This window comes from Eretmochelys imbricata, chromosome 1 (assembly GCF_965152235.1).
Source record: "Eretmochelys imbricata isolate rEreImb1 chromosome 1, rEreImb1.hap1, whole genome shotgun sequence".
In the NCBI taxonomy this organism is placed as follows: Eukaryota; Metazoa; Chordata; order Testudines; family Cheloniidae; genus Eretmochelys; species Eretmochelys imbricata.
In genome coordinates, this window is record NC_135572.1 from 216982476 (window position 1) to 217053923 (window position 71448).

The following is a 71448-nucleotide window of genomic DNA, read 5'->3' on the forward strand; positions in this document are numbered from 1 at the left end:
GGGATTTCAAAACGTTCTGAAGAGTGCACAGAAGTTGGCAGAGGAACTTCACACTGAAGCTATTTTCCCACCCATTCAAGAATACAAGAGTCACCAAAGAAGAAAACATTTTGATTACGAGGCATGGGATAATCCCATAAGAGACCCCAAACAACAATTCAAAGTTGAATTCTTTAACCAGGTGCTCGATTGTGCAATACAGTCAGTTGAAGAACGTTTCATGCAGCTCAAGGAACACAGAAGTATATTTGGGATGTTTCTATGATATTCCAAAACTCCTCACTATACCTGAAGAAGACCTACACCAGCAATGCAGGGCACTAGAGACAGTGTTGACACATGATGACATGCGCGATATTGATGCGAGTGATTTAGGTGATGAACTGAAAGCCCTTTCAAGATACATTTCAGCAGGATCAACTCCAAAGGCTGTTCTGGAGTATATGTTCACAAATAAAATGACCACCCTCTTTCCAAATCCTTTTGTTGCTCTGTGCATACTTCTAACACTTCCTATAACAGGTGCCAGTGGAGAACGCAGCTTCTCCAAGCTGAAGTTAATAAAAACACATCTACGCTCCACAATGACACAGGAGAGGTCGGTTGGCCTTGCAATCAAGTCAACAGAGCATGAGCTGGTGCAGACTGTGGACCTTCAGCAGGAAGCAGTTCAAATCTTCGCAACCAAGAGGGCACAGAAAGCACCACTTTGATTATTCAAACAGATACAAATGCCAGTGTTTACTATGTAGACAAGAAAAGTTACATTTGCTGTTCAGGCATTTGAAAGTTAAGTGTTACTTAAAATTTTTGAACAAGGCATTTAAAGTTGTTTGTTCTCCTTTATCGGGGTAGGTAGCCCAGCAGTACCATGAGAGAAGTAGAACAGGAGGAAGGCAGAATTGAGACCTTTCAAACCTATGGCCAAGCAAGAGGGCATGGGGGCATCATTTGAGCTCCCCATCTCAGATGCCAAAATGTTGTGGGCCGGCCCTGCCATTTATGCATTAATCCCGCGTCCCCTGTCTCTGTCTGTCTGTAAAACTTCAGTCCCGTGCCTTGTTGCAAAGAGCGGGGTGGAACAGGAAGAATGCATTGATTCTGTGTCTTGATGTGGATGACATGGTTTGACACTAAAATTGGATGCTTTTGCTTGCTTCCGCCACCTGGCTGTCCTGCGTCCTCAGCCTTTTCTACAGCGGGGAAGAGCGTCTGCATCTGGTGTTTGGGCTCAGCTCACTGGAAGGTTCAGGTTTCTGAACCCCTCTGATCTCCCCGAGTCTGGGCGCGTTGGTAACTCGGCAGGAGGGTGCCTGTCTCTCTCTGCTGGCTGCCGCCTGGGACTGTCCCTCGGCGGGGCCCCTGCTGAGCCCTGTCCCCGCCCTGGGCGGCGGGGCCGGGGCTGGGAGCTCGCGGGGGCAGTGAAAGTGAAAGGAGGCGCGAGAGGCACGTGCTGGGTCCCGGGGGGCCGCTCGGGGCCGGGGGCGCTGCGCCGCCGGGGGGATGTGGAGCCTCGCAGGGCAGAGCGGGAGCGAATGGCCCCAGCGTCCTCCGCCCCGCGGGGAGAGGCCGCAGCTGAGGCGGAGGCTCGGCCGCCACCGTCGATCCAAGTCCGAGCCAGACCTGAGGGGTGTAGCCCCCGTCCCGGCTGGGGCCCCGCGAGCCCTGGGCGGCGCTTGCCCTGCGGACCCCTCCGGGAACCGGGGCTCAGCACGGCACTGCCTGGTGCAGGTGGATACCAGGGACCGCGATCCGGAGCCGGGACAAGGCTCAGGAGGGGAAGCGGAGCAGCTCTTGGGGCCAGGGCGGGGCGCCGGGACCGTAAAGGCCAGCTGGAGACAGGCCACGTGGGGTAAGAGGGGGGAGGGGGGAGGTCTATGGCTGGTGTTTGTGTGACATGATGCCTCCTCCTAGAGCCCCTCATCGTCCCTTCTCCCCAGTTTGCCCTTTCACCCCCTCTGCGACGCCACCCAATCTGCCTCCAAGCCCTCTGCTTCCCCCACAGCCCCTCGCTCTCCTCCACAGCCCTGGTCTCTCCTTTCCCCTCCACTCACTGCCTTCTTCTGCCCTTTCTATTTCCTCCTCTGCTCTAGCCTGCTCGCCTTGTTCTTTCCCTGGAACAAGCAATACTTCATTAATAATGTGCAAGACAGCTCCTTACACTTCAGCACAGCAGAGCTGAAAGAGATAGGAGAGGAGTGGGGGCAGGGGAAGATTGTGTGGGGAGAGAAAGAGGCAGGGGCTGTGAGAACAGGGTCACCTCACAGGCCATCTGTGAGGGAGGGGATTCCTGGATACACAGGCTGTGCAAGGAAATAAAGGCTTTCGAAGTCACTGCTAGAGCTGGGAATAATTGGGTTTTAGGTTTGGGGAATCGACCTGAAAAACCCAAATGAAAATTTGTTTTCAGTGAAATTGATTTACCTCCCCTGCAACAAAATGGAAACGCTGGAGGTGTTTGAGGTTGAACAAAACATTTTGTTTTGACCCATCATCAGCATGGACACATGTCCCCTAGACTGGTGGTTGAAGCATGAAGGGACATATGAATCTTTAGTGCATCTGGCACGTAAATATCTACAACAGTGCCATGAGAACGCCTGTTCTCACTTTCAGATGACTTTGTAAGCAAGAAGCAGGCAGCATTATCTCCTGCATATGTAAACAAACTTGTTTGTCTGAGCAATTGGCTGAAGAAGAAGTAGGACTCAGTGGACTTTCAGGGTCTAAAATTTTACATTGTTTTATTTTTGAATGCAGGTTTTTTTGTACATAATTCTACATTTATAAGTTCAACTTTCATGATAAAGAGATTGCACTACAGTACTTGTATTAGGTGAATTGAAAAATACATTTCTTTTTTTTTTTACAGTGCAAATACTTGTAATCAAACATAAATATAAAGTGAGGAGTGTTCTGTGTTGTAATTGAAATCAATATATTTGAAAATGTAGAAAACATCCAAAAATATTTAAATAAATGGTATTCTATCATTGTTTAACAGTACGATTAATCACACGATTATTTTTTTTAATTGCATGATTCATTGTGATTAATTTTTTTAATCACTTGACCGCCCTACTAGTTATCCTTCAATATAACATGGGTTCCACTCTTTGTGATGTCAGAGGGATGTGTGTTGTAATGAGTGGACTGAGGTAGGGTAGACCTGGCCTCTAGTATCTCAGTTGTCCATCCTTCTAAGAGGAGAGGTACTCTATCAATGAGTCATTCTCTAGCTAACACTTCTGAAGGAAACCACACATTCACAGAGGTAAACACTTCACATTTTGAGTGCCTAAAGTTAGACACCCACATCCATATTTAGGCCTTATTTTCAGAGGTACCAAGCATCAGCAGTTCCCATTGACTTCTGTGGAAGTTGTAGCTGCTCAGCACCTCCGAAAATCAGGTCACATATTTAGGTGCCTAAATATGGATGTAGTTTGAATCCATGTTTGATTTTTTTTTTTAATGACCAAGTCTCTAAACTCTTCAGTTCTATACATGTTTAATTCACCGAAGCTTCTCAACTCTCTCCTTTTCAGGCCTCTGCTCACACTTCTGGTTCTGGAGACGGGTTGCTGGAGTTTTGATTGCCATTATTGTGATTTTACTCTTGGGCTGGTTTAGCTCGCGTAAGTGCTTTTAAGACAAAATGATGTTGGAAAGACAAAGCAATATCTCTTTTCTTTCCTCCTTCCCACCTCAGAGCCTTCTGGCTGCTATGAGGATGGGAGAAATCTATTATTTATCTCCTTCTCCCTGCCCCAAACCTACTGGCTGCTCTGATGGAGGAGAAGGGTGTCTTTACCTTTCCCCCAGGCTTCTGTTTTTGAGTCCCTGTCAGACAGTAGCCCAAACGTGTGACCCTTTTTTGACTGTATTCTGTCAACACACTTAAAATCTCTACACCAGCGTATGAAGTGCAAATCTTGCCCAGAGCAACAAGCTGTGCATTTCACCCTGCTCACTGCATCACTGTGACCCCCCCCCCCCCATATTCCCCTGGATACAACATGGACTGTGGGACTGCTGTGCCTGCTTTAACTCTCTGGCTCAGGATACCTCTCACACTGCTCTGCTAGTGACAAGCAGCCCCTTCAGGCTTTGCTCTCACACAGCCATTAGCATACAAAGGCACACCCAAAGTTACATGCAGGCTCTCACAGCCTCTCATAAACTATCCACAGGGAGACACCAGTAAATCCCTGCAGCCTTGCATCCCAGTAATGTGCCATCTTATACTGCTCAAGGCTTCCTTGGACAGTACAAGCTCATACGTCCGTCATTTTATCAAATAAAATTAATATGCACCAGCCCTTGTTATTCTAAGCTGAGATTCCGTAAGCACTTCAATCAAAAATACACTGGTAGAGATAAAACATTAAACAAGTTTATTAACTACAGAAAGATAGATTTTAAGTGATTATAAGTGTTAGGTATAGAGGTCAGAGTTGGTTACATAAGAAATAAAAGGTAAAATCCTGAACTTTATCAGACTAAGCAAGTTTTGAATCAAACAGTTTTTCTTACTTTACTGAATGTTACAGGCACTGGAGGCTGTCTGTCAACAGACTTAGGAAGATGGCACTGTATTGGTTACACTTGGTTCCAGTTTGGAAGGTTTCCTGGCTTCAACCAGAGAATCTAAGAGTAGAGAGTCAGATTCACCATTTTGTGTCAAGCTAGGTTTATGTCTGCTTTGAGTTGTTGTATCAGTGCAAATCACCAAGGATACCAGTGAATCAGGCCTTTAATGAAAACTTAGGTTCAGCAGAAGTTGATGGTAGTTTCCTGGGAAAGTTTCCTGTGCATTCTTAGTGAATGGACAAATGGACTTTTCAAGCTCACTCAGACCATTTCATCTTCAAACTGCTTAATTACTATTTATTCTTGGTAAATATTATCATTCCTAGTTTATAGGTGGAGAAACTGAGGCAGAGTTGTCAAGTGACTTGCTCAAGGTCACACAGTAAATCAGTGGCTCAGGCAGACTGGAACTTGAGCTCTTGGCTCCCAGTCTTGTCTTCAATTTACTAGACTGCATCTAATTTTCCACTTTTCCCCATCACGGTGTCTAACTAGTAATAAAGGCCCAGATCCTCAAAGGCCCAGATTTAGGCTTCCAACTTCCATTAATTTCAGTAGAAGTTAGGGGCCTAAATACCTTTGTGAAACTGGGCAAAAGTGCCTGTATTGCTGTGCAAAATTTGATAGTATTTCTAATCTGATATTAAAATTTTAGCTAAACAGCATCAATGCCTCTCGTCAATTCTTAAATTAGAACCGTCTTTAATTTACATAGAGTGCTTTCCAATGCTCTCCAAGACATTTTAAAAAATAATACTAGTCCTGGTATTTAACAAAACAGCCCCAAAATAATACCAGTCCTGGTATTTAACAAAACAGCCCCAAAATTGTTCTCCTTGTCTTCTCAGGTCCTCCGAACCTGCATGAGGTGCCATATTCTAAGTAAATAAATTGCTGCTTCATCATGTAGGTTATTGAAAGGTTTCAAAGTTCATAAGAACTGTTTAGAATTAATGTTAATTTCAGCTCAATCCTACATACTTACCTGTATTAAGAGAATGTTAATGAGGTTGCAAAGTCAAGCACTCAAAAGTCAGTAAATGCCAGTATTATGATTGTCTGTGCAACTTAATTCTGCCACCTTCTGCGTATATATTATGAGACAGTCTTTAGTTATGTGATCCCATACTATTTTTTCCCTGGGACCCCAGCCTCATTCAGTGTCCAGTATGGTTGGTGTGCAGGTAGTGAGGCAGCTGTTCAATATTTTTATTCTCATTATTTAGTTATTAGTGTACACTATTCAAAGTCTGCAGTGAATAAAACATTTTTCGTTTCCTGGTAGTCTGTAGTTGAGCACTTGTCACTGTACTATCTGAGGACCTCACAAACATTGAGAAATTTCTCTCTACAATGAGGTAGGAGGGCATTATTATCTCCATTTTACAGATGGGGGAATTGAGACAGACCTGCCTGAGACCAAACAGTGTATCCGTGGCAGAACCAGACTTAAAATTTAGGTCCGCTTCACTCCCAGCCTTGTTTTCATTCCTTTAGACCATGCTGCCTTACTGTCAAGCATCCACTGACTTTAATTGTAGTTATAGGTGCTCAGCAGTTCTGCAAATCAGACCTCAGGTGTCATGGTTGGGTACCCAGAAAATGAGAAACATGTCATTAATAGCCACCTGCAAAATTTTTGATTTAAGTGCCTTGTTCAGCATCACATAAGAATCCCATGGCAGAGCGAAAGATAGAAATGAGTTTGCCTGTTTGGCATTCACCTGCTTTAACTACAATACCATCCTCTCCACACATTTTCTAACTTCTAGAGCAAGTGGGGCAGGAATCCTACATGCAGCCTAATTTATTCCACAACCCTGATTCGTTCTCTGACCATTATCCATCTGTTGCACTGAATGAGACAGGGACCTGTAAAAAAAGTATGTGATCATGTAATTAAAAACTGTATCATAATGCATATGCACAAGAGGGCCAAATTAAGGTTACACAGGCCACCTAAATTCTGGCATTTTCTAGGTTTTGAGTGCTTTCCTTTTGCAACCTAAATAATGTTCTTTTAACATAGTCTCATAGACTTAAGATCAGAAGGGATCATCAAGTCTGACCTCCTGCACGCTGCAGGCCACAGAACCTCACCCACCCACTCCTGTAATAGACCCCTAGCCTCTGGCTAAGTTACTGTCGTCATCAAATCATGATTTAAAGACTTCAAGTTATGGAGAATCCACCATTTACACTAGTTTAAACCTCACTGAAAGTGGGTTCTTTTAAAAGTGCCTAAACAGGTTCTTTTAAAAGTGATTTTAATGGGAGTTAAGCACCTAACCTGTTTAGGTGATTTTGAAGAGATCACTGTAAGTGCCAAGGTCACTTTGAACATTTTATTCAATGTCAGATTTCAGAGTAGCAGCTGTGTTAGTCTGTATTCGCAAAAAGAAAAGGAGTACTTGTGGCACCTTAGAGACTAGCAAATTTATTTGAGCATAAGCTTTCGTGAGCTACAGCTCACTTCATCGGATGCATCTCTCACAATCTCAAACCACTTCCCATGCCTCAAAGCCCGAAACATTCTTCACTCAGCTGTCTGCCCTTCCATGTCCTGCCAACTTTTAGCTGTGTATTTTCAATACAGAAATTTACAGCCCATTGTCAATTGATAATTTAGGGAGAAAGTAAAATAAATTGAATTTAATATTTTAAATAATTAACAGAGCATATTGTATTGTATTGTTCAGTTTCATCTTTAATTCAATACAAGCTTCCATTTTTTAATATACTAGAGGTTGCTGCAGAATTTCCAGGTTGTTCTGGCAGTATCACAGACACCAAAGTGCCTTGCCACAGAATTTAAGACCAGCTTGCTGTGAAGTTCTTAGGGAATAGTGAATAAAACACAGTCCTATGCATTTGCTATGTACTAGGATAGTAATATTCACTTCATTTCAAATAAAGATCCTCTCAGATTGCCTCACCTGGAGCCGTGCCCTGATGACTGGTTATACTACAGAAAGAAATGTTATTACCTCTCAGAAGATCAAGCAGACTGGGACTCCAGTCAGAGCTTCTGCTCTGCACACAGGGCTTCTCTTGCTGTGATTGAAAGCCAACAAGAAATGGTAAGGTTTCCATCCTTCTGATACAGCATCCCTTCTCCCACCCCAGCGATTCCTGTAATTGTATCACTCTTCCCCCTTCCTCCCTCTCCACCCCCCCCATACACCCTAGAATATCAGAATATGCTGGAATCCAACATAGCATGTGACAGAGCTGCTTGTCACTAACAGAGAAGTCAAATCGCAAACAGGATGTTCAATGACATATAGGTTGTTTTCCATCAGCATCCATCACAGAAGCCCATTCATGTTCTGAGATGGGGTGGAAGAAGCTTTCAGAAATTAAAACTGCAAAATGTATTAAAAGTAATCATCAAAGGAAATAAAAAATTTGAGATGGACTTTTTTTGTGTTTCTTTTTTAATTAACAGAAAGGCCTAAATGTTGTTTTTTTAATAATAATTTTTTACTTATTAGAAATTTAGGGTCTCCTGTACCCCTAAAGTCAAAGGGAGGTTTGCAATTTGACTTCAGTGAGTGCAGGATCAGAATTTAGATCTGATCTTCCCAGAAAGAAAATAGAATGAAATGGTGAAATGATATCGCCAAAGTCAAGAGTAAAAATTGAACAACTGGGAAGGTAAGGGATATTTGTTCTGTATTTCTCAACTTTTATGCTGGTGTAACTCTACTGAAATCAGTAGAGTTACCCTGGCATAAAACTCCATCAGGAAAATGGTGAATTAGGCCCCGTGTACTTAAACACTGTAATCTCTTAATCTAGATGTGTATTTACTTAGATTTCACCTACTCTCACCCCTCACCACTATTAATTGAGTGAAGTCATTGTACTGAAATATTTTGCTATCCTTCAGAGCATTGTATTATCTGTTATCGATGATATACAGCTGATGATATTAATGATCTATGTACTTTTGCAACTGCAGGGGTAGCGGAGCATGAGGTGTGGTGGGGTGAGGATATACCAGTGTCATTGTGGTGGTTTCTTTCTGACTGGCTGAAGTTGTATTTTGGTCTACTCTGATCAGTGAGCAAGGCTCTGTTTGTCCAATAACATGGCCGACTGGCTCATCCTCCATTGACTATAGGTAGTGACCTCTGTGCTTTTAGAATTGTTTCTTGCAATGAAATTTAGCAATAGAGCAGTAGCGATCTAATCAAGAAAACACATTGGGCTTGATTGTCCACTTCCTTGTATCTTGTGTGGCTATTTAGATCTGTACAAAGATGGAGTAAAACCCTTCCTGTTCAGAATGGTGTCATTTTACACTCACTTGGTCAGGCAAAAATGACAACACAAAGTGCAGGGCTGGGGAGAATCAGATCCCCGGTATCTGTAAAATAAAGGTAGGAACCCATTTTCAGAACGGAAACTCTTCCATACTGAATGGATTCAGAAAAGATGCACTTCTCAGTGTGGAAATTCATTGTGACATATGTTTTGTCTAGAATTTCATAATGAATCGAATACGCACAAGAGACTCTTGGATTGGGCTGCGCAAGAAAGGAGCCAAGTTCTACTGGGTGAATGGAGAGACACTTAATACGAGTCTGTAAGTTGTCTTTCAAATGTGCTATGTAAGAGGAGAGTAAGGAAAGTGAGAAATTAAGGGCTTGTCTACACACAAAAGTTGTTCTGCTTTACGTTTACCATCTAAAGTGGACCCCCACCACCACCCCACCCCAAGTGTGGACACAGTTATACTGGTATAAATGTACTTAGGGGAAGAGGAATAAGCTATGCTAGTGAAAATCACCTTTATACTGATGTAACTGTGTCCACACTAGGAAGGCTATATTGGCATAACTATTTCAGTAAAAATATCAGGCCCCTCACTGAACTAATTATACCAGTACAAAGCCCGTGTGTAGACCTGGCCTAATGCTGTTGTTCTTCACAGAAGCTGGGGCTATTGTCCCCTTGAAGTATCATTTTCCTTTGTTCATTAGGAGAGAGCTCAGCTTCTTTTTAGTTAGTTAAAGAGGAGAGAAGAATTAGATATTGAAATTGTTGCTGTGTGTATGGTAACAGTAAAATCAAGACACTGGCCCACTTTCTACTCTGTTACGTCAATGCTGATCTGAAAGTACTTCATTGACTGCAATGGAGTTACTTCAGATTTACACCAGCTTAAATGAGAGCAGATCTGGATCAATCTGTTTCATTTAATCTTGTTGCCTGCCTTTTATTTGACTATATGCACGTTATGCTGCTATAGTCATGACTACAATACATTGTATCTATAAATTTCCACCTTATGTGAGGAGAAATTAACAGTAGTAATTTTAGTGGGTAAGATTGTTCTCTAAACAGGAATTACCTATGCAATAGGTTAAACTCCATGAGGTTACCCGGTATGTGAATCGTCTAGGATCCAGAGGTCCTGTACTCTTTTAATAGCTCTCTGTAGTATAGCGCTATATTCATAAGGGCTCCAGCACTAGCAGATGTCCCCAGAAGCCCCACTAAAGATTGGTTCCCCGTGTGAACTGGGAAATGCCTGAGGTAGCATTAATTTAGATGATTTTCTCCACCAAGTTGGTGGCCACCTCCACCTCTACCCCTCAAAAACCTAGCAGAGGAGGCTTCTCTGAAGTCTGGAAATCGGGAGACCTATGCTACAGATGGGACTTTCCCTTTCCGTGGATTCCTCACAAGGTTTTTGCTGGGATTTTGTCCTCTCCATCCATGGAGATGGTCTGGGCCATTCTTTCATATCGAAATACCATTTTAGATTTTGAACTGCCTTGCGCATTCCAAACACACAAGCAGCTCCAGTAACCTAGCATCCAGCTGTGACTAAAGTAACCTTCTTTAGAAAGGGTGTCACACTAAGCAATAGTGGGAGTTTTCCATATACGAGTGTCACATGGTATGCTCCATCTCCCCATGTGTTTTGCTTTGCAAATAGCCCCCACACACTCCTCTCTAAGTCCAACATCATGCGCTTTATTTATAATGTCATATACACGTTCATGGTCTCCAAAACATAAGGCTTTCCCCAAGCTTCTACTTACTCCCTAGACACAGGATGAGAGGAGGGGGGTGAGCTCACCTTTCTGAGCTCCTGGGCTTCTTTGCTCTTCCTTCCAGCCTCCTCCTGTCCCATTCTGTCTCCATTTTAACTGCCCCCGCTGATGAGCTGAATCCCCTTGTTAACTGGTTGATCAACCAGTCTTTAATCAGTTATCTCCCATTTGAGCCCAGACAGGGAGGCTTACAGAGTGCATAGAGTGATGACTCAGCCTTAGGCTATGTGACGGGTTGGATCACAGAAACCCCCTTGGGGCTGCCAACTGATTTGCCAAGACTACTTCTGCCCCTGCTTTCCTGCCGTGGCAGCTTGGGACTTCAGTGCCCTGCCTGGTTTGAGCGAGACCTGCTAGCCTGCTACAAACCCAGTCCCAGGTCTGAACCATGTCCCCTAACAGCTGTAGGCTTAATTGAAAGCAGCTTAAGAAGTGTTCCTGCTTTAACACTCAGATACCCAACTTCCAATGGGGTCCAAACCACAAATAAAACCGTTTTATCCTGTATAAAGCTTATACAGGGTAAACTCATAAATTGTTCGCCCTCTATAACACTGATAGAGAGATGTGCACAGTTGTTTGCCCTCCCCCCCAGGTATTAATACATACTCTGGGTTAATTAATAAGTAAAAAGTGATTTTATTAAATACAGAAAGTAGGATTTAAGTGGTTCCAAGTAATAGCAGACAGAACAAAGTGAATCACCAAGTAAAATAAAATAAAACATGCAAGTCTAAGCCTAATACAGTAATAAAACTGAGTACAGATAAAACCTCACCCTCAGAGGTGTTCCAGTAAGCTTCCTTTTACAGACTAGTCTTCTTCTAGTCTGGGTCTAGCAATCACTCACACCCCCTGTAGTTACTGTCCTTTGTTCCAGTTTCCATCAGGTATCCTTGGGGTTGGAGATGCTATTTCTTGAGCCAGCTGAAAACAAAATGGAGGGGTCTCCCACGGGCTTAAATAGGCCTTCTCTTGTGGGTGGAGACCCCCTCCTCTCTCCTATGCAAAGTCCAGCTACAAGATGGAGTTTTGGAGTCACATGGGCAAGTCACATGTCCATGCATGACTCAGTTTTTACAGGCAGCAGCCATTGCCCACATGCTATCTTGACTGTCTCCAGGAAGACTTCTTATGTGGATTGGAGCCTTCCAAGATCCATGGTTTGTTAAGTGTTTCTTGGTTGGGCACTTAATTTGCACATTCCTTTCTCAAGAAGCTGACCAAATGCTTTACTAAGGCTACTTAAAAATCAACTAAGTACACAGCCAATATTCATAACTTTGAATACAAAAATGGTAGATGCATACAAATAGGATGACTAGATTCAGTAGATCGTAATCTTTACAGAGATATGTTACATGGCATATGTAGCATAAAACGTATTCCAGTTATGTCATATATATACATTCATAAGCATATTTCCATAAAACCTTATGGGGTGCACCATCACAGGCTACTCCTGTTCTGACCCACAGAGAGATGGACAAAGCAACACGTTTGTTCCTCCTGAATCAGACAAATGTCAAATGGTTCCCTAAAATGTGTTCTCTGGGGCTTTGTCAGCTCCAGTTTTAAATGACATAAGCAATGAAGCATTGATCATTTATTTCAGAATTTTCAGACTGGAATTTCTGCCTTAATTCCTATTTTCTTGTGGTTTTTCAGATTTCCTGTACACGTATCAGGTCATGAAGAATGTGCCCACACAGATTCAATCTCCATTTCCACATCAGAGTGCAGGTTACTCAGGAACTGGCTCTGCAGTGTGGGTTTGCCTCAGTCCAGCACACTTTCTCCATAAAACAGAGCTTGATGTGTAAATCCATTGACTTTCTTCACATGTGGATCACTGGCCTGTAGTCCACAATATCTGAACATTTTGAAATTCAGGATCATGGTAGCAGCAGAGAAAACAGAGCCATTGTGGTAGGGTTCATGAATGCACATCTTCAGTGCCAGCTGGATACTGATAAGGAGAGCAGTCATCCCTACATGGAGAAGAGTGATAATTCCTACAGAACGTTGGTAGGGTCCGAGGGAAGGGCTGATATACTGATAGCAACTGTAGCAGACTTGACGGGCCATTGACCATAATGAGACCTAAGAAATGACTGCAACATTTATGGCGGGGTGGGAGATTGAGGCAAATCTCCTGGCCGCTGGTTACGCGCAGCCAGACACCAGGGCAGTTAGAAGAGCACAGGAGGGCACGGTGCGCATCAGAGAAGCTTTGAAAACCAGTTTCATGACTGGCCAGGCTATGGTGTGAAAGTTCTGTTTGTTTCTCCTTGATGAAATCCCCCGCCCCTTGATTCACTCTACTTCCCTGTAAACTAACCACCCTCCCCTCCTCTGTTCGATCACCGCTTGCAGAGGCAATAAAGTAATTGTTGCTTCATATTTATGCATGCTTTATTAATTCATCACACAAATAGGGGGATAACTGCCAAGGTAGCCCAGGAGGGGTGGTGGAGGAGAGAAGCGCCGGGAGGGGTGGTGGAGGTGGTGGGCGTCTGGGTGAGGAGGCTATGGAACTTGGAGAGGAGGGCAGTTGGTTACACATGGGCTGTAGCGGCAGTCTGTGCTCCAGCTGCCTTTCCTGCAGCTCAACCATACGCTGGAGCATATTAGTTTGATCCTCCAGCAGACTCAGCATTGAATCCTGCCTCCTCTCATCACGCTGCTGCCACCTTTCAGCTTCAGCCCTCTCTTCAGCCCGCCACTTACTCTCCTCAGCCCGCCACTTCTCCTCCCAGTCATTTTGTGCTTTCCTGCACTCTGACATTGTCTGCCTCCATGCATTCATCTGTGCTCTGTCAGTGTGGGAGGACAGCATGAGCTCAGAGAATATTTCATCACGAGTGCGTTTTTTTCGCCTTCTCATCTTCACTAGCCTCTGGGAAGGAGAAGATCCTGTGATCCTTGAAACACATGCATCTGGTGGAGGAAAAAAAAGGGACAGTGGTATTTAAAAAGACACATTTTAGAGAACAATGGGTACACTCTTTCACAGTAAACCTTGCTGTTAACATTACATACATAGCACGTGCTTTCGTTCCAAGGTCGCTTTTTGCCTCCCCCCAGCACATGGCTAGCCCTTCCCCTCTCCCCGTGGCTAACAGCGGGGAACATTTCTGTTCAGCCACAGGCAAACAGCCCAGCAGGAATGGGCTCCTCTGAGTGTCCCCTGAAGAAAAGCACTCTATTTCAACCAGGTGACCATGAATGATATCACTCTCCTGAGGATAACACAGAGAGATAAAGAACGGATGTTGTTTGAATGCCAGCAAACATACACTGCAATGCTTTGTTCTACAGCGATTCCCAAGTATGTGCTACTGGCCTGGAGTGGTACAGTGTCCTACCATGGTGGACGGAATAAGGCTGCCCTCCCCAGAAACCTTTTGCAAAGGCTTTGGGAGTACATCCAAGAGAGCCGCAAATGCCAGGGCAAATTAATCATTAAACATGCTTGCTTTTAAACCATGTATACTATTTTAAAAGGTACACTCACCGAGGTCCCTTCTCCGCCTGGCGGGTCCAGGAGGCAACCTTGGGTGGGTTCGGGGGGTACTGGCTCCAGGTCCAGGGTGAGAAACAGTTCCTGGCTGTTGGGAAAACTGGTTTCTCCACTTGCTTGCTGTGAGCTGTCTACAACTTCATCGTCATCATCTTCCTCGTCCCCAAAACCTGATTCCGTGTTGCACTCCATCTCCATTGAAGGAGTCAAACAACACGGCTGGGGTAGTGGTGGCTGAACCCCCTAAAATGGCATGCAGCTCATCATAGAAGCGGCATGTTTGGGGCTCTGACCCGGAGCGGCCGTTTGCCTCTCTGGTTTTCTGGTAGGCTTGCCTCAGCTCCTTAAGGTTCACGCGGCATTGCTTCGGGTCCCTGTTACGGCCTCTGTCCTTCATGCCCTGGGAGATTTTGTCAAAGGTTTTGGCATTTTGAAAACTGGAACGTAGTTCTGATAGCATGGATTCCTCTCCCCATACAGTGATCAGACCCCGTACCTCCCGTTAGGTCCATGCCGGAGCTCTTTTGCGATTCTGGGACTCCATCATGGTCACCTCTGCTGATGAGCTCTGCATGGTCAGCTCTGCTGATGAGCTCTGCACTCACCCGCAGCTTGCCACGCTGGCCAGTTTTATTCCCGGAAAACAAACATTTGAGAACAGACATAGCTAAGCACTGCTGTTGAGATATTACTGTAGAATTGCCCTTGCCAGGAAGACCCTGGCTGAACCAGTTGCTTGTTCTTGTTACACTCTTCAAATGCAAACAATCGCTAGTTCAGAAAAACAAAACAAAACTGTGCTCTGTCTCTGTCTGATTTTAGCACTGAAACAGAACAAAGTGTTTGACTTAACCACGTTAAACTTATTTATTGGAATATGGGTTTGAGCCAAATTCTCCTTTTAGTGATATGCAGGCCTGCCTGTAAAGGCCTATACTTTAAAAACTTAGGTGTATTTTTATCACTTAGCTAGTTATTGAGGTATAAAACAAAGAATCAAAATCACAAGTCTGCCTCTGTATGGGACTTCTCTCACTAGAATAGTCTGAGGCTTGGTTCTTAGGCTAAGGCCTTTGGCTAAGCAGCAGAGGCAGCCATAAGCTGGGAAGCGTATGGTCACATCCTCATATTCCAAACCAGTCACATTGAAATAAGGTGGTATTGGGCTGTTAGGAATACAATCCTGTCTGGCAAGAAATCACTTATCAATGGTTGTGGTTGTCAAACCCTCATTTCTGTATGTTTTATCTTTATAGCCCCCACTTTTCTATTGTTAATCTGTCTGGTTCTTTAATTATTTCTGTCTGCAGTATAATTAATTTTGCTAGGTGTAAGTTAATTAGGGTAGTGGGATATCATTGCTTAGAGAATTATGTTACAATATGTTAGGATTGGTTAGTCAAATTTCAGTAAAATGATTGGTTAAGGTATAGCTGAGAATATTACTATATAAACTGGAGTCAGACAAGAAGTGGGGGGAAGGGAAATTGGAATCATGTTTGCTAAGGGGGAGGGAATGGGAACAGGAAATAGGGAATGGGGAACAGGGACACAGGCAAGGCTCTGCGGCGTCAGAACTGGGAAGGGGGACAATGGGCAACAGACTCTATCCGTGTATAGAGATAAGCCCGACTGATGTGAAGGGCTTCGGAATATGTTTGTTTGGAAACTAACCCCAATAAACATTACATTGTCCACCCTTTGGACTTCTGGTCTTTTGCTGCTTGCTGTCTGCATGACAAGAACCAGGGAAGTGGGAGTGTTGGGGGAAAGCCCTCTAACAGAAACCAGTGTAAATCCAGAGTCATTCCACTGCAGTAACTGGAGTTACTTTGGAATCACCCCAGTGTAACTGAAAACAGAAATTGTCCCGAGAAGTGTAAAGTTTTTTATTTATTGAAACCATTTTAAACTTCTTTCACGATTAATGCATTTTGATATTCACAGATTTCATTGAGTTCTGTATGACTGGTGAAAAGAATCTAGAACAATGGATATTGGACATTAAACACTGAGCACTAGTTAGTATTTTAACTGAAAATAAAGCCAATAGCTCCTACATAATCAAGATTCTGCAAGTAAACTTCTGCCCTCTATTACACTTATGCAACCCTATTGTGGGACCTGCCCAGATGTGTAACTGAGACTCAGGGTATGTCTACACTGGCAAGTTTCTGCGCCACGAATTATACCACTGTTATTAAAATGCTGGAATTAAACCGCTGTTGCATGTCTACGCTGTGCTCCTTGTGACGCTGGAGTGAATCCACATTAGCATCCCTTGCAACGGCAAAGACAGCAGTGCACTGTGGTAGCTATCCCACTGTGCAACTGGCTGCAGGGTGCTTTGGGAAGGGTTTGCAATGCCTCATGGGGCAGGCACAGCATCACATGAGGCAGGTTTCCCATGGGCATCCGACTACATTGCCAGCCACTTTTCAAATGAAGTGGGTGGGGGGGAGTGTGTGACAGGGAGTGTGTGTGTGTATGGAGGGGGGAGATAGTGTGTTTTGGGGACAGAGAGTGTGTCAGCATGCTGTCTTGTAAGTTCAGACAGCAGCAGGAAGCAACCAGTCCTTAGGCAGTGGGAGGGGGAAACCCCAACATCAGCCCCCGCCTCCCTCCCTGGGTTCTCTGCACAGTAATCTCTCTCACACACACATGCACACACAGAGACCGGCCTGTGTGTTCACCGGCATGAGCATTCTACATTAGTGGTTTGCTTTTTGTCCCGGAGCAGATCAGCACAGCATGCAACGGTTGTCAGAAATGGTGCTTTGAAAAGGGAGGGGCGCACGTCTCCAAAGCTGCTGAGTTCAAAACAATGACAGAGCGGTCACTTGAGGCATTATGGGACAGCTCCGGAGGCCAGTTACAGCGCAGAAAGCAATTAAGTGTTCACACTGGCAATAGGGCGCTGGAGCCTCTGTGCAAATAGCCTTCCGACTCTCGTCAAGGTGGGGTTTTTTACAGCGCTGCAACTGAGGAGTTTCTGCGCACCAAGTGGCTTGGCAGTGCGTACACGTCTGCAGCTTGAGCGCAAAAAGCTGCTTTACTCCGCAGAAACTTGCCAGTGTAGACAAGCCCTGATTCTCTCCTGCTTTGCACCTTGTGTTATTCCGGTGAAAAGTGGATGTAAAACTACCAGATTAGAACAACTGGGCCTGATTCTTCTCCCACTTACACTGATGGAACTTCATTGATTTCAATGGAGCTACTCCAGATTTAGGTCTGGTCTACACTAGAGACATTGGTATAACTGTGTTGCTCGGAGGGCTTCACCCGTCGACATAGCTACTGCCTCTTGGGGAGGTGGATTAACTGAGAGAGCTCTCTCCCATCAGCCTAGAGCATCTTCATTACAGGGCTGCAGCAGGACAGATGCTTCGGTGCAGCTGTGCCAATGCAGCGTTTTAACTGTACAGCTGCCCTTACTTAAGTGTGGGAGAAAGTTCAAGCCATAGAGCTGGCCACAGGTGTAAATTGCGTGCACGGGTTGCCAGGGAGTGGAGAATCAGGCCCTTTGTTTTTAATGTGGTTGCAGAGGTGTAAGAGAAGAGTTTATCCCTGCATTTGGAATGTAACAATTCTGCTTCTGATGCACAATGTGGAATAGGATCATCTCATGCGCCCATTGCTATCAGTCTCTGCAATGCCACTAGGAGTGAAAAGGAGTGAAAAAAAAATTTGTTCCTGATGTAAGCAGATATGACTGTGAATACAGACAGGTGGCCTGAGTCTCCTGTCACTTGATCCAGGTTGTTTAAAACACTTTGTTTTTTGTTAGTTAACTATTTAATTCAAATTCTTGAAAATCAGTTGGGTTGAAATATCTCTTTATTAAACATTCAACACCTCTCTCTGCCTTTCCCCCTTCAATTGAGGGCTGAGAAATCTCCATCTCCAGTTTTCTGGTCTTGTTAAGGAGTCTTCCAGCAACAGAAGGAAAGACAAGTTTTCTCATTTCTGAGGTAAAAAATAAAGAAGCAGATTTAAAAAAAGAAACCCTCTCAGCCCTCTTTATCCCTCCTAAAGGAATAACAAAATGGCAAAAGCTCAATTTTGTTTTCTGTTGTGGGTCCCCTTTAAGTTCCAGATTTCTCCTTCCCGTATAATATTCCTGCCTGTTATTGTATCCCAAACTCTTCGGGTGCTGCAGATAGCACAGTTTTTTGCTCCCCATATTTCAATGCACTCCTTCCCGTGGTCAAGACAGATTCTTTTTCTCCCCACTGGGACATATTACAGTTTCTTGCATCACATGCTATTTAAAGGGGGTTCAATCAGAAAATATATTTAATTACCTTTTTGAGAAGTTGACAGATATTAGAGCCTACAATTCTGAGAGAGACGTGATCTTCAGCCAGCAATCTAGATCCATGACCCTAAGAGCTCATAAAATCAAGAAGAGTAGTGTTAGGCCCACCAGAAGTTGAGATATTAACTCTTTCCTTTTCAGGGAATGGGGTTCAGAACCCATAGGTCTCTAGGATTTCCCTTCTTCTGTGATTCCCCAGCTGTAATGCTGCTCACCTCTGTGCAGTATCTCTTGCCCTAATCTTCAGTCATATTCCCAGTGTCACCAACTGCAACTACCCTGATGGGATATTTAGCCCAGACACCCCCGTACGAATTTAAATTGTACATTTTGGCCCCATATGTACTACAACTATAACTGGATCAGGGGCCTGGCTACTGCACACATGTTCCTTGATCAAGTTATTATAATCCAGACCAAAAACACATTAAGATGGAGTCAATGTTGAGAGGTTTCAGAGTAACAGCTGTGTTAGTCTGTATTCGCAAAAAGAAAAGGAGTACTTGTGGCACCTTAGAGACTAACCAATTTATTTGAGCATGAGCTTTCGTGAGCTACAGCTCACTTCATTGGATGCATACTGTGGAAACTGCAGAAGACATTATATACACAGAGACCATGAAACAATACCTCCTCCCACCCCTCTCTCCTGCTGGTAATAGCTTATCTAAAGTGATCATCAAGTTGGGCCATTTCCAGCACAAATCCAGGTTTCCTCACCCTCCGCCCCCCCCCCCCCCACACAAACTCACTCTCCTGCTGGTAATAGCCCATCCAAAGTGACCACTCTCTTTAAAATGTGTATGATAATCAAGGTGGGCCATTTCCAGCACAATTCCAGGTTTTCTCACCCTCCCACCCCCCTCCAAAAAACACACACACAAACTCACTCTCCTGCTGGTAATAGCTCATCCAAAGCGACCACTCTCCCTACAATGTGCATGATAATCAGTTTGTGTGTGCGGGGGAGGGGGGTGAGAAAGTTTGAGAACCCCTGATCTAGCCAGTTCGATGACCCATCAAGGGCAATCAGCTATATAATGAACCCACTGAAAGAAGCCGGGGCTTCCCTAAGAGTCAGCAGGACATGTAGGGATATGGTGATGGACAGGGGACTCTCATATGCTGTGAGCTTGTGTTTGGGACAGAGGATGTACAAGCCACATGGGAGAGAATATAAAAAAAAAGTTGCATTTTGTCTTCAATCCTGCTTTTTACCTCTGGACCAACTTTTCTACAAACTGAAACATTGAACAAAGGACTGGCAGACCCATCCAAGCTTTGGATGTGTTACAGGGGGACTCCACAAGCCAGAAAACTCAAAAATGCTGCTAAGAACCTGATATATGGACTCTGAAGTCTTATGTATGTGTCGGATTGCTTTGACCATTTAACAGCTCTCTTTTTAGTCTTTTATAATAAACCATTAGTTTTAGATACTAAAGGATTGTCTGGCAGCGTGATATTTTGGGTAAGATCCAAACTGCTATTGATCTGGTAATGTGACTAGCCCTTTGGAGTCAGAAGAACATTTTGTATAGTGAGCAGAGTTTTTAAATAACTCCTCACTTTACTGGACCTATTTGCTGGCTGGGAGTCAGAGAACTGGAATGCAATAAAGAGGGCTCTGGGATTTCTTTTTTCAGCTTCTTAATAACCAGTGCGGGGGATCAGGAGCACAGTATCTCACTGGTTGGTGAATCTAACTTCAGTGTTAACCTCCAGTTTTGAAGCTTTCCTTTTGCAGCCTGCCTTGACCTTGATATTTTCACTGTGGGCTATGCTACGCACTATTCGTTCATCTGTTTGCGGGTGGTATGCAATGGAGCTGGATATCTGGACATCCAGTAGCCTGAGCACTTCACACAAGAAGTGAGAGGTGATTTGTGGGCCTCAGTTGAAAACTATGTGGTCTAGGAGTTCATGGAGCTGGCCCACATTGTGCAGTAGGAATTGGGCAGTAATCTCAGCAGTGGTCAGCTGGTTGCAGAGGATGAAGTGGGCCATTTTTTGTCAGGCAGTCCACATCTGTGAAGACTATGGTGTGGCTATCAGATGGTGGGAGCTCCACATTAAAGTCTAGACTGATGGTGGAGCAAGGCCTAGCTGGAGTCTCCAGGGGTACTATGGTGCCAAGGGGTGCCAGGGATACTGTGGTGCCCTCCTTTAGCTCACCATAAAATATCTTCTGTGGCAGTTGCTCATCTGACATTCTGGTGACATGACCTGCCCATCTCATCTGTGATTTCATCAACAGAGTATGGATGCTTGGAATACCTACCCATATTAGACCTTCTCATAAACAAAGTAGGGAAATAGAACCTAGATGGAGCTATTATAAAATAGGTACATAACTGTTTTGGGGTGTCTTGGTACGTGCACACCACTTGCAGGAGTCCACATATGCTTGGACCTTAGCCCACATGTGGGGCTACCAGAAAAAATCAGAACCAGATGTGAGGTCTTCCAGTGGCCAATGTGATCCACCAATGGAGCATCATGGCACAGCCGCAGCACCTCCTGTTGGAGACGCCTTGCGGGTACATATATGTGCTCATTGAAGTATGTTACCCCATCCCAAACAGAATGGTACATCTTAGCCCCCAATGGCAAGGGGCTGAGTCATTTGAGCAAGCAAGTCTTCCTTCAAGATCGATCAGATAAGGGAGAGCAGGTCTCACTGGATTGTGGCATTGGCAAAGTTACCAGGCTTGAGGAGGTAGCGGGGTCTCAAAAGTCCATTATTTGCTTTCCAGGTAGTATTTCCCCTTCTGCAACAGAGCACCAGCTTTTCCATTTCACCTTCCCGGGCGGTAGGTAACAGTGAACTCAAACCAAGCAAAGAAAAAGGCCCTCCTTAGCTGCCTCTGGTTCAACGCTTGGGCCTTGTGGAGGTACATGAGGTTCTTATGATTGATGAATACCTGTATTGGATACCAAGCCCCCTCAAGGGTGACACCATTCTTCAAATGCAGTTTGTTTAGTGAATATCTCCTTGTGCCATATTTCAGTTTAGCTCAGCGGGGCTAAGCTTCTCAGAATAGAATGCACAACTGGGGCCTGAGTTGCTGTGAGAGTACCACCCCTAGGGCCACATTGGATGCATCTGCTTCCACTGTAAACAGATTAGTTGGATCAGGGTACACCAGGCTGTAGTGAAGGTGGCCTTTAGCTGGTCAAAAGTGAGCTGGGCTTCAGGTGACCAAATGAATCACATAGCTTTATGGAGAAAGGAAGTCGGGGTGGGGGGTTATTACTTGAGAGAAGTCAGTGATTAATCTTCTATAAAAATGTGAGAAACCTGGGAACCAGTTAAGTTCCCAGAGGGTCTGGGGTTCTGTCTAGTTACGAATGGCTTCCACCTTCTGTTGATCCATCTGGATTCCCTCTGGGGAGATGATGTATCCCAAAAATTCCATGGCGGCCTGCTGGAAAGTTCACTTTTCTAGTTTGGCATACAACCCATGCTTCCATAATGTCCCCAGGATGGAACAGATATGGTAGTAGTGCTGCTCCAGGTTCTCAGAAAATATCAATATACTGTCCAGGTAGATAATCATGTATTGATCCGGGATATCCCATAACAAGTAATTTATTAAATATTGCAGGGGCATTGGTAAAGCCCAAATGGCATCACCAAATATTACTGTCCATACTGGGTACAAAAAGCAGTCTTCCATTCGTCCCTAGGCCTTATGCATACTAAATTGTATGCCCTCAAAGATCTAGTTTTGTGAAGATCCTCGCCATCCTCAGGCGTTCCAGCAATTCTGGAATGAGGAGCAAGGGATATCAGTTACATATGATCACTTGGTTCAATGCACAATAGTCTACTTAGAGTCGTAGTGACCTGTGTTTCTTCTTCAAAAAGAGGACAGATCCCCCTGCTGGAGAGGTAGGTCACCAAATCTAAGCAAGCCCTTGGCAAGGTTTTCCTGCATATACCCATGCAGTGCTCCCAGTTCTGGTTCTGACATGGAATATATCCATCTATAGGGCACCTTTGCCCTGGGCTGTAGGTCTATCAGGCAGTCATGGTCTCTTGTGGGGATAGCAAATCTGCATTCTTCTTCTTGAACACAGCCAGGTAGTTGTGATACTTGTTGGTGGCTGAGGTTCTGGCCTGGAGCCACTCCCGCCTGGTTAGCACTTGCCATCAGGGGCTCTGCTTCTCAGGGTCCTAGGCGCAGGTCAGTTAGGGGTTGGTTGCTTCGTTAGAGACACACATTCTGACAATATTCAGGAGATAACATGGATTGTTCTATTCCAAGCAGGGAATGTTGAGAATTATCAGGACAGATGGGGAGCAGATTATATTGAAGCAGATTGTTTCTCAGTACCCTTCCATTGGCCTATAAGAGGATGGTCTCCTGAGTCACTGGTCCTGATGATAGGGGTCACCCATTAATTGTCTCTACCAGGTCCAGTGCAGATTTTGGCCATAGCATCTATAAAGTTCACAGCATCTGTGAGGGGGTTGGATGGATTTTTGGGGCAGGGGAGTGCAAAAGGTGGTCTGAGCAAACTGTCATGACTTGGTCATGGGTAGTCAGACCTAGTGATCAGAGTGGGAGTTGGGAGTCAGGCCAAGTCAGGTACCAAAGGGTCCGAGTCCAAGTCAGGTCAAAGGGCAAATCGAGTGTCAGAAGTCAAGTTACCAGGAGATTCAAGTCTGAGACAGGTCAGAATGCACACCAGGAGACAGGCACCAGGAGGCAGGCAGGGTCTGGTTACCAGGAGGTCCCAGTCCAAGGTAGGCTGGAGGGTAAACCAAGAGTCAGGTGTCAGGAAGCAGGCTGGGTCAGAAGCCAGAGTCTGGGACTTCTCACATGCAGGGTCTGAAGCAGACAACTCCCTGTTATGGCTTCCTGGCTTAAGCCAATCAGTGGCTGGAGAGAAGCTGCCATTTGGGTCCTGCTGTGCAGTACATCCTGCTGGGCCCAGCCTCATAGGGTCTTCCCTGTGGTGATGTGGGGGTGGCAGCAGTCCAGGACATGCCCCTCCCCCCCCCCCCCCCCCCCCAGGTTCTAACCATGCATATTCTTATACATAGATACTTCTACTTAGCACTGGGCTGTTTCCTTCTCACCACATCTGGGGATTGGCTCTGCTAACCTGACACCCTCTTCTCATAGTTCCTTGGCCTGTTGTTTCATTCTGCATCCCCTCTCTTGCTCCTCATCTTTGTGGCTTAGACTTCTAGCCATGTCACAGTAGTCCTGCTCTTCCAGGGTACTATCTAAGCCTTCCATGTCTACTCCTGGGGGAATTCTGCTCTAAAAAATTAAAAATTCTGCACCAAAAATTAAAAATTCTGAGCACAATATTTTAAAATCCTGCAAAATTCTGCATATTTTATTTGTCAAAATAACACAGTATAATCACATCAGTTTCAATTATTTTGGTAATCTATTTCAAAATACCTGTCAAGAAGTATGTCAACTATACAGACAACAGCAAAATAGATTCTCCCAAGATTAGAGAGTTAAAGAAAATCCTATGGCAATCCAGTTCCAGTTGGGAGACGCTGGAGGGGGCTGAGTGGAGCCCCCAGAGCCCAGACACCCCACTCCCGCACCACGAGCCCAGCTGCAGGGCACCCCCCCAGCCCAGACATCCACCCTCCCCTCACACCAGAGCCCTGCCACAGGGCACCTCTTGGCCCAGACACCCACATCCCATCCCCTCAGAGCCCAGCTGCAGGGCTTGGCATGACAAAAGTTATTGTAAATATACATTTGTGATAGAACTGATGTTATTGCTAATGATTGTAACTAACTTGTTGCTAATACAAAAACTGTAAAAATGTACAATGTGCATGGCCTTTTGGAAAAACCCTTGAACATGTTAAGAGTGGTACATTATAGAAACCCTTATGATTATATTGTTTGGTTCAATAAGAACATACTTAAAAGGCCTAATAATGTTGAGTTTTCATAGCTAATGCCTATACACTATTCTAAAACTTTCCAGAGAAGAAAAACCATTACGAGCTTGGACTGCTGTGCACAACGTGCACTGCTGGCTTCCTGGCTGAATGCCAGAGTAAGCGCTAAAGAACATTAATGGCTATGTTAAGTCAACACATAGACCAAACCCTGAAATCACTGAAGTGTTTCACGAAGTATGAATTAAATTTTTAACTTGGGCCAAAGCAGGCACCAGTAATTTGGCCTTACAAAGAATTCAATATAGACACAGCTCATATCAATACTGGAAAATCCTTAAGGTGTATCCAGGAGCTCTAATTTCTCCTTTTCACACCAGATTCACGTTGGGGATGTGATAAATGACCAGAAAGGGTTAAGCATCCTGCAAGATAAATTACTCAAATTCAACCCTTAAAAACATACGGGGAGATAATGTTTGTGTTTTTGTGTATTTATATATATATATATATATATATATAGGTAGAGGTCAACAATGTAATCAAACAGTCTCTGTCTATGCTGTATTCTGTTAATTCAAAGATCAAAAGACCATTTTAGCATTTAAATTAACTGTAAACATGTGATATCCGCTGTGTTAATCTCTCTTTGAAATGCATAGCCAATCATCTGAGAATGGTTGAAAAACAGGCAGTTTCCCTCATGTTAATTCGTGTAGCTAAGTTTCGGTATAAAGGATCCTTGTGTTCTGATCCTGTCATCTCAGATCTGCTTGAGATTTCATGCAGGAGAAGCTTAAGCAACCACGACTGAGATCCCAGTTCTGACTGGATCATCCTGAATATAAACGTTGGACTATAACCTATGGACTTTTTCTGAAAGAACTCTTTGCATCTACAAAGTTCTCCATCTATGTTATGAATCTGAATCTCAAGACTGACTCATGTCTGTATGTATTCTGTTTTTTTTTTCACCAATTCTCTCTCCCTTTTCTTTTAAAATAAATTTCAGTTTAGTTAATGAGAATTGTCTGTAACCATGTATTTGGGGTAAGACATGGAATATTCATTAACCTGGGAGGTAATGTGTCTGATCCTTTGGGATTGGTAGAACTTTTTCTTTTATATGATGAATAAGATTTTTATTAATCCTCATCATACCTGACTTGGGTGTCTAGGTGGAGGCCTGAGGCTGGGTTACTTTAAGGGAACTGTGTTGTTGACTTCTGTGTAACCAGTGAGGTATAACAGAAGCTGTATTGTGCTGGCTTGGTAAATCTAAGTATTGGAATATCCACCAGCTTTGGGGATTGCCTGCCCCATTCTTTGCAGTTCACCCTAATTGAGTGACCTCAGCCGGCTCCCCTGGGATTCCAATCACAGTGGTGAAATAGAGACACCTGCTGGCTAACATTTGGTATTAAAATAACAGGGAAAACAAATCTAAAGACAAATACTCCAAAATATAAGTGTACAGATGTAGTGATATGCCTCTCTTCCCACCGCTATCCCAGTTAAAAGTAATTTATTAAGATACATTTTAATTAACCATTCTATTGATGAAAATAAAATAATGAGCAGGCTGGGGAAAATATTGCTCTGGATTATGTGAGAAATTATCCAGATAGAAAAGTGCATGATTTCTTTACTATCATTACTGATCTGTCAAGACCAGTTTTGTGTTGTGAAGGACTTCCCCCCCCCTTGTATAGTTGGTAGGCAGAGTGGGAGGGTGGTAAGTATGGTGTGAGATATGAGCAGCAATGCCATGCCAAAGGTTCACTGTTTCATTGCTGGACATTCACTCTCCTCCCAGCCCTGCACACTTTCTCCTCTCAAACCAGATGCAGACACATACATTCTCCTCTCAGCCCAGACACATAAATAGATGTCTTTGGTGAGGGCCCATCCAAGGAGGCTCTTCCTTTTCCCCTTTGGGCTGAGCAGAATCCACATTCTCCAATGCTTGGGAAAGACCAAAAGAGAATTAGAAATAATAGAACCCATTGCCCTAGCTCCAACCCTAATGATAAAAATAGTAATTATAATACACAGTTACTAATACTAAGCAATAATATATTAGAATAAGTATAATACAAAGATAATTATAAGTATAATACAATGATAAATAATAATAAATACTTATTTAATAATAATGATAATATAATTGAAATTTAAAGCTATTAATAATACAGTTTATAGGTAAAGCTAGTGCAATATACATTGTAACTGCTCTATAAGGCTAATTATCATAACACTTTATAGGTTTTATCCTAATGGTAATACCCACAGTAATGAGTAGTAAATAACTCAACTAAGGGAATAACATAAAATATAATAAATAACAAGATGTCTTTGGCTGCAGGTGACTCTTCCTATTTTGGTTGGGGTCTATTGCAGGGCTAGAAAAGAAACGCAGTGAGATACTGACCCATCAGCTCCTGAGACCCTTGGGCACTCAGCTCTTGCACATGCTGCAGCCTTGGGGCTTGTACATGGAAACAAAGAACCTGGAGTGGGTGGGTGAAGTTCTGTGGCCTGCAACGTGCAAGAGTCAGACTAGATGATCATGACGGTTCCTTCTGGCTTTAAAGTCTAGGAGGCTATGAGACTGTTACACAGGCCAGAGGATCTTTATCCCCAGTAAGGGTCATTTTTCTAGTTATAGCAGCTAATGTAGGCACAGGCACTGGCTTCTTCCTGGCCCTGGGGATGCTCAACTCCCCACTCTGCCCTTTCTTCTCGGTTCCCCGGGCACTAGAGGCTGAGCGATCATGCCAGGGTGACTGAGGAAAGGCACTGGGGAGTCTGAGGATGCTGAGGGATGATGCCGGTAACACTGAGGACACCCAGGAAGGTGCTGGGGTCACTGAGGATGCCCAGAGAAGGTGCCAGGGAAACCAAGGGCACCATGGGATTGCGCCAATAAGATGGACGATGCTATAGAATCATGCTGGGGAGACTGAGAACACCATGGGACCATGCTGGGGAGACTGAGGGATGGTGCCAGGGAGATCCAGGATATTGAGGGAAGGTGTCAGAGATCTAGGAGGCAGAGGGAAGGCACCGGGAAGCATAGGTGTTGACTTTTATTTTTCCCTAGGGGTGCTCCACCCTGGCTCCGCCCTGAGGCCCTGCCCATGAACCTTTGAAATCAATTCTTCAGAAGATTACACCCCAAAGTAAAGTTCATCCAAGCTGTGAGGAAGGGGTCATGGAAGGAAAATTGTGAAGGAAATTTCATGCTGGCTTCTTCCATTGGTGGTGTTTGATAACATGCAAATTGATCTGTTTCTTGCAACCTCCTCCCCCTGCTGTCTTGATGATCCTGTTTACCTTCTATGTAATTTGCACTGCCATTGTCTTATCATGTACGTTGGAGATGCCTTCCAGGTGACAGAACATTCCTTGAAATTCCTCCTGGCAAGGGGAAAAATCCTCTCACCTGTAAAGGATTAAGAAGCTAAAGGTAACCTTGCTGGCACCTGACCAAAATGACCAATGAGGAGACAAGATACTTTCAAAATCTGGGAGGAGGGAGAGAAACAAAGGGTCTGTGTGTCTGTCTATATGCTGGTCTTTGTCGGGGATAGACCAGGAATGGAGTCTTAGAACTTTTAGTAAGTAATCTAGCTAGGTATGTGCTAGATTATGATTTCTTTAAATGGCTGAGAAAAGAATTGTGCTGAATAGAATAACTATTTCTGTCTGTGTATCTTTTTTGTAACTTAAGGTTTTGCCTAGAGGGGTTCTCTATGTTTTTGAATCTAATTACCCTGTAAGATATCCACCATCCTGATTTTACAGGGGGGATTTCTTTATTTCTATTTACTTCTATTTTTATTAAAAGTCTTCTTGTAAGAAAACTGAATGCTTTTTCATTGTTCTCAGATCCAAGGGTTTGGGTCTGTGGTCACCTATGCAAATTGGTGAGGCTTTTTATCCAACATTTCCCAGGAAAGGGGGGGTGCAAGTGTTGGGAGGATTGTTCATTGTTCTTAAGATCCAAGGGTCTGGGTCTGTAGTCACCTAGGCAAATTGGTGAGGCTTTTTGCCAAACCTTGTCCAGGAAGTGGGGTGCAAGGTTTTGGGAAGTATTTTGGGGGGAAGGACGCGTCCAAACAGCTCTTCCCCAGTAACCAGTATTAGTTTGGTGGTGGTAGCGGCCAGTCCAAGGACAACGGATGGAATATTTTGTACCTTGGGGAAGTTTTGACCTAAGCTGGTAAAGATAAGCTTAGGAGGTTTTCATGCAGGTCCCCACATCTGTACCCTAGAGTTCAGAGTGGGGGAGAAGGAAAATTGTGAAGGAAATTTCATGCTGGCTTCTTCCATTGGTGGTGTTTGATAACATGCAAATTGATCTGTTTCCTGCAACCTCCTCCCCCTGCTGTCTTGATGGTCCTGTTTACCTTCTATGTAATTTGCACTGCCATTGTCTTATCATGTACGTTGGAGATGCCTTCCAGGTTACAGAACATTCCTTTGTTTAGGGTGGGGTAACTTTAGTTTTGCCTGACAGGCACACTTTGATAACATAATTTCCAATATGCTTGTAATTTTGATTTTTGTCCTCCATACATACACCACACAATAATATTAATGATCAGTATGATATTAACTTTCAGTTGATATCTTGCATGACACCTTTTAGATACAGGGTATGACATTAGTGAGTTGAATATACTGGTCAAGCCAGCTGATTCTCACAACAAGATACCAATGAGCCCCTTGTCCTCTTGCATTGGGATGCTGTTAGGATCACAGCTGTCCCATCATATCCATTGCAATCTCTAGTTTTGCAGAATGAAGGAAAACGAGTGGTTCCCTCCATTCTGGAAGCACTTTCAGCAATGAAGACATGGATCCATATGGTACTTTTGCTAGCTCCAAACCAGAGAGGGAAGTAGGCTCATTCCTTGCACTGAAGAACCCTTCTTCAACACCAAGAGAGCCTTTTATCCTTATGGCACTGACACAGGTGAAGAATTTTCCGCAGTCCATTTTCTTGTTCCAGATCCAGAGGCTGGTGTCACTGAGGCTCTGGAATTTTTATCTTGACTTCTGAAGAGGGCCTTTCAGCAGAGGATGGGATTTTGTGGCCCTGCATGGAGTTCCTCAGAATTGGAGAATTCCGCTGCTAAAGCATCTTTCAAAAGAAGGCCCTGTAAGTGGTTCTTCCTTTCTTTCTTGGCCTTTCATGGAAAAAGATCTATGAACAGGGCACTGGGAAGGAGAATGTTCTTCACCAAGGCAGCTGCTAAGGCCAGGAAGGCTGGTACACAGGAGATGACATACCTAAACTACAACTTCTGGATGGTCATGTCCAACATATCAGATCCAACTGGGAACTACATGCAGAAGGCTCCAGTGATCCTGCAGCACCACAAGGCATCTGTCCAGACTGAGAATGTGCAGTGCTCACCCTAGAAAAACTCCAGTTACTGGTAAAATTTCCCCAAAAACTCTCCTCCATTTCTATCCCCATCCCTGCTGCTCAGCCTGACATTCTGAAATCCTCAAAGCAGCCAAACACCAGACCAGCCCCTCAAAGGAATCCATCCATCTCCTCCTCCTCCTGGTGCTGAGTGAACCAACTGAACTGAAAGATGCAGTTCCAGGTCCACAGCAATTCCAGTGCTGCCAAACTCAAAAGAGCAAAAGTCATGAGATTTGGCCCCCAAGTCATGAGATTTTTAAAAAAATCTAATCATGTTTTTAGTCTTTTGACTTTTAACTCCCCCCTACTCTTCTGCCAATGTGTGTGGGTATTTCAGGTTGAAAAGTCAATGTTTAATGCACACAATATGAACATCTCTCCCTGAGTGCTCCCTGATCTTTTTATTAGATCTCAAGCACACATCTATGCTGTAGCAATATGTTCAGAGCCCCCGCAAACATTATAGTTACCCAAAGTCTGAGATGGTTTTAAATGATACACAGCCAGGCTTCTGGAGGCCCTCCTTCCATCCATCTGACAGGGAGTAAAGGTGTCAGCTCCTTGCCCAAAGAAAAGTTCCCTCAGATTGCTCCAAGGTGTTTACTTTTACTTGATCTTTTATGGCTAACACAAACTCATAACTCAGAGCAACCCCTAGGGTATTACCATAGTAACCTGTATTGGGTCACCAATTCTCCTAGCTTTAACCAATTACTCATTATCTTTTATCAACAATACATTCCTAGTATTTCTAGCCATAATAAACTTATATGTCAGGGGCACCAAATTCAAGGTTGCTGTCCACTTACTCTATTCCATTCTTGATGTCTGTTAACTCTCTTCCCCTCCTCGCATTCTGATTAGCAAAGCTGCAACTGCAGCAATTTGGCCTGGCCTATGAGACTTGTCAAGGTTCCTTCCCCACTCTGAACTCTAGGGTACAGATGTGGGGACCCGCATGAAAACCTCCTATTCTGCTGAGCCTTTGCCTTCTCCATCTCCAGTGCATGCTTCCTCTCTTTTTCCTTCTCCATCTCCATCTGTCTGAGTTCTACCCATCTTTCATGTTCCTTTTGTCTTTCCTCAGCCTCAAATCTGGCTAATTCCAGCTTCTGTTGAACAGTGCAGTCTGTCATCTTAACCTCACTGTTTTTAACTGACTTTACACCTGAGAGTTAGAAAGAAAACAAAACAAAAAAAAAAACCCTTGGCTTGTAAAATTTTGCTGTGCTGTCCGGATACCTATGTTCTCTGATAGTGATTGTCAGCCTACAGAAAAATCCTTTAAAAAAAACCCTAACACCTTTGTCTCCAGGTAAATAGACAGAAAACCCCTCTAGTTGCTCTTAGGAAAAAAAAAACTTCTTCAGGTCTGTAAAGACTTATGAATTTCCCTGCAGGAGGTTAACTACCCTACCTTTAGGTCAAGAAAACTCCAGCTCACAAAAGACAATTCCCTTTTGTCTCTGCTCTGGCCCCAAAGCAGAGAAAAAAAAAAAACCTATAACCGCTTTTAGCTTAAAAGCTGCTTTCCAGCAGCCCAAAGGAAAAAAAATATTTCCTTTTCAAATCTGTGCTTCTGGTTCAAAAAATCTCAAATTGATCTCAAAATGATTTCAAGTTAATCCCACCGCTCTGCCACCATGTCAAGGTTCCTTCCCCACTCTGAACTCTAGGGTACAGATGTGCAGACCTGCACGAAAACCTCCTAAGCTTATTTTTACCAGCTTAGGTTAAAACTTCCCCAAGGTACAAACTATTTTCCTTTTTCCCTTGGACTTTATTGCTGCCACCACCAAGCGTCTAACAGATATATAACCAGGAAAGAGCCTACTTGGAAATGTCTTTCCCCCCAAAATCCTCCCCAAACCCTACCCCCCCTTTCCTTGGGAAGGCTTGATAAAAATCCTCACCAATTTACATAGGTGAACACAGACCCAAACCCTTGGATCTTAAGAACAATGAAAAAAGCAATCAGGTTCTTAAAAGAAGAATTTTAATAGAAGAAAAAGTAAAAGAATCAGCTCTGTAAAATCAGGATGGTAAATACCTTACAGGGCAATTAGATTAAAATCATAGAGAATCCCTCTAGGCAAAACCTTAAGTTACAAAAAGACACAAAAACAGGAATACCCATTCCATTCAGCACAGCTTATTTTTTTAGCCATTTAAACAAACAGAATCTAACGCATATTGAGCTAGATTACTTACTAAGTTCTAAGACTCCATTCCTGTTCTGTTCCCGGCAAAAGCATCACACAGACAGATAGAGAGAGACTTTGTTTCTCCCTCCCTCCAGCTTTTGAAAATATCTTGTCTCCTCATTGGTCATTTTGGTCAGGTGCCAGTGAGGTTATCCTAGCTTCTTAACCCCTTACAGGTGAAACGATTTTTCCTCTGGCCAGGAGGGATTTTAAAGGTGTTTACCCTTCCCTTTATATTTATGACAAGAGTCCTGACAATTATTTCTAGCTATGTGGTGTTCTGCTTTTATTTAATGGTGGCTAAATACCACCCAAATGTCTGTGGTTTAGTTTGGTCAAGTTCTGGGGTTACACTCATGGCTTGAATGCTAGCTGCAGTTGCAGCATCTGAGTAAATAGTTCTCTTAATAAAGAGTTAGTTTTACAAGCATGGAGTCCTTTCATGTTATTCCCCATCGTGCCGTACATGAAATTGGGTATGTTATGGTGCATAACAGAGAGAGAATCTGAAGATCTAATATTTCCAATGTAAAAAATCAGCAGGAAAAGATGTTTTTTTAAAAAGTCAATAGCAGTTTTTATACATAGGAGAGGAATAGTAAAGCGGGGGTGGGGAGGGAAGAAATGTTAGCTGAAGTGCACATTTAATTTCTATATCTAAAAATAGAATAATTTAAATTATAAAATATTAACGTTAACTGATGTGCTAGGATGATGTGGGCTGTAGGTGTTTGTGGTGGTCTGGCCTTCCTTTCTGCCACCTACAGCTGGCTTGTTTAGAAGCGCAAACCAGTTTATGTAATTCAAAGTGACAAACCAGACAAACTCTCAGGCCAGATCAGTACAGGATGTTTGTTATACTACAGCTTTACTAACAACCTACCCATAAGTTTTAAAAATAACCAAAGAACAGTAACAATAGTGATATGAGTATGTAGCTGTGAGTCCTTTGCTTTCTGTGTACTGCACCGTTTTATTAAGAACTGCTGAAACAGACATTTTGAGAGGTAGAGTTGCTACATACAGCTTGTTAGAATGCACACACTGTGCTCTTTAAGGGAGACTTTCTAGCTTCTCTCTCTTCTTTTTCTTTCTTCCTTGTAGGGTATCTGTTTGCTTTATATGTAGTAAAGATGTGGACGGGCTCTAAAACCATAAGGCAAGAGAAAGTGAAGCAGCAAGGAATAGGGATCCTGATAAAAGCCCAGAGAAGTCAATGGGAGTCTTTCCAATTCATTTACTTCAGTGGGCTTTGGATCAGGCCCTAAGAGAAGAAAGGAGAAAAGTGAAAGACCAGATTTTCAAATGTGTTTAAGCCCTAAAGATGCAGATAGCACCTTATGGAATTTTCCGAAGTACCTAAACCGGTTAGACACCCAACCACCATTGAAATCAAGATACTGCAACAATGAAGGCCATGGGAGTTTTGTAATTTAGGCTCCAATTTAGTAAAGCACTTAACTGTTTAAACTTAACTTTAAACACAGTCTTAAATTTCATTGTAAGCAATGGAAAGATTCCCCTTGACTTCACTGTGCTATCTGGACAGAGATGAATTTAAGAATGTACATAAGTGCTTTGCTGAATTGAGGGTCTAACTTTACCACCTGTTATCTGGATAATATTGATAACCCTGAAAGATATAGAGGAACTTGTCAGAGACATAAATGAGACTCTGGTAAGGGTTCTGAATTCTCTCTCTCCCACCTCTGACCCCCTAAACCGCTGTTCCAGTTGGAGCAAACAGTAGCAGGTGGTTAAAAAAATGGTAAGATCTTAGAAATTCCACAAAGGAGTTCAGACTAAAAACCTTAACTCCAAAATTAAATATCAAATCTCCCCTTAAATACTCCAGAGCACTAGGTCTTGTGGAGGACAGCTGTGTTAAGCAACTCTAGAGATTCTAGCCCACACCATTTAAAAAATATTTCAAAAACTAAAAAACCAACAAACAAACCAAAAAAAAAAAAAAAACCAAACAAACAAACAACAAAATCCCTTAAGAATGTGAGAAACATTAGTATTGTAAATTCCATGGGTGAAGTCCTGGCCCCACTGAAGTCAATGGAAATTCTCTTCACTGGGACTTAGGATTCACCTCAAAGCTCTGAAACATCTTGATTCCTATGAAAATGTGTACACATGCAGAAAACCAGTAACTCCTTGTGGCCAGAGATTGTGAGTGAGAAATGTCAGGCAGACAGGTTTTGATCTGAGGAATTCAGAAGGGAGCTCCAAATATCATGCATACAGGACAGCTAATTAATTACAGGTTTAACTTTGTTTTTATAAAAGGCAACACAGCAGAAACCTTATATCTTAACATTTTGGCTTTGTGGGGTTCTTTGTTTGAGAGCTGTATACTCCTTTAATAACTTGCAAATGTGTGAAATTAAAAATTAAACAAGACTAGCTAGAATCTATGAAGCCACATACAAAAGATGTATGATAGCTTCCTTCCTTTGGAAAGACTGACCTTTCTGTAGAGCTATTGCAGCAAGTGTGGTGGTGGGGGAGGGAGATGTAGGGTAAATACATCCCTTAACACCACAAAACCAGCTTGCTTTCAAACTGTCCCTCTCAGTATTAGTTTGTATTTTTCCATAAAGGTCTTTAGCTTAGAAGCAGAAATATCAATGTACCTTTATTTTCCATGTAATGTGTATGCACAGCTATGTAACACTTCTTGGAATCAGATCTATGTTCAAACATCTGGATCTGAAAAGGTCTAGCCTGTGTGGCTATGGTTACAGTCGTCTTGGCTATAATCATCTTGGTGTAAATCATGTTGGGTCGGAGAGATAAATGCTTTAAGATTGAAGAGGAGAGACTCTCCTCAAAATATATTGCCTCAAAACAAAACAAGAAGCTTTGGGCCAAATATGAGAACTGGGCCCTTTAGAGTGTTCCAAAACTTAACAGGCTACTTTTAAAGCTTACTTTTTGATTAACAGTGTTAGTTATAATCATTCTAATTTTGCCATGATCCAATGAGAAATATTTTTAGCAAACATATTTGTCACCCCAGGGATGCTCCAGAATAAAAGCATTTGTTTTAAAAAGTAATTGTTTCCATCCATCCCTCATTGTTGAGGAGAGAACCTTCATTATACCTGGTTCACTTTCTCAAGTCTTCAAAACCAGGAAGACTAGAAACATGGGACCGACTATAATGTTGCCCTGCACCTTGTGTGGGTCACTTACACCAGTGCAAAGTACACGCAGAATGCTAGTGTGACATTTCACTCCATATTCTTTATGAAAATATGCTTATGATATGAATAGGACATAACTGAGATGTACTTTATGCAATATGGATCTTGTAAGGTATTATTGGAAAGGTTATGATTTACTGAATGTGATTATCCAATTTGTATGCCTGTATCGTTTCTGTATCTGAAGTTAGGAATATTAATTATGTATCTGTATTTCAAATGTGTTACTTTGGGTGTCACCCCCCACCAGCGCTTCAGGTACAACAATGGAAAAGCCAGACAGGGCTAATGGGCCATTAGCAGAGACAATGGACTGTGAAAGAGCTTAGTCTTCCTGTGGATGCTGGAGAAGGCTTTTGATAGCATTCACAGGACCAGCCTATGGCGCATTCTGCAGGCATATGGAATCCCTTTCCATATAACCAACACCATTAAAAGCTTTATTTCAACTTTACATGCAGTGTTGATCACAGTGTGCTCAGTTTTGAAGTCAAAACAGGAGTACGACAGGGGTGTGTCATGTCTACAATCCTCTTCATCATTGCCATCGACTAGGTAATGCGGCGTATTGCAGAAGACATGCCAAGAGGCATTAAATGGACACTCTTCTCATCTCTTGAAAACCTGGACTTTGCAGATGATCGCTCTCCTATCACATACCCAACACCATATACAAGAAAAAACAACTCAACTCAATACATTCAGCCAGCAAATTGAACTGAAAAGCAACAGCAATAAGGCAGATATCATGACTTTTAATATCGCCTCACCATCACCAGTACAGATAGAGGATTATGTTCTCACTAATGTAGAAACATTCACATACTTGGGCAGCACCATAACCAGGATGGTGGAACAAGCCAGGACATTCAGAACAAAATCAATAAAGCCAGGAACACCTTCAGGAGCTTAAATACAGGCTGGAAATCATCAAAATACAACACCAAACCCAAACCCAAGATTTATCAGAGCTGCGTACTTTCAACACTACTTTATAGTGCAGAATGCTGGGGAGTGAGAAAGTATGACATGTCCAAACTGTCTTCATTCCATACAACCTGCCTCAGAAAATTCCTCCATATCTTTTGGCCCAGAACAATTTCAAACCAAGATCTACTGACACAGTGCACCCAAGAGGATCTGGGCAACCATCATTGCCAGGAGGCGTTGGAAATGGATCGGTCATGTGCTTCGGATAGAAACTGATTCCATCACCAGAGTAGCAATAAAATGGACACCTGAAGACAAGTGAAAATGAGGCCACCCAAAAACAACAGGGTGAAGAGCTGTGGAAGCCAAGCTGAAAAACCTGGGACACAGCTGGGGAACCATTGAAAGACCTGCCAGCAACAGACAGGAGTGGAGGAACTTCGTCACTGCCCTAAACGCCAAAACTGTAATAGGAACATAGAATCATAGAATCATAGACTTTAAGGTCAGAAGGGACCATCATGATCATGTCTGACCTGCACAACACAGGCCACAGAATCTCACCCACCCACTCCTGTAATAACCCCCTAACCTATGTCTAAGCTATTGAAGTCCTCAAATCATGGTTTAAAGACTGCAAGGTGCAGAGGATCCTCCAGCAAGTGACCCGTGCCCCATGCTACAGAGGAAGGCAAAAAACCTCCAGGGCCTCTGCCAATCTGCCCTGGAGGAAAATTCCTTCCCGACCCCAGATATGGCCATCAGCTAAACCTGAGCATATGGGCAAGACTCACCAGCCAGACAACCAGGAAAGAATTCTCTGTAGTAACGCAGATCCCACCCCATCTAACATCCCATCACAGGCCATTGGGCATATTTACTGCTAATAGTCAAAGATCATTTAATTCCCAAAATTAGGCTATCCAATCATACCATCACCTCCATAAACTTATCAAGCTTAGTCTTGAAGATGATGATGATCAGCTCTTACAAATGGGTATTACTGGCTTGGACTAACCAACAGAGCAAAGGGATGGGAGTGGTATGTAAGCTATTTCAGCTGTGGCTGGCAGGTGTGGGGGATGTTGGCACATCTGGCTGATCAAACCTAGAGAAAAAATCAAATCTCCCAAAGCAGAGTTGAGGAAGTGGTACTTGCTGGTTAGTTTTGATTTGGGGTGAGATAGGTTGTGTGTGTGAATGCATGTATATATAAAAGGGGGGCAGACACTATCGGTGGCCCTGTTACTTAATTTAAATGCCAACTTCACAATGGAGTCAACTTTATTCCCATGTTTTCACCCTCTCCAGAATTCCATTGAAAAATGATGGCCAAAACTTGAACTGTGCTTACCTTAGCATGAAGCAAATGGCTACTGTCGACTGTGTGTTTCTAAGGACTTGTCTACACTTGAAATGCTGCAGCAGTTCAGCAGCATATCTGCACTGCTGTAGGCCAAGTGGACACTGCACACTTACTGTGGTATAACTACGTAGCTCGGGGGTGTGAAAAATATAGTTATACTGACCTTAACCCCCCATGTAGACCGCACTATGGGGGTAGCTCTCTTGCTGACATAGCTATTGCCTCTCAGGGAGGCAGAGTTATTAAACCGATGAGAGAGCTCTCTCCTGTTGGCTTAGAGCATCTTTACACAGAAGCAAAGACTTCCCTGGGACTGACAACAGCATAATACCTCTATAGTTGCTACATTCAGCCTTGTAGCCTTTTTTGAACAGAGTCAGAATAATTCCCTTCTTCCAATCATCAGGAATGATACTGGTGTGTCAGATTGTCTGGAAAAGCCTATGCAGTCATGGTACAATAATACTCTAACCTGTCTTCAGCAACTTAGTCAAATCCATTCAGCCCTTTGCTTTCGACAAACATCTCGCAGAATTGCCACCTCATTTTTTTTCTTAGTTCCAACTGCTGTAAACATCTCTTCACTGATCCATGGTTGATATTTGAAGGGCTGAGGCCACAGCACCAAGCTGGCAGCAGTCAGCACTGCGGGCAGAGGAAGTGAGACTTCAGTCTGTAATGTTTCAGTGGCCTTACACAGGTCAGAACAGAAAGCTATCTGATAGCTTGGATGTAATACAAGCTGTCAAGGTTCCTTCCCCACTCTGAACTCTAGGGTACAGATGTGGGGACCTGCATGAAAACCTCCTAAGCTTACTTTTACCAGCTTAGGTTAAAACTTCCCCAAGGTACAAATTAATTTACCCTTTGCCCTTGGAATTTCCACTGCCACCACCAAACTTTAACTGGGTTTACTGGGAAAACATAGTTTGGACACGTCTTTCCCCCCAAAATCCTCCCAACCCTTGCACCCCACTTCCTGGAGAAGGTTTGGTAAAAATCCTCACCAATTTGCATAGGTGACCACAGACCCAAACCCTTGGATCTGAGAACAATGTAAAAGCATTCAGTTTTCTTGCAAGAAGACTTTTAATAGAAGTCACGGAATCACCTCTGTAAAATCAGGATGGTAGATACCTTACAGGGTAATTAGATTCAAAACATAGAGAATCCCTCTAGGCAAAACCTTAAGTTACAAAAAAGACACACAGACAGGAATAGTCATTCTATTCAGCACAGTTCTTTTCTCAGCCATTTAAAGAAATCATAATCTAACACATACCTAGCTAGATTACTTACTGAAGTTCTAAGACTCCATTCCTGTTCTATCCCCGGCAAAAACAGCATACAGACAGACACAGACCCTTTGTTTCTCTCCCTCCTCCCAGCTTTTGAAAGTATCTTGTCTCCTGATTGGTCATTTTGGTCAGGTGCCAGCGATGTTACCTTTAGCTTCTTAACCCTTTACAGGTGAGAGGATTTTTCCTCTGGCCAGGAGGGATTTTAAAGAGGTTTACCCTTTCCTTTATATTTATGACACGAGCTTTTGGTTGAATTGCACTAATTTTGGCCCATTCACTGTCTGCCTTCAAAGGTGAAGAAGCAGTTTTGTCAGTAGAAGTTGATGGTCAGTGTCAAGTGGAGCACCTCTGTGAAGGCGTACATCAGTGACCATTGACCACCAATGATTGTTAATGAGGACATGATCAGTAACAGTCACAGTGAAACCATCTGGGCTGTACCAGGTCAGTTTGTGAAACCTTGGATGACAGAAGAGCAAGTCAATGGTCACCCTGTCATTGGCAGCTGCAAATTCCAGCAATCACTGTCTGTCCCTGTTCTTCTGCCCAATACCAAACTTCCTGAGAGTACTCACCCAGGTGTCATTATCTTTTCCTTCCTGAACATTAAAGTTACTCAGGATCATGATAACATCTCTCATGATGACATATCTTCTTGGAGTTTCATTGAGGAATAACTGCAGTTGCTAGTAAAAATCATCTCCAGCCACATCATTGGCCTTGTACCATATACTGTGATGGTGGTAAAATGTCCAGAGCTGGTAAGGAGTCAGATGCTGCTAAGTCACTCACTAATCACCTACCAACCTGCAGTGCCCATCGGTCATTGTGGGAAAGTACAATAGCCACCCCTTGCTGGAGAAACCTATCGGGGCAGCCTGACAACAAAAATGTATAGTGCTCAACATTCTTTTCCCTGGCCATCACACTTCAGATAAAATGCAGATATCAACATTCAGACTTTTCAACTGCTTGACAAGGAAGATGGCTTTACCTGTTTCAGACAGTGTTTGAATGAACCTGGCACAAATTTTACATTTGCCCCGAACATATAGCATACCGGAATGGCACTTTTACAAGGTTTCATTGGTAATTTTTGCCTCAGTGGCAGAGAAACTCTTGGCTGTTTCATCTACAAGGACAATCAACTAGATCATCACAGGTGGTCAGCTTCAGTATAAACACCCTCACGATGTGAACATACCAATCCTTCTTGTTAGTGTTCTTTCAAAGTGCACTGAAGTCAGTGGAAGAGTTCTGTTGGCTTCAGTGGGCTTTGGATCACGTCTTTACTGCTTTCCTTGCCTTTTTCTTTCCTGCCTGCATTACTGCCCCCCTTCAGTTTCTGCACCCAGTAACATTCACCCTTACTCACCATCCTCTTCTCAGTTAGTCCCTCCCTCCAGTCGCCCTGCAAGAGTCTTTCTTCCATTTATAACATTTACACTTCAGCCTTCTTGCCCACATTCATGAGAGATTATGAGAAAAATGTCTTTGCTGGGTAGCTCTTTGCTGACATAATTTGGCATGAGCAGTCAGCAAACAGCACTGTGGTTTTAGCAAACTTTAATGCTTTGGCCACTATGTGAATGTCACTGCAGGAAGTGGAGAAAACTTCTGTATCTGATCACACTCTTTCCTGTCACTGCCTGTGAAATGTGCCTGGTATTGCTTTTTAATACAAACCAATTTCAATTATACAAAGACCAGGCTGTGACATTGGGTGATGTCAGGGGAGTGAAACTGGTATAAAACTGGAGTGATTGCAGTGGGGAATCAGGCCCAGAGACTTTAACAATCTGAATAAAAATCCCATCTATTTTCAACTGTCCTTCCATGCCTGCCCAAGTTCCCCTCCCAACTGACTGTGATGTCAGAATCCGATGAGTTCTCCCATCTCATAAACTATTTCAGTATTTTCCATTCACTTTGCACTCACTTTGTTTTGGGGGAAATGACTATGTATGGTGCCAGGCCATGGGGAATCAGGCCCATAGAGTCAGAAGTCAGTGTTCTATATTGGTGTGTTACTGCTCAGAAGCGTCTGGTCTCTCCAGCCCTTCAGGAGTCTTGTTTCAGCTCTGTCTTTAAATGGGGGCAGGGGAGGGGTTGTTGAATAACATCCAAGTCTCTAAGGTAGAGTCCACACCACCAGATAGGAATACCTACCCACACCCTCTCTCTCCTTTTCACTAGGATTTAGCCCCTTACCCCCTGCTTAGCAAGTGCAGTTCAATTGAGGGTAACTTCCTCAGTCAGGGCAGGCTAAGCACAGTTCTGCTGCCCTTTGCTCATACAATAAGGACAACAATATAATCATTTTCCCTGCATTCAAATTTAAAAATTTTATTAAGATTATGTTGAGAGAAAAAGAAAACGGTACAGAGTTCAAGCATAGAAGTTTCTGGTTATCAGGGAATAAGGTACAGATTATCAAGGGGTACGAAATTCAGTTTAGGAGCTGGTGGCGTAAGGAATACATGATCTGCAATCTCCCCGATTGGGGGTAAAAGTTTAACCGGTCAAAGTACAGACATTGAGATATGGGGGTATGTTGTTCATATAATGGCTATGTTCAGGTGTGGAGTATAATGAGCGGATACGATGATAGAGATGGATCCACCCTCATTTGGTGGGATTTAATGTTCAGTGAGTTTATGGTTTCAGTTCATACGGTCCAGTGGAAAAAGCCTCTCAGTCCCTTTCCCATAGTGGATGCACGATGTCGTACCAGCTCATACCTCCTGGTACTGTCGGTGGCCGGTGATGTGTTTGATGTAGATGTCCCTGGACCATCGGATGGTGTCCGAGACCATGAGGCACCGCATGAGCCATGCGTAGCGTCGACAGATTCCACAGGTCCGCAGCACACACTCGTTGCAGGGGTCCCAAGCGCCCAATGCTCCAACGATCAGGGCATCCATCTGCACCTCGTAGCCCTTCGCTCTCAGGGTGTCGGCCAGAGGGGCGTATTTTTCCAGCTTACGAGCTTGGGCTTCTCGGAAGGCCGGGGTCCTGTTCTCGAAGGAGACCGTGATGTCGACGAGGATGATCTTTTTCTGGGCCTCGTTGGTGACTACCACGTCGGGTCGCAACTGGCTGTCAGTACCGGGGATGGCGCCATTCACGGCGATCTCCCCCAGGCGCGGTGCGATGGCTTTCACTAGGCGGTTCTGGATGGCGTTGTGGCGCAGCTGCCAGGCTCTGGAGTGGGGCTTGCAGCTGCACAGGACGTGGGGCAGGGTCTCGTTGGAGTAGCCGCACTTCCTGCAACGCTTGTCTCGGTTCCCGTGGCGGACTGCTCCGTTGAGCAGGATGCAGTTGAGCCGGGCACGGTGGATGAACCGCCAGTCGGCGAAATGGGTGAAGCCGCCCCCAGCGAGGAAGTGGTTGCTGGCTTCCCACTTGCTGGTCAGTTCGAAGGCTTTACCCTGGTCTGGTTTACGCTTCAGGGTTTCCATGTACAGCGAGTGGATGGCTGCCTTCAGGGTCCTCTCCAGCATGCCCCTGGCACTCGGGGTGTCGATGGTGTTGTCCTCAGACCTGATCTGCGGCACCAGGACTCCCAGCTCCTGGCGCTCCTCACACCACTTCCAGTGGCAGCCGATGCGCTTCCCCAGGCGACGGGTGGCTTTGCGAGCACAGGACCACAGTGAAGCAATGTCGCGCCCATCCCGTCCGAATTCGCTATCCAGGAAACCGCTCAGGAAGCTGGCGGTGTCTTGGCTGGAGGGGGCTCTGCCAACCTGCTTCTTTGTTGCGTCATGGAGGGCGTTTGCTGCGATGTTCCTTACCATGGTGTCGGAACACGTCAGCAGGCGGAAGGCGTGGGTGATCACGGCGATGTCACACAGGTCACCCATGCGGGGGACATTGGCACCACCATGCCTGTGGGCGATATAGACCAGCTCGTTGCTGGCTCTCTGGGGAAGGAACAGCCACTTCTTCACCAGCTGCTGGACGATCTTGTCTGCCTTGTTGAGGAGCACCTTTGCCTGATTTGTAACCCAACACCAGCCAAAATGGATCACTTTAGCAACACAGCTCTGTCTGCTGGATAGCTAGGCAGAGTAGGTGTGTTCATATAAATACAAGTATCAGGGTGTAGCCATGTTAGTCTGTAACCACAAAAACAACAAGGAGTCTGGTGGCACCTTAAAGACTAACAGATTTATTTGAGCATAAGCTTTCGTGGGTAAAAACCTCACTTCTTCAGATGCATGGAGTGTAAATACAGTCTGCTCCTGAAGTCTTTTCCCCTCCCCAGGTCATCATTAGCTGTCAGGGGAGAGCTCGTTCAGACCCTGTTACATATAAATCAGAACCCCTTGGTCCCTAAAGAGAGTGGGTGTTATGTGTTCTGGAGACCTGTTTCATGGGGAGGCGGCTGCCTCATGATCCCTACAGATTCAGAGCTACATTTTCCAAAGGCCTGAGCTTTTAATTCAAGTCTTGGGCCCTGAAGAAACAGGCATAAGGTGGAAAGTACAAGCTGAGCATCATGACTACAAAGTGTGACTGGAGTGCAAGTCATCAGCTTTGGCCCAACATAGTGCCTGTGGGGAAGGGCAAGGAGGATGCCACACTGGCATTTCTAAGGGGTCCTCCTGGTTTCAATTGTTCTACTGCGCTTCAAATTGTACCTGTAACTACCTGACCAAGTGACCGCCCCGACTCCCCCACACCACCCTACCGAGCTGCTGTGCAATTATTCATTTCACCAGCCGTGGTACATGAACCAGCCAGAGACAAAGAGCAGTCACTCAGAACCTGGTCATTGCTGCCGAACACAGCACCAGCAACATCTTCAGAGCTCACTCCTGAGCCAACCCAACCCCAGGCAGGAGGGGAAAGGGAACAGAAACAGGAAGAAAAGACTCACAAGACCCTCACAAAACACACAAGGCTCTGAGTTGCTACAGAGAATTCTTTCCCAGGTGTCTGGCTGGTGGGTCTCACCCACATGCTTAGGGTCTAACTGATCACCATATTTGGGGTCAGGAAGGAATTTTCCACCTGATCAGATTGGCAGAGACCTGGAGAAGGGGTTTCACCTTCCTCTGCACCATGTGGCATGGGTCATGTGCTGGTTTGAACTAGAGTAAATGGTAGATTTTCTGTAACTTGAAGTCTTTACATCATGATTTGAGGACCTCAGTAACTCAGCCAGAGGTTATGGGCCTATTGCAGGAGTGGGTGCGTGGTGGCCTGTGATGTGCAGGAGGTCAGACTAGATGGTTATGATGGTCCCATCTAGCTTTAAAGTCTGAGACCCAGAAATGGAGCAGAGTCCAACTGAACACCCAGCAGGAGTCACAGGATATGGGGCCACTGGGATAAATCCAGCAAGAATATCCCTGTTTGGACTTTCCTGGAGCCATGTACAAGTACACACACACACACACACTTGACATACTATTGGACAACAGACATATCCATATGCAGGATGTGACAGGGATCATGTGGCATATGAACAAGGACATTGCTGGGATCAATCTCCCACCTCTGCTGCTGCCATATGCATAGAGCAGTCCAGGAGGGCCTGTCCCAGGACATGGAATCAGTAGCATAGGTGTCCATATCACAAAGATGCAGGTATAACCCTGAGACTGTATGTTCCCAGTGCACAGGGCCCAATCCTTCCCGCACCCCCCAGTGGCCATAACTGCAGTTTGGGATTTCATATCCTATGGCACAGTTTTGGCCTCTCTTGGAGTCAGACTGGGGATGACTCAGGAAATTTCAACCCTCATGCAAATTTCATCCCTGCCTGGGGAGAACATCCATTCTGACTGGCTGCCTTCCCCACAGTTTAACTCAGGCTCTTGTTGTGCCTGACGCACTTCCTGCTGTGACTCTAGGGGAAGGTCAGAGATATGCACAGTAGGAACAAGGCAACATATTTACGAAATCATCTTTTTGGCCCCAATTTAGCAAAGAACTCAAGCACATGTGAATTATCACATCCCTTTTCAGCAAAACTCTTCAGCACATCCTTCATTTTAAGCAGATACATAATCCTATGGAGATTCAATGAGACTATTCACATGCTTGCTAGTATGAACTCAGCCTGAGGAGGTGAATAGTGAATTAAACCAGCCATGACTGTGGCTGGTAGGAGGCACCTATGATCCTGAAGCGAGGCAGTAGTCACAAGGAAATGATCATAGCCAATCTGCTGTGTAGTTTCCCCTAGAAGTTCTCAAGAGACCTGCCCCTGCTCCCTTCCTGTATGTACTTGCCGTCTGTAGTTGCCTGGCAGTAAAGCTCATACTCTAGGGACCTAGAGATGGAGGATAAGGCTGGTTGTGGTTACACAATCCCACAATTCAAAGAAAGGAAACAAAGCTCCTACACAGGTAGGATTAAGACACGTGTATGTTTGATATAAAATACAGATATGGAGCTTATTTCCTGTGCTGTCTCTCTCCTCTCTTATCTTTCTCTGCACAGAATCAGACTTTCCACTCTGGGTAGGAGATACAAGTGAGAGCAAGATTTGGCTCTATCTTAATAAAAGTTTGGTTTAGTGTTACTAGATGCCGATGCATTAGAAGCCACAGGTGAGGCACTCCTCTGTCTGATTCTGATCTCACCAGCATAATCCAGGAGTAATTTCACTGAAGCCAGTTTAGATACACTGCTGCAAGTGAGATTACTGTCGGATGTCAAATCTCAAGCTGCTGAATATGAAATTCAAAGGGAAATATAGATCCTAGTGGAAATAGCTTTGTTTTTTTTTAATAGACTCCTAGGGGACAAGTTCAATTTCAAGTGTAAAGAAAATATTTCTGTGCAGCACCAGTATTATCTAAACTATTCTTGGTGTTTGCTTCTATACCTTGGATCTGTATAAAGTTGAGAGAGAAGACATAGGTCCAGATCCTCAAAGGTATTTAGGTGCCTAACTCCAACTAAAAGCAATGGGAGATAGGCACTTAAATACACTTGGAGATCTGGGCCATACAGTCTAATAAGAGCCTGAGTCTCAGCTGATATCAATCAAAGTAGCTTCAATGTCAGCTCCACTAACTTACACCAGCTGAAGATCTGGCATAGTGAATTAATCCTCACAACACTTCCGGAAAGCAGAAAATATTAAATGATTTGCCCAAGGTCATACATGAAGCCTGTGGCAGCAACATGAATAGAATTCCCATCTCCCAAACCCCTGTCCAACATCTTAGCTACAAGATCATCCTTCTTCTCCAGTCAGTTATCCCCTAACTTTTTTCTCAAAGTGGTATGTGATCTTGAACTTCCACCTTGCCAGTTCATCAGTGTAGGGAAGAAAAGTGCTAGTCTTCTCACGCTGCAAAACAACATAGTTTCTTACAAGACAGTACCATACTTCCAGTGGACCTGGGCAGAAAGGCACATAATTCAACATCTTCTTTGAAGGACGCCACCCCAACCCACAATCTGCTTGTTGCTTAACAAAAAATTTTACTCTGTCTTCTCTGAACAGCAGCACCTCTGTACTGTATCAGGGTTCAAAAGGGACCTTTTAGCCTAGCTTGTAGACTCCTTTTTACCAATGGGCACCTCTCACCTCTATTCAGATCTAAACTACCCAGCTACTGACACTTATTGGAACAGAGCTAACGTACAGCAGCTTCTCTCTGCTAAAACCAACTCTTTCATTTCTTATTGCCAGGTCCCTGCTCTCAGCAGCCAGGCTGGTGCATTGTTGCTCTAATTCTAGGGACTAAGGCACTGCTGCAAGGAGTTGCAATCGTCTTAGCTCTGCAAGGTGAGTGACACTGCCCAAATGGCACAGTCAATAAGTGTGAGTTCTGTACTGTATTGCCATTGGCATTTTGGGTTTGTGATGGGCAATTTCAGATGAGTGATTAATCTGATATCACTTTGATCTGAGGTTGAGAAGGGTGAAGGTCAACTCCAAAAGGTGTATTCGTTCTATGGACCTGATTCTCCTCTCCCATACCTTGCTGTAAATCAGGAATAAGTCCAGTGAAGTCAGTGGAGTTTCACAGGTATAGTGAGAAGAATCATATTGTCAATATCTAGTTTTTTCCCAGTGACCATACTCTGCATAATAAAATGGTGCGGAGCTAGCCTGTCCCCTCCAGGCCTCATCTACCAACATTTTATCTGTCTACTTATAAGAACATAGGACTGGATGGGACCTCCTGGGTCATCGAGTCCAGTCCCCTTGCTATCACAGGCAATGCATGCTCCCATTACAGTAGTATACAAGTGCCTCACTAACAATAATGAATGAATCCTCACCACCACCTGTCAGGTAAGGGAAGTAGCATTACCCCTATTTTACAGACAGAGAATATAAACACCTCATCTAAAGTCACAATGGAAGGCTGAGGGAGAGCTGGGAACCCAGATCTCTTACGTCCTAGCCCAGTACCTTAGCTGCAAAACCATCTTTCCCCTCATTTTATGTAACCAAAGTCCCTATTAACCATCAATTTATCTCCTTTTTTGTGTGTAAGCCTTGAGGGAGTGTTGTGAAAAGGCTGTGAAGACAGAGGCATCACTAAGGCATAACACAAACCACACTTCAATGGAAGATACCCATGGAGCTCACTCCTTGGTACTGAGCAGACTGAAAGAGAATCTGTGTGGAAATAAACAGGGTGAGGAGATAAAATATTTCTGCAAGAAGATGTTTGTTTGTCATATCTCTGGGTCCCATCATGCTCCAGTTGAAGTTAATAGCAAGACTCCCTTTGATTTCAGTGGGAGCAGGGGCAGGCAACGTAGTAGAAGGCTGCTCACTATGCGGAAGGTATGCTTACACTGCCCCGGGAGCAGTGTAATCCTAATATTCAGCCTACGGCCACATCCACATTGTAAATTAAGGGAGAGCACAAAACTGATCAAATGCAGGTTTCTACTGGTGGTGAACCCGAACGAGCAGTAATTTCTATGAATCTGGCAAGGAAAAGTCCTTTAAGTGCATATATTACAGTGGTGTGCATTTATTTTTATTTTAAAAGGGTAAATGGTACCTACATTTGATGCAGTTCTCAAACACGTGGAAAAGCTGCCAGTCTACTGTGGGCCTTGGTGTTCCAGTGGCTGAACGCCTCTGGTCTTTCAAGTATGTAGCTTTATTGAGACAGACCAGTGAAAGGCAATACAATACTAAGAGGTTTTTTTGCAGGTAAAATCAGGCCCACAAAAATTGTGCCTGCATTTTTTTGTGCCCATAGTTAGCTGAGCACAAAAATCCAAACAAAAATGTAGTTGCAGCTCAGTTATTTATGCCTCTAAATTGTTGGATTTGCCACCGTAGCTGTGGGTGCAAAAACTTAGGTGCATTTTTTCTGGGTACTACAAAACCGGAAAGCTGTCCTTTAATACCAAGGTATAAGGCAAGTTTCATTCAAGGATCTCAAAGGGTTTAACAAATATTACCTAAGCCTCACGACACCTCTACAAGACAGCATAAGTATTGTTATAATAATTTTACAGATGGGTAAACGAAGTCATAGATCAATAGGCTCAAATTTCAAGACTCTCCACTAATTTTGGGAGCCCAGCTTGAGACATTGTCGACCTGAATTTCAGAGGTTCTAAGTAGCCACAACTCCATCTGAAGTGAATGTGTGCTGTGGATACTAAGCACCTCTGAAAAGCAGCCCCTAAAAGCCTCAGGCTGGGCACCAGAAGTGTTGAAAATGAGGGCCTAGGTGACTTCCCCAAGGTTATAGCAAGTTACGAGCAGAGTTCAGATCAGCATCTAGTTATCCTGATACTCAGTTTCCTTTCGTAACTACAGAACAGCAAAGCTTTGTATTGTTTGTGTGAAAAGCCTATAATATTGAGAATTTTCACAGGTATAAACTTTAAAAAATGTACTGATGTAAAGCATCGTAAAAGGACCAAAAATATATGAATGCCCTTGCAGGAGCAGAGTGTGAGCTCTGCCCCCCTGAGTGGCTGCTGCACAGCGGAAGGTGTTACTACTTCTCAGAGGAGAAGAAAATCTGGCAGGCCAGCAAAGATTATTGTGCAACCAGGAAATCCAGCCTCCTGATTTTTGAAAGTGAGGCAGAAATGGTGAGTACTGAAGTATTGCCCTATTCTTCAGAGGAGCAAAACAGACACCACACTCCTGGATTTCAGCAAGAGACTTACATATTCAGGTTATCATCTCACCCACAGGGATTTTTCAGTACCCAATATGAAGATGCTAGTTTTCGCTGGATTGGATTAAATTTCAAAGAAGGAGGATGGATGTGGCTTGATGACCCCAAATTACAAGGATACAGGTCAGTGTTGTTTTTCTTCTTGAAGTTAAATTAGTTCTAAAGCAATTGGTTTGCCCAGCCCTAGTGCACAATTTGCTGCTCCCATTGCGTCATTCCCTTTACCCTGATACCTCAGCCTAAGAAGGCTCTTGAGTGCTGAGGCAGGCTGAGCTTCATATACGTTTGCTTGAAAAGTACCAAAATCCTACAGAGCTGCTACTCACTTTTCCCTGGTCACGTTGTGTATCTCAGGTAGAAAGAGCACTACATGTCCTCCATTAGCCTTTTGATACATTCTTTTCAGTCAGAATTATCCTCTGATTCAAACTAAACCCTACTGATTTTTCCCACTCCACATTGCTGCCTCCCTCAGATTTCCCCTCACTCTCACACTCACTTTTCCATCCCCCCACTAATGCCTCCCCACACTTACACTTACCCCATTTACCATCTGCCACTGACCAGCAGCCTTCTAACTCTTTTCTCACGACTGTAACACTCACTCACTCACAGTATCGCCAACCCCAAATGTTCAAAAATCATGAGTTAGACTCACCAAATATCATGAGATTGGCTTTAAAATCATGAGATTATGTACAAATAATAGATGTGGTGTGATTTTTATTTGCCTTCTGCTTTTTGAGCCTGCAGGGTGCTCTGGAGTCACATTTTGAAGCTTTCTCCGGAGCCCTCTTTTACCATTACCCCTGCCATTTTCTGCTTCTTTCCGGTACTCAACTTCACAGTTCACATACCCAGCTACAATCCCACTCACCCACTGTCTCTATTCTCTTCTTCTCTGTAAAACGTTTCTCAGTAAAACATTAAATCTCTCTCTCACTTTTCCTCTTTTCTGTAAAATCTGTTCATGCTTTATTTGAAGGATGTGGTATAACTGTGTATGTATTGAGCTGCAGCTAACATAACAAAGTGGTGAGAAGGCATGACAAGATTATAGGAAACTGGGTTACAGCAGCGCAGACAAACTTCTGGCGCTCTAGTAGGAGCAAGGGTTGGTTTGTGGGCAGAGATATCACCAGTGTGTGTGTGGCAGGAAAGCAGAAGAAGCCTTAATACTCGTGGTGGGAAATGTTCCTGGTCTTGCTGGTCCTTGCTGAGAGCAAATGGAGACTTTCAAGGGGCACTGTTGTATCTTAAAATGAAAAGGAGTACTTGTGGCACCTTAGAGACTAACCAATTTATTTGAGCATGAGCTTTCGTGAGCTACAGCTCACTTCATCGGTTGCATACTGTGGAAACTGCAGAAGACATTATATACACAGAGACCATGAAACAATACCTCCTCCCACCCCACTGTCCTGCTGGTAATAGCTTATCTAAAGTGATCATCAAGTTGGGCCATTTCCAGCACAAATCCAGGTTTTCTCACCCCCCCCACCCCCCTCCAAAAACCACACACACAAACTCGCTCTCCTGCTGGTAATAGCTCATCCAAAGCGACCACTCTCCCTACAATGTGTATGATAATCAAGGTGGGCCATTTCCAGCACAAATACAGGTTTTCTTAAACTCTGTTTTGACTGACCTTTGCTAAAGGAATCCTAGGCACTTACCTTGCTCCAGGCAGTGTTTCTGTGATTTGCTCACTCTGGCTGAAACTTCCTTGTTTCCTCTGCAATTGGCAGCAGCTTCTTTCCATCCTGAAGGAATGAAAATATCAGTGTTTGGTCAAAATATGATTGGTTTTGATTTTTCATTGAAAACTCAAAATTTTGTGTGTGTGTGTTTAGGGTAGGATTCTGTCCAGCTTTAGTCAGTAGGCGGGTGCAGTTGCAACCCCTGTTGCTTACTATTTGCATTCCTGGTATCCATTTAGATATGGGGAGATGTGCTCTAACTGTACCAAAGCACTAAATCAAAACCTATCTCAAAAACTTACTGCTTCCTTCAACCAGCTTAAAAGTTAGCTAGAGATGATCCAAAATCAGAACTCTGTATCCAAACACACCTGAGCTTTGACGGTTTGGAGAAAATGGAACCCAGATCTGAAAATTCCCGATTTTGGGTTTGGTCTTGTAAATCCAAAAGCATAATGGGGTATCCTCAACCCATTTCAGAAGTTATTAGCTCACCTTTGAGATTTTTCCCCCCAGTTTTACCATGAAAGACAGAAAAGGTGGAGGGGGCTGTGCTGCTTTCAAGAAGCAGGAGATTCATGCGGATAGCTGTCATTCATCATACAAGTGGATCTGTAAGAAAAAGGCAACTCTGCTGGATTTCTGAAACATTGCAGGAGGACTGGCTGCATACGCAAGCCTTGTCACACTATATGTTCAAATGGATTGCTTCCCAATAGAGGGCACTTGTGACATTCTGTACTCCAAAGCAACATCCTAGCACCCCATATTCACCATGGTGATATAATTATAAGTTTTGCACAAAGTATGCCTTGTAAGGTATCATTCTAAAAGTCTTGATGTGTTGAACATTTATATCCTGTTGGATTGTATGTGCTGTCATATAGGAATTTAGAGAACTTTTCTTTCAGAAAGTGCTTGATGAGAGAAGAAAAGGAGTACTTGTGGCACCTTAGAGACTAACAAATTTATTTGAGCATAAGCTTTCGTGAGCTACAGCTCACTTCATTGGATGCAATTTGTTAGTCTCTAAGGTGCCACAAGTACTCCTTTTCTTTTTGCGAATACAGACTAACACGGCTGCTACTCTGAAACTTGATGAGAGAAGAAAGTACATGTAGAGGAAGGAATAAAGCCTGAATGTTGCACTGTCTTGGCTCTCTCTCTTTGTATGCTGGACCACTGAATGCTGAGTCATTAATGAACTGGTTCCTTTATGTCCACATACCACATGGCTTGTAACCATTGCAGTTGTGTGCCACCCTTGCCAGTGGCCTAGCCTGGCACATATCTGTAATCCACTTACCACAGCTTTATTCAGTGCAGATGGGACCCTAATTGTTCCTGTTTAACCCAGTTTGGCTGCTTCTTCTTCCTCCCAGTTCTCTGTGCAACGGAACATCCCAGAGTGCACTGTGCTCCAGCTACTCTCTTCCAGTGCTTCTCAAACTTTTTTTTTCACAGACCACTTGAAAATTTCTAAGGGTCTCCGTGGACCACTTAATGATCCTTCCAAATGTTGTTTGTACCGTTAGCTAACTATTGTAAAGCTCTTTGGATAAAAGCGCTATATAAAAAAAACCTTAATACTAATGAATGTTTTCTTGTTCTACAAATAAAAGCACACAACTCATATTGTAATATCAGTAGTTTTACCTTTCTAATGCAATGGATGTGCCCTCTCTCCCCCGCCGCAGCAGTCCCCAAGCTGTGGCTGGGAAGGAGGTGGGGGTCTCTCCCTCTCTCCCCCGCCGCAGCAGCCCCTGAGCTGGGGCTGGGAAGGAGTGTGGTCTCTCCCCCGCCACAGCAGCCACAGAGCTGAGGCTAGGAAAGGAGGACCATTTCTCCCCACCAGCCACAGCCGTGGAGCTGGGGAAAGTCACCTCTTTCTCTGGCCATTGCAGCCCCACAAATCCCAAATTCCCCCCACCCCCTCTTCCCCTCCCACCTACCCCCTATTCCCCACAAGGCCACCGCCTCACCTTACATGTGCATCTTCTCCAGGGTCCAGACACCTAATTAGTGCATCCACGCTGGCCCTTCACTCTCTCGTGTGCGGCTGCCCAGGCACACACCTTAGAGGGAACTATCCGCGGACCCGTGAATGCAGCTGGGGGATCACTGGTGATCCGCAGACCACAGTTTGAGAACCTCTGCTCTATTATATACTGCCTCAGCATATGACACTGACTGGATTTTCCCGAAATGCCCTCTTACAAACATATGGCCCATTCCAATGCAAACATTGCCATTGACCTCACTGGTTATTGCATCAAGGCCCTTAATGTGGGAGCTTAGCAGGTATGGATATGCAAATACAACTGAGCCTGGGTTCGACCCTGTGTGGTGAGAGGGTACCAGAGCTCGGGCTCCCTCCCAAGCCCAGAAGTCTACACAGCAATGAAACTACCCCAGCCCTGCGAGTCTGAGTTGGCTGGCATGGGCCAGCTTTGCAGGTTTTTCTTTGCTGTGTAGACATACTCTGTCTGCTAGCTTTCTCTCACTGAAACACACCACACACACACAGCTGCAACCGGTCAATATTTGCAGCTTATGTTTGCAATCAGGCCCTAGGGAAATCCCTTGGCTCACATGGATTTATCTTCCACTCAGGTCTTGCCATGCTGGCCCTTGCCTTGGACAGTAGCTTTTTTGTTTCAGCTATCTCTACACAAAGGCAGGTGGTTGTGCCTTTATTTATATAGAGAGCATGCATCAGCTTTAGCCAGGTCTGTGGTCAATGGTAGCCATTAACACCTTCATTGAGCGTTGTCTCTGAAGACTAATTACAATTCATCTTTCACTGCTGATCAATTCACATAACTTTCACATAACTCTTTCACTGCTGATCAGTTCAGCAGAAATCTTCAGCAAATCGGCCTTTCCCACAATCTCAAACAAAGAGCAGAGGGGACTGCTGTAGTGATTGTATTAGCCATGATTTACAGTGAATTCCTCAGCTTCTTTTTCCAGTTAAATGCATTTCCCATTGACAGTATGAGTGGCTGGGGCTAATATCAGACTGTGGAGGTGATGCTATCCTCTTTCAGGAGATGACACCACTGCCTTACACAGAATGCCAGTGCACCAAAAAGACTGTAGAGAGCATATGTATGATAGGGCCACCTCTTGCATTGTTAGCGCTTAGACTCTTCTATAACAGACCTCCAGCAGAAGTGAGAGCAGCTTCCTGTTGCACATGCTGCAGTTGAAAATGTCCCTCGTTGTCTCTAAAGGTAGAGAGAAGAAACAGGACACTGAAGGGCTAAAGTGTGAACTTGTTATTAATGACTCTGCACCAGTCAGGCATAGTGTGAAGTTGTGAGACACATCTGTTGACTTCAGCTCTTCACCTTTCTAGTACACGTGCTAAATTTTTCTAAATGCTTTGCTGACAGTTAATCTAACTATACTTTTTACTTCTTGCTTAACATGTAGTAGCATGGCCACTTTGTGCGGTGCAGGGACAAGGTCACCAAAGGGCAGAGGGTTTAATCTGTAAATGGAAAATGTCACATAACAAATACCAACCATTCACACTACCAGTTTAAATGATCACAGGAGGCTCAGTTAATAGGGCTGTCGATTAATCCCAGTTAACTCACGTGATTAACTCAAAAAAATGAATTGCAATTAAAAAACTTAATAGCAATTAATAGCAGTTTTAATCGCACTGTTAAACAATAGAATACCAATTAAAATTTAGTAAATATTTTGGATGTCTTTCTACATTTTCAGATATATTGTATTCTGTGTTGGAATTGAAATCAAAATGCATATTATTTTTTATTATAAATATTTGCGCTGTAAAAATGATAAACAAATAAATAGTATTTTTCAATTCACCTCATCCAAGTAATGTAGTGCAATCTCTTTGTCGTGAAAATGCAACTTACAAATGTAGATTTTTTTTTACATAACTGCACTCCAAAACAAAACAATGTAAAACTTCAGAGCCTACAAGTCCACTCAGTCCTACTTCTTGTTCAGCCAATCGCTAAGACAAACAAGTGTGTTTACATTTAGAGGAGATAATGCTGCCCTCTTCTTATTTACAATATCACCGGGAAGTGAGAATAGGCATTTGCATGGCACTTGTGTAGCTGACATTGCAAAGTATTTATGTGTCAGGTGCGCTAAACATTTGAATGCCCCTTCATGCTTCGGCCACCATTCCAGAGGACATGCTTCCATGCTGATGATACTCATTAAAAAAATAATGTGTCAATTAAATTTGTGGCTAAACTCCTTGGGGGAGAATTGTATGTCCCCTGCTCTGTTTTACCTGCATTCGGCCATATATTTCATGTTATAGCAGTCTCAAATGACCCAGCACATGTTGTTCATTTTAAGAACATTTTTACAGAATATTTGACAAAACACACAATGAAAAATGAAAGGGGAGGGGAGGTAGCTTCCTTTCACGGACACCCAGCCAGCCAGTTAGCTATAAAATCCCACTTAGTAGCTGTTCTCTACTTGCTTTACCTGCAGAGGGTTAAAAAGTCTCCCTGTATTGCATAGGTAAAAGGAAGGTAGTGGGCACCTGACCAAAAGAGCCAATGGAAGGGCTAGAACTTTTTAAAATTGAGAAAAAACTTCCCCTTTGTCTGTCTGTTGTTCTCAAGTAGAGGCAGACAGTGAGCAACTATGCTGTAAAAAGCTTGGGGTCAGGTATGAAAAATCATTGGTATCATACCTAGAAACTACTCATTTGAAATCCCAGATATGTCAGTAGATCAGGAAATGTCTAGCAAGATGCGATTAGGTTTATCTCTTTTTATTTCTTTATGGCTTGTGGACTCCTCTGTGCTAACCCCAGATGCTTCTGTTTTGCTTGTAACCTTTAAGCTGGACCTCAAGAAAGTTATTCTTGATGCTTAATCCTTGTCATTGCTTCTTTTTAAAATCTAGCAATAGCCTGAGTTTCCAGATGTATTTTCTTTCTTTTTGTTTTTAATAAAATTTACCTTTTTTAAGAACAGGATTGGATTTTTGTGTCTTAAGAGTTTGTGCACATGTTGTTTAATTAGCTGGTGGCAACAGCTGATTTCCTTTGTTTTTCTTTCTCAGCTCTTCCCTGGAGGGGAGGGGCGGGGCGGGGTTGGGGGGGGTGAAAGGGCTTGAGGGTACCCCACAGGAAGGAATTCCCAAGTGCGCCTTCCTGAGTTCTCAAAGAGGTTTTGCACTTGGGTGGTAGCAGCATCGCCTCCAGAGAAAGGGAAGTGCCTAGAAGATGTAAAAGGAAACTTAGTTTGATAGCATCGTGTCTAGCAAGAACTCACTTATCAATAGCTGGGATGTGAAATCCTCACTTCTGTATTGTTTTGTCATTATAGTTCCCACTTTGCTATTGTTTGTCTGTATAATCTCTGTCTGGTTCTGTGATTGTTCATGTCTGCTGTATAATTAATTTTGTTGGGTGTAAACTAATTAAGGTGGTGGGATATAATTGGTTAAATAATCATGTTACAATATGTTAGGATTGGTTAGTTAAATTTCAGTAAAATGATTGGTTAAGGTATAGCTAAGCAGAACTCAAGTTTTACTATATAGTCGGCAGTCAATCAGGAAGTGAGGGGGTGGGAGTGTGAGTGGGTGTGGGTGTGTGAGATGGGAACAGTGAATGGGGGTAAGGAAATTGGAATCATGTTTTGCTAAAAGGGGAAATGGGAACAGGGAATTGGAGTAAGGAAATTGGAATTATGTTTGGCTAAGGGCAGGAATGGGAACAGGGACACAGGTGTAAGGCTCTGTAGTGTCAGAGCTGGGGAAGAGGATACTAAGGAAGGAAACTGGAATCATGCTTGCTGGAAGTTCACCCCAATAAACATCGAATTGTTTGCACCTTTGGACTTCAGGTATTGTTGCTCTCTGTTCATGCGAGAAGGACCAGGGAAGTAAATGGGTGAAGGAATAAGCCCCTAACATCAGAGAGCATTTTCTAGAATTTAATGACATTGATGATACTATAGGAGCTGGTATGACAAATGTGATTCTTAAAAAGCTGGAAGATAGGGGAATTGTGACAGCTGACATGAGAGGTCAGGGCTACGATAATGGTACCAACATGAGAGGAAAGAACAGAGGAGTGCAGACACTGATCCAAAAGTTAAACCCTCAAGCTTTTTTTGTCACATGGAGTTTTCATTCATTGAACTTGGTGGTCAGTGTTGCAGCATCAGCTTCTAGTGAGGCTACTGAATTTTTTAATGTAATTCAAAGCATCTATGTATTTTCCTCTGCATCAACTCATCGATGGCAAATTTTGAAGCAACATCTGGGAACATCCTCTCTGAATCTGAAACCACTGAGTGCCACATGATGGGAAAGTCGAGTGGAGGCGATAAAGCCTATTAAACACCAAATTAGGAAGATAGATGAGGCCATAGTTGCCATTATGGAGGATAATGCTATGACAGGAACTGTTCATGGAAGAACAGTGGCAGAGGGAAATGGAATCACCAGAAACATATATCACTCCAAATTTCTGTGTCGCTTAGTGCTGTAGCATGACATACCATTTGAAATAAAGCAAGAGACTCCAAGGTGTTGACCTTGATATATCTGGAGCAATGGAACAACTGGACAAAGAAAGTCATACCTACAGTCTTACTGGTCAGGTGAGGGATTTCAAAACGTTCTGAAGAGTGCACAGAAGTTTTACTATATAGTCGGCAGTCAATCAGGAAGTGTGTGTGTGTGTGGGTAGGTGGGGAAATTGGAATCATGTTTTGCTAAGGGCAGGAATGGGAACAGGGACATAGGTGTAAGGCTCTGTGGTGCCAGAGCTGGGAAGGGGGACACTAAAGAAGGAAACTGGAATCATGCTTGCTGGAAGTTCACCCCAATAAACATCGAATTGTTTGCACCTTTGGACTTCGGATATTGTTGCTGTCTGTTCATGCGAGAAGGACCAGGGAAGTAAGTGGGTGAAGGAATAAGCCCCCTAACAACATCCCAGAGTAATCTGTTTTTTTGCAGTAGCGTTACACTGTTCACTCATATTCAGCTTGTGGTCCACTAGGACCCCCAGATCCCTTTCTGCAGAACTCTTTCCTAGGAAGTCGTTTCCCATTTTGTATGCATGCAGCTTGTTAGCATTCACAAACTTTACAGTTGTACTCTCTATGCCATTATCTCAATCATTGATTAAGATTTTGAATAGAAACGTATCCAGAACTGATCCCTGGAGAACCCCACTGGTTATGCCCTTTCAGCCTGACTCAGCCCTTTCAGCCTGTGAATCACTGATAACTACTGTTGGAACTGTTTTCTGACTAGTTTTGTACCCATTTTATTTTAGCTCCATCTAGGTTGCATTTCCATAGTTTGTTTATGAGAAGGTCATGGGAGACAGTATCAAAAGCCTTACTAAAGGCAAGATAGACCATGTCAGCCACTCCCCCCTTCCCCCCCCCCCCCCCCCCCCCGATCCACAAGGCTTGTTACACTGTTAAAGAAAACTATCAGTTTGGTTTTACATGTGAGCCTGCTTGAAATAGCTACATCAGATGTCCTTTTTTTAGCAAAGTAGGACCTGTTACTGCTGCAGGTAGCCCGGTCCTACAGATAGCATTTTCACACACACACACAAGAAACTGCAATCTGTAGGGACGTGCTACCTGTAACACTGCAATCTGATGAAGCTAATTCCTACGACTAGCAGTTTCTCACACCATAGGTTCATGAGACTGCTATCTGTAGCAACTAGCTACACCAGATGTCCTTTTTTAGCAAAGTAGGACCTGTCGCTGCTACATATGTTTCAGGATAGTACCAGGCCCTGGAATCTAATTGTAGAATCATAGAATCATAGAATATCAGGGTTGGAAGGGACCTCAGGAGGTCATCTAGTCCAACCCCCTGCTCAAAGCAGGAACAATCCCCAATTTAATCATCCCCGCCAGGGCTTTCTCAAGCCTGACCTTAAAAACCTCTAAGGAAGGAGATTCCACCACCTCCCTAGGTAACCCATTTCAGTGCTTCACCACCTCCTAGTGAAAAAGTTTTTCCTAATATCCAACCTAAACCTCTCCCACTGCAACTTGAGACTATTACTCCTCATTCTGTCACCTGCTACCACTGAGAACAGTCTGGATCCATCCTCTTTGGAACCCCCTTTCAGGTAGTTGAAAGCAGCTATCAGATCCCCCCTCATTCTTCTCTTCTGCAGACTAGACAAGCCCAGTTCCCTCAGCCTCTCCTCATAACTCATGTGTTCCAGCCCCCTAATAATTTTTGTTGCCCTCTGCTGGACTCTTTCCAATTTTTCCACATCCTTCTTGTAGCGTGGGGCTCAAAACTGGACACAGTACTCCAGATGAGGCCTCACCAATGTTGAATAGAGTGGAATGATAACGTCCCTTGGTCTCCTGGCAATGCCCCTACTTATACAGCCCAAAATGCTGTTAGCCTTCTTGGCAACAAGGGCACATTGTTGACTCATAACCAGCTTCTCCTCCAATGCAGAACTGCTGCCTAGCCATTCGGTCCCTAGTCTGTAGCTGTGCATGGGATTCTTCCATCCTAAGTGCAGGACTCTGCACTTGTCCCTGTTGAATCTCATCAGATTTCTTTTGGCCCAATCCTCTAATTTGTCTAGGGCCCTCTGTATCCTATCCCTACCCTCCAGCATATCTACCATTCCTCCCAGTTTAGTGTCATCTGCAGACTTGCTGAGGGTGCAATCCACGCCATCCTCCAGATCATTAATGAAGATATTGAACAAAACCGGCCCCAGGACCGACCCTTGGGGCAGTCCACTTGATACTGGCTGCCAACTAGACATGGAGCCATTGATCACTTCCTGTTGAGCCTGACGATCTAGCCAGCTTTCTATCCACCTTATAGTCCATTCATCCAGCCCATACTTCTTTAGCTTGCTGGTAAGAATACTGTGGGAGACCATATCAAAAGCTTTGCTAAAGTCAAGGAATAACACATCCACTGGTTTCCCATCATCCACAGAGCCAGTTATCTCATCATAGAAGGCAATTAGATTAGTCAGGCATGATTTGCCCTTGGTGAATCCATGCTGACTGTTCTTGATCACTTTCCTCTCCTCTAAGTGCTTCAGAATGGATTACTTGAGGATCTGCTCCATGATTTTTCCAGGGACTGAGGTGAGGCTGACTGGCCTGTAGTTCCCCGGATCTTCCTCCTTCCGTTTTTTGAAGACGGGCACTACATTAGCCTTTTTCCAGCCATCCGGGACCTCCCCTGATCGCCATGAGTTTTCAAAGATAATGGCCACTGGCTCTGCAATCAAATCCGCCAACTCCTTTAGCATTCTCGGATGCAGCGCATGCGGCCCCATGGACTTGTGCTTGTCCAGCTTTTCTAAATAGTCCTGAACCACTTCTTTCTCCACAGAGGGCTGGCCACCTCCTCCCCATGCTGTGGTGCCCAGTGCAGCAGTTTGGGAGCTGACCTTGTTTGTGAAGACAGAGGCAAAAAAAGCATTGAGTACATTAGCTTTTTCCACATCCTCTGTCACTAGGTTGCCTCCCCCATTCAGTAAGGGCCCCACACTTTCCTTCACTTTCTTCTTGTTGCTAACATACCTAATGTATACACTTTAATCCTCACGGGTCATATCATTATACAAAAAAAAGTTTTGTCTGTGCCTGTAGTGGGTTGGCTTCCCCACTCCGATAAGCAGGGGGTTAAATGCAGCCAAGCTAGGCTGATTGGGGGAAGCAGCCACAGCTGTGGTCATCTCAATTAGGGCCCAGCTGGCCCTGGTAAGAGGGCTGTGGGCCAGAAGCTGGAGAACTCTCATTGTAGCCCTGGAGTAGGAAGGGGAGCAAGGTACCTCAAGTGGAGCAGTGCTGGGGAAGGGCAAGGGGAGCTGGGGAGCTCCAGCCTGGTAAACCTCCAGGCTACAGGCCTTGATGAAGACCTATGAAAAGGTACTGCGGCTACAGAGGAGCAGCCCAGGGATAGGCAAAGGCACCAGGTCCTAACCCCTTGCCAATGATGAGTAGCCATGACAGACTGCAGTCTGCCCCAGTAAGTGGGGGCTAGCTGATGACTGGCAGTAGCCACTGAGGCAAGGTGGGTTTAGAGGTTTGGGGGTAGACATAGTAACCATAGTGACTCTATGCTGACATAATTTGAGTTAACACACACTTAAAGTGTAGATATGGCCTAAGGTATATTAAATGTTTGGGAGAGGTAACAGGAACAGTGTGAGGTTAGACTAAGATTCATACAGGTGTTTAGGCTCAAGGGATTGGAACTAGCCTTACTGCACCCTACAGGCTCAGGAACAAAAAGGCACATTAAAAAAAAAGATATAATTTATTTATTAAAATTTCTTGACTTGAGGGTGTATAACTCATGATTTTAGAATTCTTGTGGTTGTAAAGGTATCTTGGGGTTGTAGATGTGTGTTCATTATATTTTTGAAAGGCAAAACTATGAATGGGTTGAACAAGGAATTAGATCAGTCCCTAAGGATAAGTACATTGGCGATTAGCCAAGATAACCAGGTATGCAGGCCCATGCTCTGCATGTCCCCAAACCGTCCTTTGACTGCCAGCTGCTGGGAGTGGACAATGGGATGGTTCATTGAGTCATTGCCTGGTCTGATCATCCCTTAGAAACACCTGGCATTGGCCACTGTCACAAGACAGGATACGAGATTAGGTGGACTATTGGTCTGACCCGTGATGGCAGTTCTAATTTTCTGCAAAAATTACAAGAGATTTTTTTCCAGGAAGAAAGAAGTTCTAGGAGATAGTATACTGCCTTTATTGAATATCTGAGAATCAAGTTGTACACAATGGCATGCGGAAAAACACTAAGGGCTAGACTGAGAGGCAAAATAACTGTTGAAAAAATGCAATCCCCATTGGTGGATTGACTCAAAACAAAGTTTTGACACTTGGCCAGAAATTCAGTCAGCTCTAAAATGAGAAGAAAAAATTAAATTTAAAAATTCAGGGAATCCCAGCAGCAGATAAGACAACTTGGGAATCTGCTAGGAGACTCCCTGCAATCAGATACAGTGATAAGGGATTCTTTGTTTCTGAGGGGATATATGTAAAATGTTTCACTGAATTAAGTCTCAGGGATTATCTACACTGGCAAGTTAAAGCGCTCTAACTTGCTGGCTCAGGGATGTGAAAAATCACCCCCCACCCCACCCCCAGCACAGCAAGTTTGAGCGCTTTACAGCACTAGTGTGGACAGACTCAGCTCCCAGTGCTCAGAGCTAATCCCCTCATCGAGGTGGATTACCAGGAGCACTGGCACCAGGGGCAGCGCTTTGAACTTTGTAGTGTAGACATAGCCTCAGTAGGTTAGATCAGACCAAGAGGAGCTGCATTGACTAGGCATGGGGATGCCTCTGCCTTTAAGAACCCAGCCCTGGGAAGCCGATGCTGAGAGGTGCTGTCTGTGAGAGGGGAAATAAAAAAAGCCCCTTTGCCCCACCCCACCCCCATTTTTGCAAACACTGGTGTCTCAGTCCCACTGGGGTAACTGCTACCCCCTGTGCCCCTGCCTGTGCCAGGTTTTGCCCTCTGACACCCTCCGCCAGAGCCTCACTCCTGGGCTTATCTCCTGCTCCTCCCCCCGCAGCCCTGATTTTGCCCTTTAGTCCCTCTCCTAATCCTGCCTCCAGCTGCTTGACCCCCCTGACCAGTAAATTTCCACCCCCTGCTCAGGGCCTGGCCACCCCCTGCTCCGATTCGCCCCCTTTGCCCCTTTTTAACCCCGTCAAAAGCCGGCCGCAGAATCCTAGGCCTAATAAGGGCAGAGTGAAGGGCAGTGGCTTCAGAAGATGAACTGAGCATGCTCAGTGCAGGGTCAGTAGCACATTACTAGGGAGAGCTCTTTACTGCACTAGACCTGTAGCTGCTTGTGTCTGATCCTGAGTGCTTTCTTCAAGAGACAGCGCGCTCATACACTCACTCAGGCACACACACACTCCCCTCAACACACACACACTGTCTCACACTCACATGTACGCTCTCTCACATACTCCCCCAACACACACACACTCTCTCACACACAGAGAGTCTCCCCAACACACACAACACAAACACTTCCTGCATCCAGGTCACTTTCCCCATATGGGCTGAGCTGTGAGGCAAGAATCAGGATCTGCTGCTCTCTGCCCTCCCCTTACACAGCCTAGGTGGGGAAAGTGACCTGGATGCAGGGGGTGATGATGTTGCTCCTCGCTCCCCCACCTCACAGCCCCCTAGAGATGCGCGGGGCGAAGGAGCAGTAATCCGGTGGGGGAGTGAGCAGCAATGCCAGCTGCTTCGTGCATCCAGGTCCGTTTCCCCATGCGGGCGCATGAGGGGTGCAGGGGTTAGGGGCAAAGGAGGCACAGTGCAGGGGTTAGGGGCGCAGGAGGGAGGTGTAGAGATTAGGGGTGAAGGGAATGTAGGGATTAGGGGCAAAGGAGTTAGTGCAGGGGTTAGAGGTAAAGGGAGGGTGGGGAGTTTGGGGAGCCCATGGGGGCCAGGGGCAATGTGGGGCCAGGGGCACCAAAATGCAAATATGCCCGGGATGACATTTGCCCTAAGGCTGACCCTGCCTTTTACGCTGCTTTGCTAGTGAACAGCAAACTTCACCACAATCTCATCACTCATAGCCACCAGCAGGCAAAGTTAGTCCCAGCTGAGTACATGAATACTATGCTCACCATCCATGAATAGATACAGGGCAATACCCACAAATTGCTCAGTCCCAGTCTTGACCCCAAGAAAAGTGTGTCCTGTACTGTTCAGTAGCCCACTGGTCTGTATAAGTTCATAATGAGTTCATCATTCCAACAAAGGATAATGAATATGCACCAGTCTTTTTGTCTCAAGTGGAGGCTTCCCAAACACTTCAACCACACACTCTGGTTTAGATAATAAACTTGTTTATTGTTTTAACTAGAAAAATATAGATTTTAAGTGACTAGAAGTGATAAGGCATATAAGTCAGAGTTGGATACAAAAGAAATAACAAGATAAATGTACAAGCTAATTCCTAAACTTTACCAAGGCTAATAAGCAAAAAGTTTTCTCTCACCCAAAAACTTTTCACAGTCTGTACTGGCTGGAAAACCTGCAGGCCGGGACCACTCCCCCCAGTTCAATGATGCCTTTCAAGTGATTTTGCTACCAGCAATAGGGATGGGGGACGACAGGTGGTGAGGTGGTCACTGTCTCTCCTTTTTATACACTGGCCCTTTGTACTGGAAAAGTCTTTGCTGGGTCATGGGGTCAGGCAGTTCCATGGCATATGTGAGCTGCCAATTGTCCTTCAGGTGAATAGTAAATTTCTTGTTTGCAACTCCCCTGATGATGAATCCTGGCATGCCAGTGTGCCTTCCTCTTTGAGAAAATGGGTCTGAGTACCTAGAACTACAGCATACATCAGTAACAAGCATATAGCAAAATCTCATAATTTCACATGCAGTGAAGTTACACACATTTGAACAGGATAATAACATTCAGAAGATTGTGAGTTTTCAAATGATATCTCAGAAGGCATACTTCATACAAAACATATCCTAACCATATAAAAGTGATGAACATGGGGCACAAAGTGTCACAATGTCATTTACCAGACATCATACAAATTTTGCCATAACTACAAAATCATAAATTCCCTGCTGAGGATTTCTATGGTGCTCTCACCATAGTATCTGAGTGCTTCACAAACATTTGACAAAATTTATCTTCACAACATTGCTGCTACAGGTGGGGATTTGAGACACAGAGCAATTAAGGTCAAAAGTGCCCATTAATTATGGGTGTCCAACTTGAGATCCCGAGACCCTGATTTTTCAGAATACATTCTATTATCATAGCACTTCATATATTCGAAGCACAGCTCCCACTGAGATCAGCTGCAGCTGAGAGCTAGGGTGACCATATTTCCCAAAGGGAAAACAGGACATCGTGCAGGGTTTGTCCAAGCCCCCAGCCCCGCCCCTGCACAGAGCTGGCCCAAGCCCCCGCGGCCGCCCACCACACGGAGCGGTGGCCCGACCCACTCACACAAGCCCCCAAGCTCCCTACCGTGCTGATCTGGCCTGAGCTGCTTGCACGAGTCGCCCCCCTTTGCCTGGGCAGAGCTGACCCGAAACCCCTGCCCTCCTCCTTGCGTGCGGAGCTGGCACGAGCCCCCCACCCTCCCACTGTGCAGAGCTGGCCCCAGTCGCTTGCATGAGCTATCCCCCTCACGCGGAGCTGGTCCGAGGTGCTCACACAAGCTGCCTCCTCCCCAACACGGAGCTCGCGCAAGCAGCTCGCCTGAGCCCCCAGCTCCCTCACTGTGCAGAGCTAGCCTGAGCCGCTCACCCGAGACACCCCGCAACCCCAACAGAAGTGGCCTGAGCCCCCCTCCTCTCCTGCGCAGGGCTGGCCTGAGCAGCTTGGTGTTGCTGCCCCCGCAACATTCCTCCACATCCCACTAGGTGGTGCAACCCACTTTTTTTTTTTTTTTTGCAAAACTGGGTATTTGTCCCGTTTGCTGTTGCCAACTGATCATCCAAATTCGGGATGGTCAGGACAGGATTAAAAAGGGAACTGTCCCAGCCAAAGCGGGACATATGGTCACCCTATTGAGAGCGCTCAGTGCTTCTGCAAGCCTGGCTCTGTGTCTCAAGTTGCACAGACAACCTTAATTTGCCCCCTTGAGTCTGTTTTATGTTGCAGCCTTTAATTAGATGATCACAGACTATTTTTTCCACAGGACCCCTGCCTCATTCAGTGCACAGGCTGGATGATGCTCACTGAATTGGCAGCTCTTCAATGTGTCTTTTTATCTTATTCATCCAATGTGTGGCCTCAGGACTTATTTACAGCACATCATCTTCCCTTCCTTGGGAGTTTTACCATTGACTCCAATGGGAACAGAGGCCAATGCACTTTTGAAAATCCTACTCAGAGACTTGAGGCCCCCAAGTTCATTTACCTCTCCATTAGAAAGGACACTTTGTGATTAAACGACTGCACAGGGACTCAGGAGATCTTGGTTCAAAGTCTGGCTCTGTCACTGACACACCAGCTGACCTTCAGCAAGTCAATCTCTCTGTGGGCTTCATCTGCAAAACGGGGGTAATAATATTCACCTACTGGACAGAATAGTTGTGAGTATAAATCAATTAATGCTTGTGAGGCTGTCAGATACCAGTGATGGGGACCTGTCACAGGCTAGCTGGCACTGTAAAGCAAGCCAGGCTCCGCCTGGCCCGTGTCCTACCAGCTAGCCCCTGCTGATGGTGATACAGCAACTGACTGATGACGAGTGACCCCAGCGGCAGGGAATCAGGAAGGATATTTAAATAGAGCTGGGCATTCAGTCTAGGGGGAGAGATAGTAGAGAGGGTAGGACCCTCCCATAGGCAGGTGAACCCAGAGGAAGCAGATCAGGCTTCCGTGGGGGAGGCTCTCAGGTAGGGTCAGTAAAAGCACGTCAGTGGCCCCTGAGGGGGATAGCGGACTCCGTAGTTCAGCAGGTGCCTGAGAACCAAAGGGAGGCTGTGTTAAGCACAGGCTGTGGGGAAGCAGCATAAGGGAGCTCAGAGGTAGGAAGTGGCCCAGGGAAACAGCAGCGTGTCTGAAGAAGCAGACTTGGCTGCTTAATACAGGGTCCCTGGGCTAAAACCCAGAGTAGAGGCTGGGCCTGGGTTCCCCTACCAGTCCCCAAGGAAAAGGAACACAAGCCCAACTGTATGAGCCAGTTAGGCTCTTGGGAGGGAGGCCCTCAGGGGGGGCCAGTAAGAACAATTCAGTGGTGCCTGAGAGGTACGGAAGAATTGTTATTTGGATGCTAAGCTTGGACTTTCAGTTGGAGCTTTTGTTATCCTGGAAGAGGACCGAACCTGGTGAGAAGCAGATGGCCTACCAGAGGTGCTGGAGACAAACCCTTGCAGCATTGCACCTGACACGGGGGGCTCTATTGGTGATGAGTACACTACCTTACAGGGCTATATAAGAACCTAGGAAATGGGAGGAGGAACGTGACTGGTGATTTTGTAGATTTTTACTGATTGTGGTGGTGTACTGGCATTGGAGTAGTCTTAAATCTAAACACTGAACAGCAATCCACTTATATCCCCGCTGTGGCCCCACTGGGCTGCAGTGTCCCCTATGGTACCTGCTGAGTCCTGCTTCCCCTATTGAACCCCCTCTACAGCTTCACTCCTCCCTCCTGGCCACTGTGGAGCCTGCTTTCCTCCATGTCCTTTGAGCACTGTCTAGAGTGGACTGGTGCTACTCCCTCTACGCAGCCCTGCTCTCCCACATGGCCCTCAGAGCTTCTCATCAAGCTCTTCTCGTATTCCCACTGCTGACCATGCCCACCTTTGACCTTAGCACTTCAGTATTAAAAAAATAAATGTAGTAGGGCAGTGGGAAGCATGGGGAAGAGGGTGGCTCTTTAGATTGCAGAGTCTGGAAAAACACAGGACTCTGGGGGTGTGGGGGACTCAAACAGGGCTAATGTTTATCCATTTTCTCTGCCAAAGTTAGTAAATATATCAGTAAACAATATGGAGAATGCAACTTGCCTCTGAAGGGTAAATGTGTTTAAATTTGAAAATTAAATTCAAATATTAAGTGTGAACCAATGGGATCTAATGTTGGTTTGAATGCAATGCCCAATGCAACCTGAACTATGGAGTTGCCAGGGTACATCCATAAAAGTGTGTAACATGATCCAAGTGCCAGTCGCAGGGCAGGGTGTAGTCAGTGACACTGTAGAGCCACTCTATAGACCAGTGGTTTTCAAACTTTTTTTCTAGCAACCTAGCTGAAGAAAATTGTTGATGACCGTGACCCAGCAGAGCTGGGGGATGAGGGGTTTGGGGCATGGGAGGGGCTCAGGGCTGGGGCAGAGGGTTAGGGTCCGGGGGTGAGGGCTGTGGGGTGGGCCCGGGAATGAGGGGTTCAGGGTGTGGGAGGGGGTCAGGGCTGTGGGCTGGGGATGCAGGCTCTGGGCTGGGGCTGAGGGGGTTGGGGTGCAGGAGAGAGCTCTGAGTTTGAGGGGGGCTCACGGCTGGGGCAGGTGATTGGGGCATGAGGTTGGGGCACAGGCTTACCTCTGGCAGCTCCCGGTCAGCGGCGCAGCCAGGGTGCAGAGGCAGACTTCTCACCTGTTCTGGCAACGCAGACCGCACTATGCCTCGGATGCGACCAGCAGCAGGTCCGGCTCCTAGGCGGAGACACGCAAGCGTCCCTGCGCAACTCTCACCCGCAGGTACCACCCCTGCATTTCCCAGTTCCCCACCTAGGAGCCCCATGACCCCCCCACCTGGGAGCCGGAGCTCCTTCTGGCCGCTTCCGGGGTACAGCGTGGTGTCAGAACAAGTAGAGACTAGTCTGCCTTAGCCAGGCAGCACCACTGTTGGGACTTTTAACAGCCTGGTCTTTTAAAGCCTGGGACTTTTAACTGCCAGTACTGGGTCGCGACCCGCAGTTTGAAAACCACTGCTATAGACTACTCCAGTCTGATGCCTGGGTGAGATAAAACAAATTTAAGAGTCTGCTAATTTTGAAGACTCTATACTTACCCCGGAGCAAGACCTCAATGACAATGCAAGCTATGTAGTACTGCATTCCTGAAAAGGCAAATAACTGCAGTAGCATGGGATTTGGGACCACTGTGGGTAGGCATATTCCCTAGATTGGCAGGCAGAATGTATACTGTATGGGAAGACCACTGGCTTGTTGGCCAAATTCTGCTCTCAGAAATACTGGAATAAATCTAGAACAATTCTACAGAAAAAAGAAAAGGAGTACTTGTGGCACCTTAGAGACTAACAAATTTATTTGAGCATAAGCTTTCATGAGCTCCAGCTCACTTCTCACAAAAGCTTATGCTCAAATAAATTTGTTAGTCTCTAAGGTGCCACAAGTACTCCTTTTCTTTTTGCAGATACAGACTAACACGGCTGCTACTCTGAAACCTGTCTTAATTCTACAGAAGTCACTCCAGCTTTTCTCTAGTGCAATGAAGAGGAGAATTTGGTCTGTGTTTACTCAACATCACAGAAGGGAATTGAGACACAACCTCACCAAAAATCAGCTTTTCCAGGACGATGAAGCACTTGGTGATAGTCTAAAGAGAGCTGGCTGGTCAAATGGACTAACTCTCCTTGTTCCTACTTGCTCAATTGCATTAAAGAAAGCTAAAAATAAATATTCAGGTGTAATCCTGAATGGGCATCTACTGGAAAACCCCAACCAGTGTGACCTAGCACATCTGGTGCGTGTGAGATCATGCTTTGTGAAGGACTCCATTTTGAGAACAAAATGGCAGTTCTGCTGCTGATGTACAATGTGGAACAGAACCATCTCATTGTCCCATTGTGGTCTATCTCTGTAGTGCCACTAGGAGTAAAGCAATTAAAACAAACATTGTACTGTTGTCTCTGATGCAAGAGATACCAACGTGAATACAAATAGGGACCTGATTCTCCTGTCACTCAAACAGGAGGGGGAAGACATTTCTGTACAAACTGTTAAATACATGTGAGTATTGGTTTGTTATCTATTTAACTCAAACTCTTCTAAAACAGTTGGGAGGGAAGATATCTTTGTTAAACATTCAACACCTCCCCCGCCCCTTCAACTGAGGGCTGAGCAATCACCCTCTCCGGTTTTCTGGTCTTCCTAGAAAAATAACTGCAGCTGCATTTCACCCTCTGTACTTCAGCAAGGGCACCCCACTCTGAGGCTTCGGGCTTCCCTGGCCATCACCTCTCTTGCGTGGAGACATACTCTAGTCAGCATGGAGTGAGATGTATCTCCAGGTTGCACTGCTCCCTGATTATACTGTGAATTTACCAGCAAAGTCAGCCAGCCTGAGCAGGCTTGCTTCGCCTTTCTCCTCAGAGACAGTTAACAGTGCTGTTGCCACAGTTATGAATTACCACACAGCACTTTCTATGCAAGCCTGTTTATTCTTGGGGCATAAGCATTACAAAGAAAACGTATTAAAAACAATAAAAGAACCTACACACACACTAAAGCTTACCACAAACCCCCCAAACTATCACCAGTATGGGATCTGGTAGGTGAGTCCTTCAAACCGCCAAAGGGGTCTCTTTTTTATAGTCACACGTTCATATCAGCCTCAGCTCAGAAGTAATACACTCATGAAAAGTTTAGTCCCTCCTTTAAACAGTTTGGAGATCTTTGAACTGGCGTTTGTGGGGGGGAAGGCAATCTGTTTCTGTCCTCACTGTTCAGTTTCAAAAGGATGGATTCAAAGTGGGTCACTGGTATTCCGCTCACCCCCAAGTATTTCCTAGGAAATCCACTTCACATGTAATGTCCCCCCTTTGACATTCCTAATATCTGCCCAAGATTGCATTAATCCTTTCTCCTCCTAAAGAAGTTCCACACAATCCCACAATAGTACACAAACATTTGCATTTTCAATACAATGGACCCCAAAACTGATAAACGAACTTCCATAAGGTTTGCCCAGGATATTGCAGAACACTGTCGTATCTGTCGCAGACAGCAAAAACAGAAGACATTTCTGATATTTCTAAGGTAAAAAAAAATCCTCTCAGGCGTTCTTTTCCTCCTAAAGGAATAACAAACTGGCACAAGCCCAATTTTCTCATTCATGGCTTCGGAAGCTAGTTTTTAACAGCTTCATTTGTTTTGAAAAGTATTTTTATGAGGGCACATAACACTTCAGTCTGATTAAGCATATTTTCAGTTGCAGTTGGTGATGTAACAGGGACACCTGCTGGCTATCTTGGACCATGACAAGGTAGCAAAAAATAAATCAAAAGACAAATGCTCCAAAAATTTAATGTGCAGCTTTAGTGCTATGTCTCTCTTCCCACCAACCTACGCAAATAAAACAAACTTATTAAAAAATATTGTAATTAACTATGACACTGATGGAAATAAAATAAGCAGGCTAGAAAAATTATTGCTGTGGATCTCATGAGAAATTATTCAAATAAAACAGTGCACGATTTCTTTGCAGTCACTATTGATGCTTTAGGAGAAGTTTTGTGTTGCAAGGGACTTTTATCCCTCGTGTAACTGGTAGTTTACAACTAGAGTCTTTTGCCTCTTTTTTTAGAATTACAACTGCTAAACTTATTTTTTTCCAGTGGAATCGCAGTAATTGATCAGCCAAATGACACAGCTTCCTCTAGCTTTGCACAAGTAACCCATAGATCAGATATGCAAAAACCAATGTCCTTCAGTGGTAGACATGGGCCAGTCACAGCTGCCTGCCTCCTACCAAGATCACTTATGCAGCCTGCTGGAATCTAAGATGATGGAGAATGCTGCCAGGCAATTGCTCTGTGTATTGTTGTCCCTTCTGCTGAGTGGTGAGTGGTCTTTGGGACCTTACGGTGGATACCTCATTGGGAGTGGAACTGGTGACACTAAGGCCTGGTCTACACCAGGATATTAGGTCAGTATAACTACGTCACTCAGGGTGAAAACAGAGCTAGGTTGATGGGAGAATTCTCCCATTGACCTATCTACTGCCTCTCAGGGAGGTGGAGTACCTATGCCAATGGGATACTCTCTTCCATTGGCATAGGTAGTGTCTTCACTGAAGCACTAGTGTGGCACAGCTGCAGTGGCTGCAGTGTTTTAGGTATAGACAAGCTCTCGGACTTACTGGATGTTTCCTCTTGGTCTATTTCCTCTTAGATTTTGTCTATATTAAGAGCATTTGAACCAGTGTAACTACAATGATTTTAGTTACACCATGGCAAATTTTATTAAAATAGACAATGTAGGGTTGCCAACTTTCTAATTCCAGAAAA

At 44.5% G+C, this 71448-nt stretch overlaps 2 protein-coding genes and 2 long non-coding RNA genes across 4 annotated transcripts; 2 read left to right on the top strand and 2 right to left on the bottom strand.

Annotated features, from left to right (window-relative positions):
* Nucleotides 1-1273: 1273 nt before the first annotated feature.
* Nucleotides 1274-13064, top strand: LOC144268726 (C-type lectin domain family 2 member D-like). Its single transcript, XM_077823905.1, has 5 exons — nt 1274-1852; nt 3549-3638; nt 7510-7673; nt 9081-9184; nt 12330-13064. Exons 1-5 carry the CDS (start codon nt 1504-1506, stop codon nt 12463-12465), a joined length of 843 nt encoding a protein of 280 aa, XP_077680031.1. The 5' UTR covers nt 1274-1503; the 3' UTR covers nt 12466-13064.
* Nucleotides 13065-17913: 4849 nt separating this feature from the next.
* On the bottom strand, nt 17914-40313 carry LOC144268748 (uncharacterized). The gene is made up of 3 exons (XR_013346841.1): nt 40221-40313; nt 18489-18569; nt 17914-18150 (listed from the first exon to the last, which is right to left on the bottom strand). It is a non-coding gene; the product is annotated as an uncharacterized LOC144268748 (long non-coding RNA).
* Nucleotides 40314-45134: 4821 nt separating this feature from the next.
* Nucleotides 45135-51677, top strand: LOC144268735 (killer cell lectin-like receptor subfamily F member 1). The gene is made up of 6 exons (XM_077823917.1): nt 45135-45204; nt 46503-46598; nt 47317-47460; nt 48738-48889; nt 48995-49101; nt 51195-51677. The coding sequence occupies exons 1-6, from the start codon at nt 45135-45137 to the stop codon at nt 51322-51324; spliced, it is 699 nt and encodes a 232-aa protein (XP_077680043.1). The 3' UTR covers nt 51325-51677.
* Nucleotides 51678-63566: 11889 nt separating this feature from the next.
* On the bottom strand, nt 63567-68083 carry LOC144268744 (uncharacterized). Its single transcript, XR_013346839.1, has 3 exons — nt 67738-68083; nt 65610-65739; nt 63567-64051 (listed from the first exon to the last, which is right to left on the bottom strand). It is a non-coding gene; the product is annotated as an uncharacterized LOC144268744 (long non-coding RNA).
* Between the last annotated feature and the right edge of the window lie 3365 nt (nt 68084-71448).

What these genes read in the sequence shown, in the direction of transcription:
- LOC144268726 (XM_077823905.1), top strand. Translation starts at nt 1,504, where the DNA reads ATGTGGAGCCTCGCAGGGCAGAGCGGGAGCGAATGGCCCCAGCGTCCT. An exon ending in CTGGAGACAGGCCACGTGGG is followed by an intron (nt 1,853 to 3,548) that starts GTAAGAGGGGGG and finishes TCTCCTTTTCAG; the next exon opens with GCCTCTGCTCACACTTCTGG. An exon ending in CTTGGGCTGGTTTAGCTCGC is followed by an intron (nt 3,639 to 7,509) that starts GTAAGTGCTTTT and finishes TTTCAAATAAAG; the next exon opens with ATCCTCTCAGATTGCCTCAC.
- LOC144268735 (XM_077823917.1), top strand. Translation starts at nt 45,135, where the DNA reads ATGGAGGATAAGGCTGGTTGTGGTTACACAATCCCACAATTCAAAGAA. An exon ending in AATCGTCTTAGCTCTGCAAG is followed by an intron (nt 46,599 to 47,316) that starts GTGAGTGACACT and finishes TTTGTGTGTAAG; the next exon opens with CCTTGAGGGAGTGTTGTGAA. An exon ending in TCTGTGTGGAAATAAACAGG is followed by an intron (nt 47,461 to 48,737) that starts GTGAGGAGATAA and finishes ATGCCCTTGCAG; the next exon opens with GAGCAGAGTGTGAGCTCTGC.